The sequence below is a fragment of the Carettochelys insculpta genome, chromosome 2 (genome assembly GCF_033958435.1).
Source record: "Carettochelys insculpta isolate YL-2023 chromosome 2, ASM3395843v1, whole genome shotgun sequence".
Classification (NCBI taxonomy): domain Eukaryota; kingdom Metazoa; phylum Chordata; order Testudines; family Carettochelyidae; genus Carettochelys; species Carettochelys insculpta.
In genome coordinates this window covers 220,182,451-220,254,539 of record NC_134138.1, presented here as the reverse complement: position 1 = coordinate 220,254,539, position 72,089 = coordinate 220,182,451, and positions in this window count along the sequence as shown.

Below are 72,089 nucleotides of genomic sequence, written 5' to 3'. Positions count from 1 at the left end.
TTTCCCCCTCCCCGAGGCTCAGGGGTGCGGGGAGAAACTGGGCTGCTCCATCCCGGCTTCTTCCCTGAGGCTCGGGGAAGGAGGAGGGACAGCGCCAACCTGTCCCATATGTGGCCATGGGAGATATGGTCACCCAAATTAGGAGGGATTTACACCTTCAGAAACAGGTGTTGTTGCTCACTGTCAGATACAGGATGCTGTACTAGATGGGCCACTGGTTGGTTCAATATAGTAATTCTGAGGCTGAGGATCTGATACCTTCATGCTCTATGATACCTTTGCTTGTGCAGATTGGTCTGTTGGATTTTTTTTGCTGTCATTTTGCAAAATTTATGTCCAATTTACTGTACCCTATCATTGGTAAGTCTCCTTCAAAAGCAATGCTTTTCAGGTTGTTATCTCATTGAATATTCATGTTTTGAAATATTTTTCACCAAATATTTTAGCAATTGAATCTTTCCAATCCTAAACTCATTTTTTTATGATATTCTTCACCTATATGTTTAATCTCTCATGAAGCCATGAGGGGTGTGGTTATGTGTATTGTGTAGTTAGATTTGTTTTTTCCCCTTACTGGTACTTTCAGCTCTTCCCAATGTACTATAATGTGTAAATTCATTAACATGCTGTTTACCTTCCCACTCTTTTAAGTAATTATTGAAAATATTAAAGAAGAGCAGAATTAACACCCGTACTTGGGAAATCCCATTAGATACCTCTCCCTCAACTAAATACATTTTCCTTTACATTATCCTTTGTTTTCGATCTTTCATTCGGTTTTCAATCCACAGGACAATGTTGTTTCCTAAGCCTGTGAATTAACTGTTTAATTAAAGTTTCATGAGCCACAATTTCAGAAGTTTTAATGAATTCTGAATAAGCCTGCTGTGATCCATGTATCCCCTCAGGCTCTGATCCTATGAATACGCATGTACTTAAGTTGAAATGTCTGGGATGTCTCATGTGAGTAAAGTTAAGCACATGTACAAGTGTTTGCAGGATTTTTCAGACTAAATTTGTCTTTTTAAAAGAAAGAAATCAACTTAGTGTGGCCAAAGGCATTCTTCAGAAGCCAAACTGAATCATTGCTCATGGTTCCATTATGAGCTAAGGCTGCGTCTACATGTGCCCCTTTCTTTTGAAAGGGGCATGTTCATGAGCGGGTTCAAAAGATGCTAATGAGGCACTGCAATGAATACGCAGTGCCTCATTAGCATAATGGCGGCCACAGGGATTCAAAAGTGTGGCTTTTTGAATCGTGTGCTGCCCGTGAAGACGGGACCTTCTGAAAGGACCCCCCCAGTTTTCGAAAGCCCTTCTTCCTATCTGGTGTTAGGCAGAGGGGCTTTCGAAAAGTGGGGGGGGTCCTTTCAGAAGGTCCTGTCTGCACAGGCGGTGCACGATCCGAAAAGCCACACTTTCGAATCGCTGCGGCTGCCATTATGCTAATGAGGTGCTGCATATTCATTGCAGCACCACATTAGCATCTTTCAAACCCACTCATTAACATGTCCCTTTCGAAAGGAAGGGGCACGTGTAGACACAGGGTAAATGTTTAATCATTCCCCCTCCCTTTAATATGTGTCTTTATTGTATTTGGAGCAGGAGTTAGACTGACAGGATGATTAGTTGTTAGGATCACCCTTCCTTCCCTTCGAAAATCAGTACTAGGTTTGTTTTTCTCCAAAGTTCTGGTACCTTTCCAACTATCCATCATTTTTAAAACACCCACTCAATAGTAGGGTATATCTATTAGCGAATTCCCTTAATAACTTCAGATATATATGCCATCTGTACTAGCTGATTTGAATATCATCATTTTTCAAGAGACAAGGTAAGTGAGATATTATCTTTTATTAGATCTACGTCTGTTGGTGAAAGACGTAAGTTTTTGCATTTACATAGAGCTCTTCATCGGGGTAGGTGACCTTGATCTCTCTGAAGCAATGCCAGTGAATGAGTCGGCATGTTGCAATCAGTGTGTTGCAAGGACCCTGGGCTGGGATGCGTTGGAGTGGGTGGGCCTGTGTTTTCCCCTGTCCCCGCAAAACACCTGTGCTTGTTGGCTTTCAACCAGAGCTAGGAAACCCGACTGCTTGCTGGCTCACCATGAATAAGAGCCTGGGCATATTGACTGCTTGCTGGGCCTGAGCACTTGAACTGCTTGCTGACCCAGGCTGAACTAGAACTTGGGCTTATTGACTATTTGCTTGGCCTAAGCATTGGCCTGAGTGCCTGAAAAGTTAGCAATCCTGCCCTGAAGCAGGGCCTGGGGTGGAGTGCTTGTAGTGAGGCTGGTAGCTGCCCTCAGACATTGCACAGGACCAAGACTCTGACCTGTGATGCACTACACTAAATGTGCGAGGCTCCAACTTGAATCCACAGAAGACCACAGAGCTCAATTCTTAATTGGTGGAAGTCAAGTTAGCTTCATTCACCATTGTGGAGTTACACCACTTCAAACCAGCAGAGGGTCTGTTCAGTGAAATGCAGCACCAAGATTAAATCCGTGAAGGCACGTCTATACTTATGTGTGGGACGATGCTCTAGACATCAGTCTTCAGGGGCTTGATTTAACAGATCTAGTAGGGACACACTAAATTGAACATTTCAGGGCATCCCCATCTACCCCAGTTCTCCTTATAGTCTCAAGAGCTGCGTCTACACGTGCACGCTACTTCGAAGTAGCGGCACCAACTTCGAAATAGCGCCTGTCGCGTCTACACGCGTCGGGCGCTATTTCGAAGTTAACTTCGACATTAGGCGGCGAGACGTCGAAGTCGCTAACCTCACGAGGAGATAGGAATAGCGCCCTACTTCGACGTTCAACGTCGAAGTAGGGACCGTGTAGACGATCCGCATCCCGCAACGTCGAAATTGCTGGGTCCTCCATGGTGGCCATCAGCTGGGGGGTTGAGAGATGCTCTCTCTCCAGCCCCTGCGGGGCTCTATGGTCACCGTGGGCAGCAGCCCTTAGCCCAGGGCTTCTGGCTGCTTCTGCGGCAGCTGGGGATCCATGCTGCAGGCACAGGGTCTGCAACCAGTTGTCAGCTCTGTGTATCTTGTGTTGTTTAGTGCAACTGTGTCTGGGAGGGGCCCTTTAAGGGAGCGGCTTGCTGTTGAGTCCGCCCTGTGACCCTGTCTGCAGCTGTGCCTGGCATCCCTATTTCGATGTGTGCTACTTTGACGTGTAGACATTCCCTCGCTGCGCCTATTTCGATGTTGGGCTGAGCAACGTCGAAGTTGAACATCGACGTTGCTGGCCCTGGAGGACGTGTAGACGTTATTCATCGAAATAGACTATTTCGATGTTGGCTGCACGTGTAGACGTAGCCAAGGAGTAAGGGAAGTCGACAGGAACAGTTCTCCCAACAGCCTCCTGCTGTGGGGATGGTGCCAAAGTTTGAATCAAGGTCCAGCTATAAAATTAACATAACTCGAGCTGTGTCTCTTCATTTGAATTTATCCCCTAGTGTAGACTTGGCCTGACTGATGCTTACCTCACAAAGCTTTAAATAGTGGGTCCTATATAACGTAGCCTCCAATATCTGGGCAGAAAGGGTTGTATGACACTTGACTTTTCATTAGATGTCTTCTCTGGAGGGACACGAGATCACTCACATTATTTTAACATAATATTTTGTGTATGGATGATTTTTCTGTAGCTAAAATCTATTTCCCTTAAAAGAGAATATTAAAATATCCCTGATTGAATAGTACAACCATAAGATTTTAACAATATTTCTGCATTATGCCATATTTAGCACATTGGCATGTCTGTTATTTTATAAGTGATATAAATTGGGAGATATATGTTAAATCCTTTGTTTCAAATACATTTAGAATGAAACAGGCCATATTCAAAGTAGTTAAATTATCTGAATAGATTTTGGAAAGGAAAAGGAGTCTGTTCATTTTAATATACCTTCAGAAATATTTTACTTCTTGATGATGACAGCAGCTCTTACTGACAACTATTAATACATTATAAACACCCCATCAGAGTTATATAAAAACATGTCAGTTTTAAAGAGAACATCTTTGACAGCAAATTTTCTGATTGTGAAACAGCTGTGCCTCCAGTACAATGCATTAAGTAGTTTATTCCTTTTAGATAGTTAAATTGTGCATGAAATGTTGCTGGCGCAAGGGCTCCAAATCTGGCCTGATTAGCGAACATCTGTTACATTGGAAAAATTCATGTCTACCCTAATTAGCTGTCAGGCTGATGTACATCAGCCCTGATGGTGAGGGATTCTGTGCTGTTTAAGTCAAACAGGTTTCTCTCCTATCCCATCACCTGCCCTTTCAAATCTCTTCCTCTGGTGTGTTGCTGTAATTAGAGATTGTTGGAAATACAATAGAGCAGGTTATGGTCAGTTATAGTCCCATCTGTGCCATTTTTTTATTCCCACAAAACTTAGGTACTAACAGATAAAGTAGCTCAAGCAACAAACAGGCTAAGAGGTCTGTATATTTGCTAACCCTAATCCGTTCTCTTGCTCGAAAGAATTTTCATACTCCTAAAATCACCCTCTTGTGGCGATTGAAAGAAAATCTATAACTGCTTGATCATTTTGTCTTTTTGATTTAAGAAGGGTGTTTCTGAGTTGAGAACAAAACAGGATAATGTACTATAGAAATGCCATGGATCAGCATTCCCAGCTATAGACAATATTATTTCCAGCTTGAAAAACAATCTGAGGGCATCTTTAGGCATCCAGACATGAATTCCACTGTCTGCTCTCTGCCTGTAATATATTCTGTTTGGCGGTTTTTGTTTTGTTTTGCTTTTTTGGGTTTTTTTAAAGTTTCTCCGTTAGGGCTGGTCCACACTAAGCACTTACATTAGCGTGGCTGTGACTTGCAGGGATATGAAAAATCCACACTCCTGAGAGGAGCTGCTATGATGAGCTTGACCTCTGGTGTAGCCAGCACTAGGCTGAGAGAATTCTTTCATTGACCATACCTACTGCATCTTGGGGATGCTAGTTAACTAAAGCCAACAGAGAGCCCCTCATGTTACTAAGTAAATGTCTACACTTATGGGCTAGAGGAGTGAAGCTGCAGCATTTTTTAGAGTAGCCTAAACATATTTTACACCAGCCATTTAAAGCAGAAAACATCCTTTTTTTGCGCAAAAATCGTGAGAGCATCTATTCTTGCCAATTATCAGAGAGGTAGCTGTGTTAGTCTGTGTCTTCAAGAACAAGAAGAAGTCCCATGGCACCTTATAGACTAACATATTTTGGAGCATAAGCTTTTGTGGGCAAAGACCCTCTTTGCCTGTGCCCATGAAAGCTTATGCTCCGAAATATCTGTTAGTCTATAAGGTGCCACAGGACTTCTTCTTATTCTGGCCAATGACTTTTTGCAATGAAATGCAGAAGTTTCACCTCTAAAAGAAAACCACCTCCACAAGAGGCCTTGGATTAGCAGTTGTGGAGTTGTTCATTGAGCTGTTGCATCCCCACAGCATTGCTAGCTCTAATGTGATCGACACTCAAGTTTCATTTCCCCGCCCTTCCCCCAGCTGGCTTTCATTCTCCTTCACCATCCCTCACCGATCAGTTTGCAGAGATTTAAATCACCTGTTAACTCAAACTTGGTATTTCTGTTTGTGGATAGGAATCAGGTTAGGGGGAAAACTAAAGACCTACTTTTGAGTTGAGAATGCAGTGAAGACAGGCCCATAGTTGGAATTTCTTTCTATAAGTTTCTAACTTTTTGTATATTTTTTCTTAGTTATAATACATGGTTTTATTTAGTAAACACAGACTAGTCATGATTATTGTTAGTGCTAGAGTCAGTATTTACTAAAAATTGACTATGTTTTGGTATTTTCTATCTTAACTGTGTAGTAGAGGCACATCAGTTTAGAATCTGGCCCTATTTTGCAAAGGGTCAGTTAGTATTTTTGTTAAAAACCCTGTTTTTCAGGTGCTCATGACTCAAATGGACAAATTAGAACCAGGTTGAGAGGCTGATAGTTAACCGGTCACATTAGTCTCTGGCATAATTCTATTGAAGTTGATTGGACCAGAGAAGGGATAAATTTGGCTGGAGATAGGCGCATTGCTCCTGCTATCTCTTGTTAGGCCATGTTTACACTACCACTTATGTCACTATAACTTATATCATTCAGGAGTGTGAAGAAACCACTGACCTTAGCGACATGAGTTACACTGACCTAGTGCTGGTACGGTCCGCCTCTTCCGCTGACACAGCTAATGGCACTCCTCAGGGGTGGGTTATTTAAGAGCGCTCTCTTCTGTCAGCTTGGAGCAGCTACACTAGAAAGCTGTCAGCAGCTCCATCAGTACAGCTGTACCACTGTAAGGTCCGTAGTGTATTCATAGCCTTAGCGTTCTGTGAGTGGATCCATGGAACAACATGTTCTCTTGTCCCCTAAACCGGAACCATGCATATGCCAAGAAAGTTAAAAATAAATAAATAAATAAAATAGAGAGGTTAATGATCTGTGGTGGTTCTTCTCTCTTTCACGTGGTTTTGAAGCTGGGATGTATATCTTTGGTTTAATTGCAGTCATTAGTCCGGTGAGGACTACTGTCAAGGAATACCCTCAAAAACTATAAAGAGCACATAATTTAGAGTTAACTTGTGCCCTGCTCCATTTGTTGCCTACACAGGAGAACTGGTCACTGAATGTTTAGACTTGCATAGTTACCAGCAGGGATTGTCCCTCCAGAGAGAAAAAGCAGGTTTTTTGGCATCCAGAACCTGCAGCTCTCCTGAGAGCCACCAAAGCTTCTCAGTGCAGAGGCCTCCAACTAGATTTCAAAGTTAATTGGCACATGGAGCTGCCAAAGTTGTGCTCCCACATGAGTCCCTGATGACCCTCTTCCTCCATATCAGTTTCAGAGCTCCGAAGGAGAGAATGGGTAAAACCACACTGACTATGAGATTAAGAACTAGGAGTGGGAGGAGACAAAATGTTATGGGGAATGGCTGGCCCCTCTCCTTCCATCCCTTAAACTCAGCAGTTTGAGCATTGGCCTGCTAAACCAAGGATTGTGAGCTCAGTCCTGGAGTGGGCCATTTAAGGATCTGGGGCAAATAGGTTTTTAAAAAAAAAGAACTGCAAGGGATTGTAATAGGTCCTGCTGTGAGGGCAGGGGACTGGACTCAGCAAACTCTCAGGGTCCCTTCGAGCTCTGTGAGTCAGGTATATCCATGAGAAGTCCTGTTCACCTTATAGGCTAACAGATATTTTGGAGCATAAGCTTTCGTGGGCCAAGACCTGCTTTGTCAGATGCATGAGTCATCTGAGAAGCAGGTCTTTGCCCATGAAAGCTTATGCTCCAAAATATCTGTTAGTCTATAAGGTGCCACAGGACTTCTTGTTGTTTTCGAAGATACAGACTAACACGGCTACCTCTCTGATACAGGTATATCCATGTTATAGCTCCCTTAGTTTCTGTGACCGCTTGTGCAATTCCCATAGAACATTCGCAGGACTGTGGAGGGGACTTTGAAAAGTCAGGGAGAAGCGAAGTGTGCCGCAGAGTCATCAGACAAGCCCTTTTTCATGCCCACCTCACAGATCCGCTGTTTCTTTCCCCCCACTTCTCCTAAACAAGGAAGGATGCAGTTAGTCATTCTCTTGGAAAAACAGCTTTCATGTGTGAGCCGTAGCCAGTCTGCTTTAGACCTTGAAAGCCAGCTAGATATAGATATAAAACTGAAGCTTTCTCTCCTGGGGGTGTTGGTACTGAAGGGCTTGCAAGAAAATGGTGAGTTTTCCATCCAGGTGGCAGTGCCTCCCAAAGTAAGTATAAGTGGACAGTTTTCTGCCTAAGCACTGCATTACCTGTCCTTTGTCAATTTAAATATTGTTCTCATGTAGATGGCTGTGGTGATGTAGGTGAGCTTCAGGCTACTACTGAAAACCACTATTCTTGTGAAATGGAACCTGTAATGATGATAATGATATGAAGCCAAAAAAATACAACCAAGATGCTATTAGAGCTGGTTGAAAATACTGAATTTTTGAAATTTACTAATAAGCAGAAGATTATTTTTTATTTTATTTTTTTTCATAAAAAATGTCTTTTGTTTTTCAACCAGCCCTGGTTACTCTATATTTGGTAATTGTGCTTGGCTGATAACAGTGTTAACTTGTTATATAAAAACTGTAGCCCTAGCAAAGTGAAGTAGTTAAAAATGGCAGACTAATGGCCTGATCTACACTTAAAAATTAGGTTAACATAGGTAGATAAATGAGAGTGTAGAAAGTTCAGCTTTATCTCAGTGTAGACACAGCTAATCTGATGGGAAAAATGCTTTTGTTTACGTATGTACCATTGCGTAGAGAGGTGGTGTTTCTTCACTGACAGAAAAGCCCCTTTGCTCACCACAGGTTGTATCATACTGCAGGGCTACATTGTAGCAAGGCCACCTAGCTCTTTGCACGTAGCCTCTTTGTGTAGACATACCCCAGGAATACATGTGATTTGTACCCAATATTTTGTTCTGATGCGAATTGAAATCTACCATTTATCTGAAGGAGTGTCGCAAATGGATCAGTACAGTTATGGCGCAACAACACTCCTTATGGAATTGCTGCCTTTCTAGCTGAGGCTGTAGTTTGTGAAGAGGCCAGAGCATGTGATGCTGCTCTTCTCTTTTGCTCATGCCATCAAATACCATGACTGAAGCAGTCTTTGCTGGCTGAATAATGTTACATCTGCACAAGTTGCTTAGTGCTGGTGGAGATCATCTATCAAGAGATCTCTAGCAAGAGGCTGGTGCTGTTTAAGACTATCCATTTAATTGTACATAATCCACAGATTTACAGGATGAACCTCTCTAATCCAGGACACTCTCGTCCAGAAACATATGCAATCTGGTGTGACTTTAGTTAGCCAGATGACCATTTATCATGGGTGTGGCCAAGTTTCCCACAAGCTCATGAAGTTAGTTTCCAGTCACCAGTCCTGGCTTTCAGTGTTCTGTGCTGCTATTTAGCTGTAATTTACCCCAAATGTCTTCTTAGAGCCCAGTAAGCAGTGAAAGTGTTGACAATGTTGCTAGACAAGGGGTGTTCAACAGGTAGCTGATGGGCTAGAATCCAGCCCACGGAGCCTTTTTATATGGTGCCAGCTGCCATGACAGGACCAGCTTCTGCAGGGCTGGCTGACACAAAGAGCCCTGGCGGCTGGGGTGTGCAGAGCCCCAGTGGGGTCGCAGGGCTGGCAGCAGGGTGGTTTGGGGCTATGAGGAAGGTTAAGCCTGCAGGGTGGGCAGGGGACAGTTTGGGGCTGCAGGGAGTTTAAGGCTGGGGGAGAGTGGGTGGTTTGGGGTTGGGGGGAATTTAAGGCTGGGGGCAGAAAGAGGTTTGGGGCTGCAAGGGGTTTAAACCTGGGGATGGGGTGGGATGGGGCTATTTTGTGTTTGGACCCCCCGAACACATAAAAAATTGCCATGTGGCCTCTGATGTAAGAAGGTTGGACACCCCTATACTAGACAGCATTGACCTCCTGTGGTCTTGCAAATTTCTTTGGCACTAGTCAGGTCCCAGGGGTGCCAGATTTGAGAGGTTCAGCCTCATACTACTACCATTCAGTTTATACAGCATGTGAAAGATTCCATAAGTTGACTATTAATGTCTGCATTCTCTGCAGTTTTTATTATGTTTGGTGTAAACAAAGATCATGATTCTTGGAGCAGTCTGTGCTGGGCATCTGAAGCCATTAGAACTAACATTGCAGTTTATGAGCTCTATGATAATCGTTAACGTTTTCTTTTTTAAAAGTTTTAGGCATTTTGGCCCACATTTTAAAAGGTATTTGGTACTGCTGTAGTCAGCGTTGGAATGCCTAACAGATTTATAGCCTAAATGTTTGGTTTTTGTTTTTTTGTTTTTCCAAAGGGGATTCCTTCAGGGTCCTAAATGAGGGCGTTGTTGAGATGCTGAACACAAAAATTCCTAAATATCTTTAAATATAAGGGTCTTTAAAGTAAGCGAGTCTGTGTGTTATATATATATTTGAACACTGAAGCCAAAAATAGTTTATATGTGCCACTGCTTCCATGCATGAAAAAGTTTAAAAATAAAAAAATCAGACATTGTGGTCATATTTCCAACACATGACATTAGAAAAAGGTGGTACACCTCTCACTGATGTCAATGAAATGGCTTTACCAGTTTATTCTTCACTGCAGATCAGTGAGAAATAAATCATTAAGTATACACCATAAGTCAATTCTATCTCACAGCCTGACAAATTTATATCTACCCTAAACATGGGAACCATTACATGAGATATCAATTACTTCAAAAGCATCTTTCACACTTGCTGGCTTTGCATTGATATGGATGTGTGAAGGTATCCTACATTCCTAGTCAATGCCTGCGGGAATAACCTCAGTTATCTTTTGGATCCCTTCCTCAAAATTGTAAGTCAGGCCCCAGTCACAAACACTTCACCTCATCCAGCATAACATATTTTGAAATAAATCTGAAACATGATTTACACTGAAAAGTAAAATATCAGTATTTGAGTTTTATCGCCTTGGTTCCAGTTCGCTGAATATGAAGTTTTTAGAATGTCAAAAACAAGTAAAGAACATATTAGGGAGAAAAACAGGTTTGTCGGAAGAAAAGTTGAAAAAAAAATAAATGCAAGTTTAGTGTTGACATAATCCAGGTTAAATCTAAAAAAGAAAAATACTTACTTTTGTAAAATGAGAGGCTATTTTATCACTCAGAGAATGTCACATCAATTGTAAAGCCATCAGCCTCAAGGCTTGTTGGTGATTGCTTCATATTTACTGTTAGTCCAGCAATGGAGATGGTACTTTTACAGTCTTTGGACAGACTCGTGAGTGTGACATTTAAAGTGTTGATTTTTGCAGCACTTATGCTAATTGTTGTAATTTTCCTGATGAACCACCATTCTGGTTCCCTGATGCAGCCAAGATAGTTTTACATTTTCTATGCAGGCCTCTTTGCCATTTGGTCTGTGTAGTGTCAGCTTCGAGTGCTACTGAAAGCAGACAAAATTGCAAGCAAATTGCATCAGATTGCCAACATTGTGAAAAGGTAAATTGCTTGCAAATCTATTTAAACCACTGCCCTATTTTCATCAGCTTCAGTACTTGGTATTCATGATTGCTTAATTGGCGACCTTTCCTATTGTGTAGTGCTTTATGGTGTAATGGAAAGCGATCTTTACCAAACCAATTACCCTTTTTTTCTCAGCACTACATTATTGCTGTGATTGCAACTGCCAGTCCTTTGTAAATGAACTTTCTGATTTCAATGATGTTTTTAAAATGTAAGATAGAAAAAAGTGGCATTCATATTGTGCAATGTTCTATTTTGAAGCCTCTTTGTAGTCACCATTGTCTGGGAAAATGGACTGAAGGGTTACACAGTACCTACAAATATCCATGTAACTATTATTAATATTATTATAATGTCTACCTTTGTACAGCAGCTCAATTAGGAAAGGATAGGAGAAATATTTTGTCACCCTGTCAAGTGCACAGGAAATGCTTTTGATGCTTCTTTTTTGACACATACAGTATCGCCACTAATAATGTAAGATTCCTTTTTAAGGCATGGAAATGAATACACAAAATCTATTGAATCACTGTAAAATGTGAAATGTTTTATGCATTTGCAAAAATATACTTTTAAAGAGTCTGAGCATTCCAAGATATTTAGGCATGAAATATTTTAAAATGTTGTGGGTAGCATGAATGAAGTAATGTGAATGTTTCATTGGGTTAAAATAGGAATGCCAACTATTTCCCTTATAAATGTAGATACATTGAAAGAGAAACATAATTTTTGTATTCATATACTGCATTTTATAAGTGTAGTTTCAGCAATAATAATATTGGAATTGCTTTAAATAATGGCACTTATTTGTCTGTGAAAAAGAAACTTCTGTACAAATTACTGTCTCACATATCTTTGTAATGAATTATAAGAAATAGTACAGAACTCTAGAGAGTTTAGTTTGTGTATTTATTTATGTTATTTAGGAAATTATATCGTTACTCATAAGTGGCAGTGTAGAAAAAGCTCTACAAGTAATTTAGTCATTCCCTAATACTGGGACTGCAAGTGCAAATGGATGCCTCACTCTACCCCCTACAGTTAAGAATTATATTGTAACCAAGGAAAATTGAAAAGATTTCTTTTACTCTGTGTCCCCTCCTTTTTAATTAGTAGAAAGGGATCTTTGACCAGACTTTCTGATGATTTTAGTAGTTCTGATGCAATGTAGTGATTTATTTATATTGCTGCACAGCATTTCCTTTAAAATAATATATTTGTAAGGAAAGATATGTGCTTATTTAATGCTATTCTCATGAAGATGTTGGTCAAATAGATTGAGCTGAAATTAGGAAATTGGATTCGAACATCACAGTATTTAGAAATTGTCAAAGTACCCATTTCCACAATTTTAAAAATGGTAGAATTCACCAAACCTGCTTTTATTCACAGATTTTTCTTATCTGGAAATTAATAAAAGATCTTTTTAGACCTAGAATTGGTCTTAATCACATTTCTAGAGGATGAGCGTTCACATCACAAAACAATTCATTGTTATGACAGTGCCCACAATGTACTAGGCACTCTCCACACCCATGCAAAGAAGACTCAATTCCTGCTGCAAGGAACTTACAAAGCGAGAAGATAAGGTAAATGTGAGGAGTGGAGAAAATGAATAATATCAAAATATCTTGAGTTTGTAAAGCTCATTGATTGAGGAGAGGGATAGGGTGGTAACTGTATAAAATAATACAGAGTCTAGAATAAAACCCTGAGATTTATCTTGTAACTTAGAAATGGAAATCAACTGGCACCCTTGTTGCCATCGCTGCATAGGAATCAAGGATTAAATGGGCATGAAGAATGATCTACTCTTGTATTCCCAGAGATAATCCCTCCAGGTGATGGCTTATGTGATGCAGGTGTTGTAGTCTAGTCCTTTCACAGGTTATATTATTCAAAAAAATTAAAGAAAATGCAAAAAATCCATAATTAGATCTTTCCAAGATTAAGGGTTTGCATAGGGATGCTCAGGAAAGTCAACCTGCATTAATTTTTGAACAGCACTAGTTAAACTACACTATATCCTTCTTTATATATGCACTTATTGACGATGGTTACACTACAGCCCTCTGTCAACAGAAGTCGCTGTCAGGAGAGTCTGCCCCAAAAAACTTCCGTTGACAGAGTGTAGCCACATACAAAAGCCGATGGGGAGAGAACTCCACTCTGTCGACAGAGCAGCCGGATTGCCCGGCTGCTCTCTTGACAAAACAGGCACCCAGAAGCACAGCAGACAGGGCTGCTCATTGTTGTAAATTTCCTGTCTGTGGAAAGAAGCACCCCCACATTGGCCACACAGCTTTTTTGTTGACAAAATCTGTAGACAGCACTGTTATGCCTCATGGCTTTGAGGCAGAACACTGCGGGCAAAAGCGCTGTGTTTTGTTCAGATACTGTCAACAAAATGCACTTTGTGTGTGCACGCTTCACAAGTTTTGTTAACAAAACGGAGGTTTTCTGGCAAAATTTGCTGATGGAACTGGAACCAGTCAGAATTAGAGCTGCCTCAATTTGACTTATGAAATTGGAAGGTACTCAGATTAAATTTTCTGAGTGTCCCTACATCGACAAGCCCTAATTTACAAATTTAGAGCCTGCAATATTGCCAGTGAATGCATAGGGGAGAAACACAGTAGTAAAGCTTAATGGAACAGCATAGTATATATCTTCAGAAAGGCAGATATATATGTTTTCCTTTACAATTATTATTTCACACAGAGAAATATTCTTTGGCAGTGATGAGTTTATGTATGAAGACCTAACACCGTCCCAACCAATTTTAATGCATGCATTTTTAAAGGCTGTTGAAACATATAAGGAAGTAGAGAAATTTGGCAGCACAAATTCTGGATTTCGGTATATAAAGGAGTTCTGAATGGAACTTGCAGGCTGGTTCACAACAACTGGAATCTAACCTGCTGACGCATGGTAAATGAGCAAATTCACAGGGGAATTCAAGTTCATTATGGCAAAGTGAACCTCTGAAAAGTGCTTAAGATCCACTCCTGTTCCTAACTGTGTTTGTAAGTAAATAATGTTACAAAAGTATTCACCACTGCTATCCCCTGCATGTTCCCACAAGCATAGTGAATACTATGGGTGCTATATTGATATTAGGCAGGTACAGGAGCCTTACAGGTTATTCCATGCAGGCAGATGCTTCTGCAGAACTGCACTGACCAAGCCTAACATGCAAAATCAGGAATTTACTTATCAAAGGGAAAGGGGCATGTTATGAGGGTAATTGTTGTTTAAGGTCTGATAACCCATTCGTACTCAGACAAAACTTCTGTTGACCAAATAGAGTAAGGAGGGGGTGGGGCAGAATGTCCTTTGAGATTAGAGGATCATTGTCAGCATACATACGAGGGTGTGCTTGTGTGTGTAAAGATACATTTGTACAGGATCAGAGCACTGCTTCGTATGTAGTTTTAAGTTTGTGAAGTTCTTTGAGATCCATTGGAATGAAAAATGGCATGTCTGTGTAAAATGTTATTTGAACAGACATGCAATTCAAATAGCTGTATGTGTTCTCTTCTGAATGTTCTCAGTGTGACACAACAGCAAATTCTACCACAGAATTCCCACATGTTTCTTTAAATGAAAAGAGGGTGTTTCTCTGTGACAATATTTGGTTTTTTTCCCCTCACATTTATGCCCTAGACTAAATTATAGTATTTTGTTTGCAATTTTTTTGTCATATCATGTTAGGCTAATATACTACTAATACCAATTTAATACAGAAATGTTAGTTCTCCTACTCATCTGATGTTACAGTACCTTTTCACATTATCCTGCTATGACTTTTTCTTATGGTATCAATTTCTGACATATAATTACATTTCTACCTTATTTTCGGTCTGATAGGCACCACTGTTGTTTACCTTTCTGTGTTGAGACCCTACATAAACTTCATATTACAGCATTCACAATGCATATGGTAGAGCTATAAAGTTGATTTGTTTAGCAAATCACGGTGATGTATTTACAGGTAATTACAGATCCTTTTTCTACAAAGCTGGAGCAACAGTAACTTTAAAATGACCATTTTTTAGAACTGTAAAATTCTTTTCCTTACAAAATCCAAACTGCACTCCCATTAAGAATCTGCACCACAGGATAACTGGAGTGTCTTTAAGAATCACAAATAAAACAAGAATCAGATCTCTGCATCTGTAAAAAGAAATTGCTTTGTTTCTAATTCATTTTCCCTTCTGAGCCATGTTTCATTCTCCCATTCTAATAAATGTGAACGTCCTTCCATCATTTGAAATAGAGGAAGGGAAAAAGCAAAGACAGCAAAAACAAAGATCCCAATTCTGCAAGCTATTCTTTACGTTCTTTGACCCAGGGGAAGCCCTGTGGGCTGCAGTTGCTACAGCTGGATGGGGTGGATATGAAGGGAGAAAGTCTATTGTCCCCAAGCTAGACATCTACAATATTATGGAGGGTTGTGGGAGAAAACCAAGTAAAGCACATTATTCCTTGAAGGTTTTGTTTTCTTACCATATGATGTGACTTCAAGCAATGCCTCCTCAGGGTGCAGGCAAAATATTAACAAGCTTACTGTCTCAAAACAGTACATTGTGCACATGTCCAGATAATCTAGGGCTTATCTATGCAGAAATTATTCTGGAATAGCTCTTCTGATTCACTCATTGGAGTGCCTTATTTTGAATTAGATTAATTTATCTGGAGTAATTCAACTTTATTCTGGAATGAGAGCATGTACCGTGCAGTTCATCAGGTTTAGTTAAAGTGCTTTAAATTCATACCCTGCTTTATGCCAGATGCATTTCCAAATGCAGACAAGCTATTACCCCTCAGGATCCAGAGGAATGAATATTTTCCACTTTGATATGCCCAACTTTTCTCTAGAGCTGTACCTGTTTTTCAGTCCTAGGGTACCCATCATATTTCACCTATAATGCAATTCTAACTTGGGTTCAGAAACACAGACCAGTTCACACAGACTGTCACCTCTGAATGCATTATTTCATTTTCCATGAGCTATTAAGGGCACTTTAGTAATAGCTGAAGGGCTTGTCTGAGAAAGTGCTGTGCCATCTTCACAGTCCAGGGTGAAAGAAACACTGATGACAGACATATCATATCCTTTTAATTACAAATTTATGATGACAAGTATCAGAGGCACAGCCGTGTTAGTCTGTATCTGCAAAAACAATGAGAAGTCCTGTGGCACCTTATAAACTCACAAATATATTGGAACATAAGCTTTCATGGACAAAGACCCACTTAGAATCATAGAATCATAGGGCTGGAAGGGAACTCAGAAGGTCATCTAGTCCAGCCCCCTGCTTCAAGCAGGATCAACCGCAACTAAGTCATCCCAGCCAGGACCTTGTCAAGCCGGGACTTAAAAACCTCTAGGGATGGAGAATCCACCACCTGTCTAGGCAACACATTCCAGTGCTTCACCACCCACTTTTTGAAGTAGCATTCCTTATATCCAACCTACACCTCTCCCTCGTTAGCTTCAGACCATTGCTCCTTGTTCTGCTATCTGATGCCACTGGGAACAGTTTCTCACCATCCTCTTTAGAGTTGCCCTTCAGGAAGTTGAAGGCTGCTATTAAATCACCCCTCAGTCTTCTCTTCTGTAAACTAAACAAGCCCAAATCCCTCAGCCTATCCTCATAGGTCATGTGCTCCAGCCCCTTAATCATTTTTGTTGCCCCCGCTGAACCTGCTCCAGCACATCCACATCCTTTTTTATACTGGGGGCCCAAAACTGGACGCAATATTCCAGATGTCATCTCACCAGTGTCGAATAGAGGGGAACAACCACTTCTCTAGATGTGCATGAAATGCTTCTCTTAATGCTCCCCAAGATGCCATTAGCCTTCTTGGCTACATCAGATGCATACATACATACATCAGACGAAGTGGGTCTTTGCCCACGAAAACTTATGCTCCAATATAGCTGTTAGTCTATAAGGTGCCACAGGATTTCTCGTTAAATTTATGATGATAGTTTTTGGTTTATTCACTGTTCATGTCAAAGTGTGCAAGACGTCCTAAAGGATTAGAGGGAGTTGTCAGGGGAATAAGTGCAATGGGATTATGGTGTAATATGTGCTATACAGTACACAGACACAGACCCACTCACAGGAGAAGCTTCTCTGTCTTACTGATTCTCCCGTACGAGAGTTCCTTCTACAGGAATTTAATCTCATCATGCCTTTTCTAGGGACTGCTCCTTTAAATGTGGTAAAGATCTGCAATTGTAGCTGTAAAGTGGCCATTTTGGAACTAACTGCTACTCGTTGCAGCTCTTTGCCTTCTACTCTAAACTTTCTGTTACAGTTTCCCCCCATTTTCCTTTTACCACTGGTGTTCTTCACAGTTTCAAATACAAAATACTGAGATACTTCACATGTTTTTTTATTGTTACGTAGCTGGCTGGCAATTGCTTTTCTTCTTTAAAAATGTAACCATTGTTTGCCTTGATTTGTGTTAAACCTAACCTACTTCTGATCTCTTTATTTTCCTGATAGTTTCCTATTTTTCCTTTGTTGTGATTAAACATCATCAGAAATCTTTGTCTAAAAAAAAAATTGTCTTTGTCTTGGGCCACAGTGGAAGTGATGTCACAGACTTCATTAGTTGCAATACAACAGTGAACTATCCAAAGACAGGAACTGCTTCAGGTAGTTAACTCCTTGATGAAATCCTATGTTTTGCACTACGCAGGAGGTCAGACTAGATGGTTGTAATCTATTCTGGCTGTAAAATCTCTGAATCTCCCTGTGCATTAAATTTTAAGGCAGATGTATAACTTGTGACTTTATGTGGTTTGGCAGGTGAGCAGATTTACAATGCACATGTAAATCAAACCCCTTCTATCTATCCCTTCTTTTTCTTCAAGAGTCTAGTACATTTCCGCATGATTCATTAAAACAGTAGTAATAATGAATAATTACAGACTTGTAGCAATGAACACAAATTACTGAACTAGGTTTTTCTGGCTTCCCCAGTCTTTGCTTTTTTTGGTTGGTATGGTACAGTTTAGTGTCTCCCTTCTGTTTGTCTAATGTTATTTTCTTATAACCCGACTGCACCAACTCATGCAGATCTAGAGTCACCCTCTCAAAGGAAAAGTGTGATGCCAGCTCAGGGTACATCCACACTTACCAGAAGATTGACCTGGTCAGGGTCAATCTTCAGGGCTTGATTTCATGGGCCTAGTGGGGCTGTGTGAAATCAAACTATCAGGATTCAATAGTCAACCCCTTTACTTCTCATTATTATGAAGAGTAAGAGAGGTCGATAGGCGAGTTTCTTCCATCAACCTCCCTTAGTGAAGATGGCCAGATAAGTCAATCCAAGATGAGTTGATTCCAGCTGCTCTATTGCCGTAGGTGAAATTGTATGTTTCTAGCACTGACTTTCAGGTCTAGGGTAGACCTACCCTCAGTCAAAATTTGGTGCAGAAATTCATTCAACCCTTTAAATGCATAAATTGGATGTACTTTGGGAGGCTCCAAGTGTGGGTGGGTTGTTATGATGTATTTATCTATATTTGAATTGGACTGTATCACCCACTGTCCACTGGCTTTCCAGAATATTATTATTGATTTTATATTTACATTGCAGGAGCACTTACACTGTGGCCCCAGTGTACTGGGTATCCATTGTGCTATGCTCTTGAGTTAGGATCTAAGTATTCATGCTGACATATTTTCTTTGGGCAGCCCACAATGAGTGCCTTGGCAAATTAGATTTTATTTGGTGTTGCTCAGACTTCAAAGGAGTTAAATTCTCACAGCATGAACCCTTCTTATCGGATTTTTTTTTCCTGAAATTCATTAGGGATTCAATCTGTTTCCAACTTTACTCAGATATTGACATACCTTAATAAGTGTTTATCCATAACCACTTATACTTTCCCCTTACAGAAAGGAGTACCAAATGTGGCTTAGGAACTGAAGGAAATACAGTAACTGTATACAGAGTTCTGTAATCATTTCTGGTGAAAATGCACTTTTAAATTTCTTTGCATAGATGTATTATGGTTGTATAGATTTACTATATCTTGGTCTGCATATGCCCTACAGCCCTGGGGAAATGAAATTCATTGTCTCAATAAATTTATATTAATTCTAGATGAATCAGTTATGTAACACTTTATCTAAGCGTTTCTCAGAGGTCAATAGATTAAAGTATAAGGTCAATTTATTAGGATACTGTGATTTCCTTTGAACATTAGTGTCTCCTTATTACGTTACTAAAGGGAATTTTCACGTTACTTGAATATTAAAAAGCTACAACATAGGCCATATGTATTTTCTACTGATGTTTAATGGGAGTATTAATCCAGATCTCTGTAATGTAATTGGTTAGTCATCTGGGTAGCCAAAGTATGTAGCATGTTTCACTGTTAACTGGAAGACTGGTGAGCTGAGGCCTCTTTCAAGCTGCGCTAACTTTCTGGAAACACCCATCCCCCAAGTTACAAACATCCGACTTATGAACATCCACACATACAAACAAAAGCTCATGCTCAGCCTCAGGCAGGGATGTCCTTAAGATTTATGGGCCACTACAGAGTGCTATTGAACTGGTTCCCCTTTGCCCAAATGCAGCTCGGGGGTGGTGGGGAGAATTATGGTAGGGGTCTTTTGGTTTTTTTAAGGATGGGATTTTATAATCTTCAGCAATACACTCGTGCCATATTTTTTAAAGCATCTTTTAAATTAAGATCTTGTAGTCAAACACAATAAATTCAAAACAAAAAGCAGTCAAGTAGCACTTTAAAGACTAGCAAAATAGTTTATTAGGTGAGCTTTCGTGGGACAGACCCACTTCTTCAGACCAGTCTGGTCTGGCTATGGGCTGAAGAAGTGGGTCTGTCCCACGAAAGCTCACCTAATAAACTATTTTGCTAGTCTTCAAAGTGCTACTTGACTGCTTTTTGTTTTGATAGTGTATAGACTAGCACATCTTACTCTCTGTTACTATTCAACAATAAATTCAGAAACTGACATATACACTTGGGGTTGGCAAATGCCTGTTAAATGGTTTCATTACCGCATGAATGACTCTTTTACAGGTTCAATGTTCTGCTAATAGGTCTGGTAGGATTTTTCACTCTTAAGTTAACCAGACCCTTCTGTTGGAAGCAGAGCCACAGAAGAGAGAGAAGAGGGGGATGAACATTAAGACCCAATGGTGCCCTAAATTTTTGGATGACCTATGCAGCTGTGAGGGCTTCTTGTATTTGCTATGGGAGATGATGTGTGCCTCTGTCCATAGCCCTCCACTTTCATTCCTTCAAACATGCAGATCCCTGGAAACTGAAAGGGCCTGAACAGGAAAGGCAGACCCCATGGAAAATGGATAGATGATGCAGTAGATTGGTGCAGAGCTAGTCTACAGAAGCTAAGCCACTCCGCACTGGACAGGGAAAGATGGAAGCAAATAGTGAGAGAGGCATCGGACACTAACGGGCACTGAGCCCTCCGTTATTGATGATGATGCACTCTCCTGAAGAGGTACCTTTCTACATGGGTAGGAAGAGACCTGTGCATATATCCTTAGGAAATGACTGTTTCTTCCCTCACTCCTCAGTCACAGGCTAGCATTTCTAACCACTGGATTTTAATTCTCTAATTTTGAGGCAACTTTAGTGAACCTGTCTTTCCAAGGGCGGATGTTTGACACTTCAAGTCCTCTTGAAGACATCTCAGATTGGACATCTAAGCTGTGTCTACACGTGCAGGCTACTTCGAAGTAGCGGCACTAACTTCAAAATAGCGCCCATCGCGGCTACACGTGTCGGGCGCTATTTCGAAGTTAACTGCGATGTTAGGCAGCGAGACGTCGAAGTCGCGAACCTCATCAGGGGATCGTAATAGCGCCCTACTTCGACGTTCAACGTCGAAGTAGGGACCATGTAGACGATCCGCGTCCTGCAACGTCGAAATTGTGGGGTCCTCCATGGCAGCCATCAGCTGAGGGGTTGAGAGACGCTGTCTCTCCAGCCCGTGCGGGGCTCTATGGTCACCGTGTGCAGCAGCCCTTAGCCCAGGGCTTCTGGCTGCTGCTGCTGCAGCTGGGGATTCATGCTGCATGCACAGGGTCTGCAACTTGTTGTCGGCTCTGTGTATCTTGTGCTGTTTAGTGCAAGTGTATCTGGGAGGGGCCCTTTAAGGGAGCGGCTTGCTGTTGAGTCCGCCCTGTGACCCTGTCTGCAGCTGTGCCTGGCACCCTTATTTCGATGTGTGCTACTTTGGCGTGTAGACGTTCCCTTGCAACTCCTATTTCAATGTGGTGCCGCGCAACGTCGATGTTGAACATCGACGTTGCCAGCCCTGGAGGACGTGTAGACGTTATTCATCGAAATAGCCTATTTCGATGTGGCGACATCGAAATAGGCTACTTCGATGTAGGCTTCACGTGTAGACGTAGCCCTAGAGAGTGAGACACTATCTCAAATTGCTAGTCATATTTGAAAATCTTAGTGCAAACAATGTTTTGTTAGCTGAGTTACTTGGTAGGTGTTTGTTTAAAACAGCCCTGGACTTTATTGGATGTTTGAGTAGTTTTTGAAGGCACAGATGATCCATGATGTAGATTTTTAGGGTAAAGTTGCATATGCGTCATGATACATGTCTGTATAGCTGCTGAAAATTAAGTAAGTTTTTAAATAAAATTGGTTGAATCTGAAGTTTATCTTGGTTGAGAGTAGCAGTGATTTCTTCCCAGATATCTGTTGAGGCCAACCAAATGCTTAATAGCACAGGACTGCCAAATAACAAAGGAGATCCAAGGGTCTAGGAGAAGTGGGAGACTGGGATGCTAGAACAATTCCCTGAGTGGAAAGAGGCTTCTCTAAGGAAAGCAAGAGCAAGATCCATGCTACAGAAGATTATATTTTTCTAATTTCTTTGGAGTTGGGCTTGTTGTGCCAGATATCAGCAATAAGGGGAAAACAAAAAAAGATAAAATAAATCACCGCTGATTCTCAAAACCACAATAATTTATTCCCAGGTTACTTGAGGCCAAGCCACATACCTGAGTGCCATAAATAAATCATATTACATTTCTTATACTTTATGTCATATTTTGTACAGTGCAGATGCCAGGTTGTTATTGTGTCTATGTTTCTGTTCTGCCTTCCCACCCTTTCTGTGTCAATTTTTTTTGTCCGTGGCTCAAGCTAAGGGTATGTCTGTAGCTACTGGGAGGCTGGTATGCCTAGATCAATCTTCTGTGGATTTATTTTGCCACATATGTGAAGACGCGGCAAAATCAATCTCTCTGGGTTCGGCCGTTGACCCTGGTACTTCATGCTGACACCTAGAGTAAGGGACATTGAAGCAGGTCCAAAGAGGCCCAATCTACACCAGGGAAGAAAGTTGATCCTTATTGGTTGATTTTAGCTACGCAACTGGTGCGGTTAGAGTTGCGTATCTGTGATCAGCTTTGATCCCTAGTGTAAACCAGGCCTAAGTCCCAAAACATCAAATTCTGTTTCCACCAAAGCAAAGCTTTAAACTGAGGAATTAAACAGAACTTCCTACTTTTAAGTACTTCTACTGCAAGACATCAGCAGCCCTGTGTACTACTACTACTTATCCCTTGTACTCCAAGTGAAGCATAGGTCATTAGAAATCTCCTCCTCTTCACTCTGTCTCAGGATAAAACTTCAAGCTGACTCCAGGAGTACCCCAGTTGCTGTCCATCGATCTCAGTAGACCTTCTCCACGTTGTCTGAGGTCTTTCTCTTTTGAGTTTTCTTTCCAGGTCCCACGTGAGACCTTGACAGACTATGCTGGATGATGGTTTTCTGAGAGTGTGACCTAGCCATCCCCACTTTCTTCTCTTGATTTTGATGTCAATTGTTTTTTGTCCTGCTCTGTTCCAAAGCTTATCATTTGTGACAAAATCTTGCCATTTGATTTGAAGGGATGTACCTCAGTCATCTGTTTATGAATGTCTGTAGCTTGTGATTTGAAAACTTTTTAGTATGCCAGGTCTCACATCCATACAAGAGCACACTCTTCACATTTGTGTTGAAGATCCACTATTTCATCTATAGGAGGGGTAGACGTGTTAGTCTGGATCTGTAACAGCAACGAAGGGTCCTGTGGCACCTTATAGACTAACAGAAAAGTTTTGAGCATGAGCTTTCGTGAGCACAGACTCACTTCATCAGATGCTGGTCTTGGAAATCCAAAGAATATTTCATCTTTGTGGATATTATTTGTGAACTCCATATGGGATAATGAGTCTTGAATGCAGCTGTTGCTTTCCCTGTCCTGGCATTGATATCCTTATCTGTTCCTCCATCTATGCCCATAATATGACCCAAATGGGTGAACTGCTCCACATCTTCCAGGTCATGCCCACCCGGTGTGATGGTGGTGTTGTTGGATTGGTTGATCCTCATTGTCTTGGTCTTTCCCTTGTTAATGCTCAGTCCAGTCATTGGGGCAGTTTTGTCTAGTGCTATTATCTTTTCTTTAATGCTTTCATGCTGGTGTGAAAGGAGGGTGACATCATCAGCAAAATCAATGTCCTCTAGCTGTTTGAAAAGTGGTCACTGAATGCCATCCATTCTCCTGTTCATAATCCAGTCCATTGTGATCAAGAACAGGAAAGGCGGCAATAGGCGCCCTTGTCCCCCTACTGAAAGTATCCTGAAGGATTCTGTCAAGACACCATCATGAACAACTTGGCATGTCAAGGGTTCATACATTGAATGAATCAAGTTAATAATTTGGGATTGGATGCCATTGTATTGCAGCAGTTTCCACAAGGTATCTCTATCAATGCAGAAAAGGCTTTTTCAAAGTTTTTGAAGGTTACGTATGGGGGAATTCCACTCAAGTGACTGTTCTGTGATCATTCTGAGAGTTGCTATTTGGACAGTACAAGACCTTTTGCTTTGGAAGCTGGCTTGTTCTTCCCTGAGCTGTCTATCAATCTCTGTCTTCATTATCTCCAAGAGAATCCTATGGGACACTTTTCCTGGAATAGACAGTAATGTGATGCCCTCCAGTTTCTGCATTCTTTCAGGTTGCCTTTCTCTGGAAGCTTGATAAGGTAGCCATGTTTCTAGCCTTGTGGAATGTCTTCAGTGTCCCAAATTTTCCCAAGTACATTATATATCATGTTGGCTGATGTCTCTCAACCAGCCTTGATTGCTTCTGCGAGGCTGTTGTCTGGACCTGGTGCTTTTCTGATTTCATCTTTTGTAGTTCTGCTGCTGTTAATTTAGAGGCATTTTTGCAGGTGGTAACTCAGGAGATTGCATGAGGGCAGGGTGGTTCAGTAGCTCTATAAAGTGTTCCTTCCATCAGCCCTGTGCGCACAGGCAAAAAAGGAGTATCTTTCAATCAAACTAGTTTTCCTTGATTGAAAGATTGAAAGCCCCTCCTTAACACTCTAGGACTATAACGATACCAGTGCAAACAATTTTAAAAGTGTCAAACTCTGTCTACATGGTTGTGAATGGGGTACGGTCAACCAAGTTCACTTAACTTGATACAAAAACACATATTTTTTAGCTAATGAAAATCAAGACGAAAGCTTTCCTCATGAAAGCTGTGTCCAAGCTGTGCATGATATGTCAGGCATGCAAGCTCTTTATCAGTTGTGTGACATGATAGTCTGCATCCGTACAGGGTGCAAATGTTTACAGGTCCTGGTCTGTCATCCAGTGTATGGAGCACTTGTGTCAGTAGGAAAAGTTTTATGATAGGCTATCACTCTGATAGCAACTTTACCATAAGGATTTTCCAGAGTATAAATCCCCAGTATAAAGTCTGAGTGTAAATGATCAGGTTTAGTCCTGAATGAGCAACCAGAAGGCCCACAGGCATAGCAATGACCATGCCCGTAGATCCTATTAGAGGGAGGGCCACTTGGCATGTCCCTCAAGAGACAAATGGGCCTCAAATTCTGACATTTTTCTATCATTTCCATTATTATACACCTTGCCATTATAATACAGACAACAAAAGAAGCTACATATACCTGCAAAAAATTGATTTAAATCCTTGTTTCACATCAGGCCTTCACCAATTTTTTAGTCACATCTGAGATTTCATCTGCATGACTACAGAATGGAGTAAAGTCTGTGATTAGTGAGTCTATGAAACAGTTCACAGTCTTTGCAGAGTTTAGAGGTTTAGAAAGTCATAATTAATTCTGCTACTGTAAAGTGATTTAGCTTGGTCTGAGGGTGTTTAACCTTTAAACTGGATGTTTTATATGTGCATAGGAGATTTTTGTATTCCTGTTTATTCTTGTATCTTCATATACGATAACCATATGAAGCTCACTGTAAGCTACCTCATTGTCCAGTTTTAGATTCACCTTTAAAGGCTTTTTTGTAATAATAAACTTTTAATTCTAGATGCTTAATAACCTTTATATCTAATCTGGCTAACGCCTCATGTTCAGATTCATAACAATAAACCAGTTATTAGAGGAATTTAATAATGGTAACATATAAGCAGACAAAATTTCAAAACTTTGAAATAAAGTTTATAAATAACACCCCCAAACTGCTAATATATAATATTGCTTGTGAAGTATATGCAATTAAAATTTTGTATAACCAATAGCCTTTAGCAAATTAATTGATTGTGTTACTGTGTTTTAAAAGAACCCTTTCATAAAAACAAAAGAAAGATTGGAACGTGGTACAGATAAGAGATGGCAAAAGCAACAGAATGGAGCAGCAGTTAAGAATTTAAAACCGATAACATAATTTCTCATAGAAAAGATACCACACCCATTAGATGGTGACCATACTGACGATGACACTTCCAGGTCTGGTGATGAAAGCTTTCTACTCACAAATGACATTACAATGCCACTGCCTCAAAATGGGGAGCTCATTAATTAAGACACAGAAATGGCCTACAGTAGCAATAGGTACAGAATCTACACTTGATTTACACACTGTGCAGGCAGAAAATGAGGACTTTGGAGGTGCTGTGCAGAAAGCACTCATGACTAGCACAGGACAGAATGGAACAACAGTGGTATGAGAAGCTGGTATTGGACTTCTTGGCACAGAAACTGATAACTGGAATAAATTCTCTGAGTGAATATTGAGTGTCATTCTTTTCCTTTCTGAATGGGGATTGGCTTTGTTTGGTTCCAGGCAACATACCAGTGACCCTATAAATAGAAACTTTATTGGTATACTTGAGCTTGTTAACAAATATGACCCACTTTGATTAGGCCATGTTAAGCATGTTTGTGAATCTCAAGAGAATGGAAAATGCATATAAATCCATTATATGTCTACCAGAATACAAAGCAAGTTTATTGAGCTGTGTGGGACATATGTACAAATAGCAATTCTTGAAAAGAGACAAGATGCGAAGTATTTTTCAATTATTATTGGTGCATCCTCAGACTGTTCTCATAAAGAGTAGATGACATGGTTGTTCGAGATGTTAAAACTGCAGGAGGTTCAAATGTTTCAGTTGCAGAACAATTTATTTTGTGAGATAATTTTATGAAAAAAACTAGAAAAGAAATCACAGCTCACGTACTAGAAATCCTAAGCCCCACTGTAACACAGTTTCAGATCTGATTCTGTGATAGGCTGTGCACTTGCAGCTTCAACTGAAAGCAGAGGGAGTAGGGGGCACTCTGCTACGCAGAGTGCCCACAGTGCCTAGGAAGATTAAGGCCTTCATATCTTGTCAGTTGATCAAAGAGGAGGAAGACTAGAAAAGTTATGTCATATGTTCCCTATCTATTTTATTTCCTGTTGCCACTGGGCCTTGATTTGGTCATTTAAGTGAGCGGAGTAGCACCCACTGAGGGAATTAAGTAATGGTTCTTTATTAAAGGATTTTATGTAGCCCAATCTTAGTAGAGTCAGTTCTTTCCAACCCCCAGTCTGATTCTTCAAGGAGGGATTCAGCAAATATTTGACAAGTAACCTTCTTTTGGTGGCCTCTTGTTAGCATACTGAGAACTGGAAATTTTTGAGACCTTTAATGTGGAAGAGCCATATCCAAAAAGTCAGTACAGAAGCAATCCCCAGTTACAAGATAAATGGTAGTGTGGAAACAAGTCAGCTTAGCCAACAACCGCCTGAGCGTCACAGTCAGTGTCTTTTCTGTAATTATTGCATTTAATACATCTAGTTACTTGCACAAAGGAGCTTCCGGATACAGCAATTTCCACTGAGGGCTGTTTAGGAATGTACAGGCCCATCATTTAGCTCTGATATTGTTGGGTTGTCAGAATTGATCATAGCTCTTGACGGAACACCTCTAGCTTTTTTATGGAGTGTTTCAGAGTGACATTTCACATTGTTTAAGTAGGAGTGATCTGTTAGTTTATATTTTATCTAAAACTGCAGTGCAGATGACCTCCCTCAGGGCCTAAATACATGAATCCTATACTTATGTTATAATTAATAGTAGAACTGGGAGAGAAATTCATAGCAAGGGGCCGAAGAGCTGGGCTGAGCAACTTGTCAAAAAGAAGGAAATTCCACTACAGATTAGCTTATTTTTAAGCATGTCAAGCTCTACATACAAACATGATCTATTGCTTCCTTGTAATGTCTGTTTAGGCCCAGATGCTCCAGGCAGTGTCAGGGAGTGCTGTAAATTTTGTCTGAGTCAGGGCAATTCTGATTGATCTCTGAGTGTAAAATCGATAAGAAGACTCTGTCATTTTCTTAAAGGATGAGCTAGAAAAGGAAAATAAATTAAGACTCTACTGAATGTCTATCTCCAGTGCTCATTAATTCAGTGTGGTCTGTACTTTGTTAATGTTATGTCCACAGCTTTAATCTTCCAGGTGCTCTTCCTGCAGATACTCGACAGCAGCCCTTTATTATGTTATGTATATTTCATCCACACGTGGTGGAAATAAAATGTCTGCCCTCTTCTTTCCCTGAGCTCCTGATTAATCCATTTTATTATTTTTCAGAAATACATCACTTGGGTGCTGATTAACTTAGAAATGGAAAGCCATTGTCTTTCTTGCATGTCCTTCATCAGAACTAACACACCAGCAACTCATTTGTCTTGAGTTGTTACTGCAAATAACGAGTATCAAGCATTTCCCCTTATGTAATGTACTTTGGGAAGATTAATTTACTTCTGCTTTTCTTCTCCGATGCTTTTTTTGTCTACTAAGACTATTTTGATGTTTTAACTATTTTTTTTAAAAAGCTGATTGTATAATTCTTCGTTTCAGTAATTCCTCTGTTACTTTTCAGGTATTTTTATGGCATCCTCCTGAGTTATGGAACTATCACTGCTATGGAAGTTATCAGTTGTCATAAAGCAAAGAAATTCAGCGCTTCTGTAAGTTTTACTCTTCATCCCCTTTCATAGGTTTTACTCCTCATTCTAGGGGAAATTTTCCCCCTCATGGGATGTAGCGATAATTATAATTGTCAGCTGAATTTAAATAAAAATGCAAAGATTATGGGCTCACCTCTGCAGACTTCTCATATTGGAATAGTCCCATTACAGTCAATGGACTATGGGCATCTGCAAGCACTGCTCAGAGGAGTAAATGGTACATGATTCTCTTTAAAGCTAAGGGGCACTTTTTGGCTATCTCAACATATGATCCCAATGAAGTTGTTTTCTACTAAACATCAACATCAGTTCATTTTATACATCTGAATCTGCATCAGAGTATTAACATTCGAACCCAAATGACCCTTCTGCCTCTGTCTGTTCTAATGTGGAGGCTCTTAATAATTAAATGCATCATATATTTTAGAAATATGCAGTGCATTGTTGTTGTTTTTTTGTTTTGTTTTGTTACTGTTCACAAACAAAATATGCTACTTGCCTACAACTTCATTATGTGCCTCTAGGGTGTGTGGATTGGAGAAGCAGACAGAGATGGTTCAAAAAGAGGACCTTTTGGCTTCAACAAGCATTTGATTCATATTCATGAAGTATCTTATTCCCTTCCCTTAACAAAGCACAACACATGCCAATTAATTAATTTTCATGGAGAGGTCATTGGTGGGACTAGATCTTGGCCTGTCTATTTCCCAGTTGAGCCGGATTTTACTGAGCTAAATGAGCAGATTTGCAAATTTCCTCCAGCAGAGTCTTTAACACTTCATCTACAAATTGTCTGTCATAGCTTTCTATTTATTTCCTTAATTTAAATCTTTGACAGAAACTCAGAAAAGGAGAAACCCTTACACACTGCAGCAAAATATCTCTAAGACTAAATATAAGGCCAAATTCTATTCTGTTTCCTTTACCCATATTTATCTCTGAAAAGTGATTAAAGTAAGACTGGCTGTGAATTTAAATGATTAACTGGTATTCTTGGCTGTTTTTTAAAGTTTTCTTTCGCTTCCAGCTTCTTCCGTACTCTATGTGTTGGGCATGGTTTTATAGATGGTAGACCTCCGAAAAGGGAAGAGGTTTGGCAAAACCCCAGCATTCGTACCACAAGACTGCATTTCATTATTTTCTGCAATCTGAAGATTAGTTAAAGTCTCTCCATTGCATAAGTGTTTCTCATACAATTTGCACTAGACTGTGCTGCTTTGATGTTCAAGGTAGAGTAGAAAAAGCAAGGAGGTGGCTCCTTGAGTCTCATCTGAGTGCAGATTGGTCACAGTCATCTCCCTGCACCCTACGGAATTCATAGACTGCCTGAAGTACCAATGCTGCCATGGGCATCCCTGAAGTGACAAGGAAAAGGTGGAGTTATGGCAAATATAGCTCAGTGGGATAAGGGAGGGATGCTTACTCATCCTTTTCCGTCTTTCAGGTTATCCATTGACATAATGTGACTTTTTCAATGAAAAAAATCATAAATGGGAAGATTATAGTGGTGAACCGAACACTCAGTGTAGTCCCAGTATGGAGCTGTCTCTTGGTTAATGAAAACCGATTTGACTGTTGTCTGAACAACAAATATAGAAACCTTTCTAGCCATCAGTTATTTATGAAGGCAATAAGCATTTATGATTGGGAGGCATTTTGTCAGGTTTGGGCTGCCCAACTCACGTCAATAGATCAGCCAAACTTGGGAGTGGTGTTGGAATGTTAGCATCAAAATAGAATTGCATCCAGCATATGGCATTATGTAAGTATGCTTTTCAAGAAGATTGTAAATGTGAGTGTAATATAGCAATAAGTTCATGAATTGTATCACAGCAGACACTTTTATACTGTCCTTGAAAAATGCACCTATATTTGAACTGCTGGAATGTATTTTAATAGTTCTATATTATAGAAATGCACATGGTGAAGATATGATACCGTGCGAGGAATACACAGAGCAAGTGACAGTATATATAATGCATTCTGTGATACACTTTTACCAGGCCCCTCTGTCTGTGGTTTACAGCAAAACATCATCCAGGTAAGTATCTGTATGCATACTTAAAAAATTAAAATATCTGCACTGTTATAAGGATAAGCATTTCCAACTTTAAGATTAGCAAATGGAGTGCAAGAACTTCTGGGATGTTATCATTTTTAAAATGTGCCTTCGGATGATTTTAGGATTACAGTAAAACCTCAGAATTAGGAATACCTCATTTTTCAAAACTCTGAAATGTTCATAACTCTGAACATAATGTTATAGTTGTTCTTCAAGAGTTTATAAATGAGCATTGACCTAATACAGCTTTGAAACGTTACTACAGGTTGAACCTCTGTAATCCAGAACTCTCTCAACTGACAAACTCCATAATCCAGCATGATTTTATTTAGCCAGATGACCACTTATCATGGGTGTGGCCAAGTTTCCCATAGTCCCTTAAAGCTTGTTTACAGTCACCTGTCTTGGCTCTCAGTGTTCTATGCTGTTGTTTAGCTGTAATTTAACCCTAAATGTCTTCTAAGAGCCCAGTAAGAGTGAATGTGTTGGTACTGTGCTAGAAAATATTGCCCTCCTGTCGTCCGGCAAATTCTCTTGTCTGGCTCTGGCCAGGTCCCAAGGGTGTCAGATGAAAGAGGTTCAACCAGTATTTTTAAAACACTTTATGGGCTTGTCTGTGTTAGCCCCCTCCTTCAAAGGGAGCATGTAAACAAGCCCACTTGGTGAATAGCAATGAGGTGCTGCACTGCATATGCAGCACCTCATTAGCCAAATTCTCTCCACTCATACTTTGAAGTTGCTAACTCTGAAGTGCCAGCAAACAGTCTAGCCACAGGTACTTCGAAGTATCAGTGCTACTTCGAAATTCCCTTGTTCCCAAAACATAAAGTACTACTGTCAGACCTCATTTTCTTTCATAAGAGATGTGAAACAATACTACGCTGAGGACCAAATCCAGTTTGCTTTGGTCATTTGAAAATTTCCACTGACTTCAACAGATGCCCTGACAATTGCCTGGTTCTTCTTCAATGGGATTGCTTTTATAAGCAAGATGAGTTTGACCCAAACAGTTAGTCCTGCATTTATTACCCATGCCAGTAGACACAGTGAGGTGAATAGGACTACAGCTCTGAATGGGGGCTGGTTCTGGAGATTTTAGCAGACTGGATTTCCCCAGGTAATGATAAAGTGTGACTTCAAAAATTTTTAAACAGAATATAATCATTAATTTTTTTTAAATCTATATATAGAATTTTTAACAGTGAAGATAACTTTCTCACAAAACAATGAAGACAGTATATTAGATAAGATATGGTTTACAAGTTACAAAATTGTACAGATCCAGCTCCCCACTTCCTTCACAGGTGGACTAACTAATAAACTAATACAGCAGGGCACAGACTATCCAGTAAGTTCTTGGATTGTATTGGAGACAAATTTTTATTCCAACAGGTTGAAAAAACTACCGCGGGCAAGCTGTTTTAGATTCGATTTTAACAAATAGGGAGGAATTGGTAGAGAGCTTGAAAGTGGAAGGCAGCTTGGGTGAAAGTGATCACAGAATCATAGAGTTCACAATCCTAAGGAAGGGTAGAACAGAAAACAGCAAAATAGAGATAATGGATTTCAGGAGGGCAGATTTTGGTAACCTCAGAGAGCTGGTAGGTAAGGACCCATGGGAAGCAAAGCTGAGGGGAAAAACAGCTGAGAGTTGGCAGTTTTTCAAAGGGACATTATTAAAGGCCCAAAAGCAAGCTATCCCACTGTGTAGGAAAGATAGAAAATATGGAAAAAGACCGCCTTGGCTTAACCAAGAGATCTTGCACAATCTCAAAATAAAAAAGGAATTGTATAGAAAATGGAAACAAGGAAAAATGACAAAGGATGAATATAGGCAAACAACACAAGAATGCAGGAGAAAGATTAGAAAGGCTAAGGCACAAAATGAGCTCAAACTAGCCACAGGCATAAAGGGAAACAAGAAGGCTTTTTATAAATATATTAGAAACAAGAGGAAGACCAGGGACAGGGCAGGGCCATTGCTCGGTGAGGAGGGAGAAATAGTAACAGGGAACTTGTAAATGGCAGAGATGCTCAATGACTTCTTTGTTTCGGTCTTCACTGAGAAGTCTGCTGAAAAAATGCCCAACATAGTGAACTCTAGTGGGAAAGGGGTAGGGTTAGAAGTTGAAATAAAGAAAGAACAAGTTAAAAATCACTTAGGAAAATCAGATGTTGGCAAGCCACCAGGGCCTGATGAAATGCACCCTAGAATACTCAAGGAGCGGATAGAGGAGGTATCTGAGCCATTAGCTATCATCTTTGGAAAATCATGGGAGACAGGAGAGATTCCAGAAGACTGGAAAAGGGCAAATATAGTGCCCATCTATAAAAAGGGGAATAAGAATAACCCAGGAAACTACAGGCCAGTCAGCTTAACTTCAGTGCCAGGAAAGATAATGGAGCAGGTAATTAAAGAAATCATCTGCAAGCACTTGGAAGGTGGTAAGGTAATAGGAAACAGCCAGCATGGGTTTGTAAAGAATAAATCTTGTCAAACTAATCTGATAGCTTTCCTTGACAGGATAACGAGCCTTGTGCATAGGGAGAAGCGGTAGATGTGGTCTACTTAGACTTTAGTAAAGCATTTGATACGTTCTCTCATGATATTCTTATAAAAAAACTAGGCAAATACAATTTCGATGAGGCTACGATAAGGTGGGTGCAGAACTGGTTAGCTAACCGTACCCAGAGAGTAGTTCTTAATGGTTGTCAATCCTGCTGGAAAAGTATAAGTGGGGTTCCGCAGGGGTCTGTGTTAGGACCGGTTCTGTTCAATGTCTTCATCAATGATTTAGATATTGGCATAGAAAGTACGCTTATTAAGTTTGCAGATGATACCGAGTTGGGAGGGGTTGCGATTACTTTGGAGGATAGGGTCATAATTCAAAATGATCTGGATAAATTGGAGAAACTGTCTGAGGTAAACAGGATGAAGTTTAATAAGGACAAATGCAAAGTGCTCCACTTGGGAAGGAACAATCAGTTTCACACATACAGAATGGGGAGAGAGTGTCTAGGAATGACTACAGCAGAAAGGGATCTAGGGATTATAGTGGACCACAAGCTAAATATGAGTCAACAGTGTGACGCTGTTGCAAAAAAAGCAAACATGATTCTGGGATGCATTAACAGGTGTGTTGTGAACAAGACACGAGAAGTCATTCTCCCGCTCTACTCTGCGCTGTTTAGGCCTCAGCTGGAGTATTGTGTCCAGTTCTGGGCACCGCAGTTCAAGAAAGACATGGAGAAACTAGAGAGGGTCCAGAAAAGAGCGACAAGAATGATTAAAGGTCTAGCAAATGTGACCTATGAAAAAAGGTTGAAAGAATTGGGCTTGTTTAGTTTGGAAAAGAGAAGATTGAGGGGAGACATGGTAGCGGTTTTTGGGTATCTAAAAGGGAGTCATAAGGAGGAAGGAGAAAACTTGTTCTTCTTGGCCTCTGAGGATAGAACAAGAGGCAACGGGCTTAAACTGCAGCAAGGGAGGTTTAGGTTGGACATTAGGAAAAAGTTCCTAACTGTCAGGGCAGTCAAACAGTGGAATAAATTGCCAAGGGAGGTTGTGGAATCTCCATCGCTGGAGATATTTAGGAACAGGTTAGATAGATGTCTATCAGGGATGGTTTAGATAGTTCTTGGTCCTGCCATTGGGGCAGGGGGCTGGACTCGATGGCCTCTCGAGGTCCCTTCCAGTCCTAGTGTTCTATGATTCTATGACTCCCTGGTATTTCAGTGGAGATAGTTTAAAATAGATGAGTCCATACAACATTGAATTGAACTAGAAAAATGATAATCATTTACAGATATTGTGTTTGAGGAGAATTGCTCATATATGAAGTAAATATAATGTCTAAAAATATTGGTGTTTATTCAAGGTATTTAAAATGTGTAAACCTTGTTGTGGGGAGTGCTGAGCAAAATAGGTCAGCGTCCGATCTGTTACAGGAAGTCAATGGAATCACTCTAGTCTCTGAAATCAGAAAGCAGCCTATTAACTTTAGTGTGCTGTGTTGTTTGTATGGAACTAAATAATAATTCCTAACAGTTAAGTGACTGATTACTATAAGTCTGGGAGTTATAAATTTTGGGAGATGGAGAATCCTGGAGGAAGAGCGACTGGAATGCTGGTCGCAGGAGGTGAAAAGTTTGAAAGAATGGGTAGCCACTTGATTTAGTACTGCAGAACTGGGCTCATGATGACAAAATGAAGATAAAAGCCAGGGAGGGAATGGGAAAATTAGTAACTTTTATGATTAAATAAATTAATCTTGAACAGTGATTAATAAGAGTAATAAGAATCCAATAAGTTTGGAATATAGATATGTGGGATTTATGTATGGGAATTTATATAAAAGAAGCTTCATGCTTCCTGGTAGTGTTAATCCCCTCTGTTACAGATTTAGACCCTTTAAAATGTCTTTATCTCATTTTATATTTTTGTTACTAAAATCTAAGAATTTATTTTCAATACAGCAAAATATAGCTATGCATGTCCCAGGAATACTAGAGGAAGTGGTTTGCCAATACACCCCCACACACCAACATTTCACAACACTCAGTATGTACATTTAAAGGTTCAAAATGTTTTTCGTGAGCCAAGTTTTATGACTCTTTTGCAAAAATTTGTGATTCAAAGAATATTAATTAGGAATGTGAATGTCTTCATTTTTATATAGGGCATGATCCTGTTGAAGTGAACAGCTAAATTCCCATTAATCTCAGTTACAGCTCAGTTAGTCCAAGAACATAAGAACTTCTTCTTTATGGTTATACTTATTGAAAAATATATAAATGATATCAGAACATGATTTATAATATGCATGTGGTGTGTGTCTTCCATACCAAGGAATGTCAATTAATTTTACAATAATGTTGAGTACCCTTCACTAAGCTATAGTCTTCCTTCCCAGAGCCTTGAACTCAATTGGCAGTTCATTAGGCACCCTTCAGAGATGTTCTTTTGATATAACATAGTTAAAAATGAATTGTAGCCAGGCTTTATAATACAGGTGTTGAACATTCACTCATTCATTCACAGGCACTTTTCCATCTCTTCAGGGAACTACCAACATTCTGAAGCAACGACTGTTGCTTCCAACAATTTTGCTTTCAGTCTCAAATAAAAAGGACAGTTGTCATTAATGAAAGACAAAAGTTGATAAAATGATCTCCTTGGTAAGACACCTTGGTTAAAACTACTTGCTGTTTGCAAATGGGAAAGAAACTTCTGACATTAGTTTCTCTAACTGCTTAATGCTACTTATTTTCAGTTCCCTTTCCTGCATTATCAGTTGTCATCATAATGCTGGGTTCTAATGTGATTTCATGATTTTAAGGAAAATGACCAATTCAGGCATAAGGAGCTGGTGACAGAGAAGCTTTTAGCTGGCAGACGCAGGTCTACACAGCCTTTTTAAGGCTGGCAGCAGCCTCTGGCTACGTCTACACGTGCAGCCAACATCGAAATAGCTTATTTCGATGAATAACGTCTACACGTCCTCCAGGGCCAGCAACGTCGATGTTCAACTTCGACGTTGCTCAGCCCAACATCGAAATAGGCGCAGCGAGGGAACGTCTACACGTCAAAGTAGCACACATCGAAATAGGGATGCCAGGCACAGCTGCAGACAGGGTCACAGGGCGGACTCAACAGCCAGCCGCTCCCTTAAAGGGCCGCTCCCAGACACAGTTGCACTAAACAACACAAGATCCACAGAGCTGACAACTGGTTGCAGACCCTGTGCCTGCAGCATAAATCCCCAGCTGCCGCAGAAGCAGCCAGAAGCCCTGGGCTAAGGGCTGCTGCCCACGGTGACCATAGAGCCCCGCAGGGGCTGGAGAGAGAGCATCTCTCAACCCCCCAGCTGATGGCCGCCATGGAGGACCCGGCAATTTCGACGTTGCGGGACGCGGATCGTCTACACGGTCCCTACTTCGACGTTGAACGTCGAAGTAGGGCGCTATTCCTATCTCCTCATGAGGTTAGCGACTTCGACGTCTTGCTGCCTAACGTCGAAGTTAACTTCGAAATAGCGCCTGACGCGTGTAGACGCGACGGGCGCTATTTCGAAGTTGGTGCCGCTACTTCGAAGTAGCGTGCACGTGTAGACGCAGCTTCTGTGGGCAGGGAGATCTCAGATGGCTATGTTAATTATACTAATTTGCCCTGGGATTATGCTAATGAGCAGCCATTTGCAATTGAGACACTTCTCATTAACATGAAGCTGCCTGGAGAACAGGTCAGTGCAGACCTAGCCTTACTGGATGGCACTGTATGAATAATTATAGCCACGAGCTCAAGTGAATTACTTTTCTGATACAGGCACATCCACTCTTCACTTCAGTAGCTAGTAAAATAACTCACAGTAGCTGTGTCTACACGTGCACGCTACTTCGAAGTAGCGGCACTAACTTCGAAATAGCGCCCGTCGCGGCTACACGCGTCGGGCGCTCTTTCGAAGTTAACTTCGACGTTAGGTGGCGAGACGTCGAAGTCGCTAACCTCATGAGGGGATCGGAATAGCACCCTACTTCGACGTTCAACGTCGAAGTAGGGCCCGTGTAGACGATCCGCGTCCCGCAACATCGAAATAGCGGGGTCCGCCATGGCGGCCATCAGCTGAGGGGTTGAGAGACGCTCTCTCTCCAGCCCCTGCGGTGCTCTATGGTCACCGTGGGCAGCAGCCCTTAGCCCAGGGCTTCTGGCTGCTGCTGCGGCAGCTGGGGATCCATGCTGCAGGCACAGGGTCTGCAACCAGTTGTCGGCTCTGTGTATCTTGTGTTGTTTAGTGCAACTGTGTCTGGGAAGGGCCCTTTAAGGGAGCGGCTTGCTGTTGAGTCCGCCCTGTGACCCTGTCTGCAGCTGTGCCTGGCATCCTTATTTCGATGTGTGCTACTTTGGCGTTTAGACGTACCCTTGCAGTGCCTATTTCGATGTGGTGCCGCACAACGTCGAAGTTGAACATCGACGTTGCCAGCCCTGGAGGACGTGTAGACGTTATTAATCGAAATAGCCTATTTCGATGTTGCTTCATCGAAATAAGCTATTTCGATGTTGGCTTCACGTGTAGACGTAGCCAGTGAGAGGAGAAACCAAAGTAATCTCTGATTACATGTGTATGGTACATCCTCACTTTCCATTATATGGCTTATTCTTGGAGAGAGATGGAAAACCACAGAAATTCACTCAAGGATTTTCCCTCTTCCATGGTCCACAGGACATGAGTGGGAGTTGCTCCTTCACAGGGAAACTGAATGGATCACTGCAGGCTAGAGCGATTAACTGGCTCTTTACTGCCAGCCACTGGTCCTGGGATGTCTCTGTAAATAGGTTCTGTGTTGTGGATGGGGACAATGAGTGAATTCCTTCTCACAGAACCTGCATTAACTGAGCATCTAAAGTTATGTAGGTCTTTTAATACACCATCAGTGACAGGGTCTGTGCCTTCCACCCAGCAATAGTCTTCCTTCCTATAGGTAGAACAAATTTCTCTGAGATCATGGGAAAGGGCTAGTAAAACTCTTTGATTCTTGTGGCTTTTTTTACCCGCACTGCCTATACCGGTGAAGAAGGTGACTTTGCTACAGCAAGGAAATAAAGGACACTCATTTTGCTCATTTCATTTTATAAAAAGGCAGAAGTAAGCACCCATCTAAGGGCTCTCCTCTGTAGCTGCACAATAAAATTTATATATAACTTAAATAGTATATATAAAACACACACACACCACATACGTAGGTGGCTTCAGAACTCTGACTCTCTTCTCCCTTAGTATACAGTAAACCCCAAAAATGTGCGACTTTGAGTTGCACTTAACTTGCATTAACACAAGCTAAGTGCAACTTGAAGCCACTCTGCGGCAGTCTGCTGAGCCTGGCTTCCCCGGAGCAGGGGGCAGGGAAGCCAGGAGGAAAGACATCTGCACCATTGCAGCTTCTCCCCGGCTTCCGCCAGCTAGGAGAAGCCGTACAAATGCAGCTGTCTGTCCAGTGCAGCTTCTCCCAGGTGAGGGAAGCCAGGCGGACAGACAGCCGTGCCACTGCTGCTTCTCTCTGGCTTCCCCCAGCTGGGGAAAGCTGGGGAGAAGCTGCACATAGCTCCCAAAGTAGTGGGAGCCAGGAAACTGACTAGCAATGTGTTGAGCAGTTCCTTGGCTCCCACCATTGGAGTGGAGCAAGGAGCCAGGCTGCCGCCTGGTTCTTGGCTCACTGCCTCACTGTGGGAGTCAAGAAACTGACAAGCACTGGTCTCCCCTCCACTCACTGGATCTAGGAAACTGACCAGCCCTGGTGCCCTCATCAGTTTCCTGCCTACCCCGAGTTGCGTGGGAAATTTGACTTACGTGGGGGTTATGAGAGCACAACCCCACATAAGTTGGGGGTCTACTTTATAAAGAACAAAGATATATCGCTCAATTGAGTAGTACCTAGTCACAAATAGACAAATCAGTTGTTTTGATTACATCCTTCCACAGCCATTCCATCTTTTATCACACAATAGTCAAGCTTTTCCACCTCACGTTGAAGGTGTTACATAGTATTGCCTTGCTTATGTACCTGCCCTTCTTGCCTCTTGTAATTCTGTCACTTACTTTGCATATTACTTTGCATATCCTAATCCCCTCTCCTTCTCCTTCCTGTATCTCTGTCTCCCACCTTTTACTTTGTGCTTCTTATCATGTCTCAGAATAATATTGTCCTTATGTGGGGGTTACTAATTCCTAGTTCTTGTGTCCATTCTTCCACATAAGGAGTCCCCCTTTCCTCTTTTCCTCATCCCTTTTCCCTGTCACAAATAAGCAATGTTTAATTTGTAATGAAAGAGGTGCTGGAGCTCAAGCAATTAGTTGAGGGCTCAAGCAGTTGTTATTTTATGTCCATAACTGGTGCAGCAAGCTCAGAGGTGCTGAGCTATGAATTGCCAAGCTTAGAGATACCAGGACTCAGCACTGGCAAGCTCTGACACAAATTAAGCATTGCTAGCAAACCCTAGCTGGTCCATCTCCTGACCATCTGTCCTATGTTTTGTCTTGTCTTGTTTAGACTGTAAGCACTGCTGGGGAATGAACATGTCTTACCTTGTAAAGCACTTTGTAAATGCATAGCATTTTATAAATATTTGCTAGCAACAGATTTTCATGGCCTCCCAGAATTCTTTTTATTTCTCTTCTGTGGAACTGAGCCACCATTTCAGTTTCCAAAAACACAGTTTGGTGCTGGTGCTCAGTAACATGAGTAATCAGCATCCTGTGGTTACCCAATTTGCTGTTGAATTCCCTCCCACATCCTTTTAACTGGATCAATAGGGGTTTCCCATCTCTCTGACACAAACCTGCCCACAGTTTCACAAAGAGTAATGTAAAACCTTGATCTCCTTTGAATAGAATCTTTTAATCAGGTCAAGATATGTTGTGCTTTTCAAGTGTTGCTGAAAAATATCATTTCATCTTCATCTTTCATTGTCTCAGCTATTGCATTATAGATTCCTGTGGTGTTGAGGATAATGGTGGCACTGGGTTCCACCCACTACTTTTTGTTCAGAAAGCTTCTTGTTATTATAGGAAACCCATATCCCCCCACCTCCATTAGTGGACCTTGACAGACTTTATCATCAAGAAATAACAAGAGCTCTTGTTTATTCTGCACAACAGCAAGGAAGTTGGGTGTAAAAGAGGAAGTCACAGTTTTGGGAGACAGCAGTTCAGGGTTTTAATTCCAGCTTTGACAGATTCTTGTATGACCGTAGAGAAGTCACTAACGCTCTCTCTCAGTTTCCATAGCAGCAATATGGAGACAATAATATGCGCGTTCCTACCTTATAGCTATGTGGTAAGGATTAATTAGTTACTCTTTAAGGAGTTCTTGGAAGAAGCAAAATACCGTATAAATCCTCATTTTAACAAAGCATAGCAAGTGCATGACAGTCATTTTTCCAAGTGATTTTGCTCATTGTTAGGAACCTTTTTATGTCTGTCTTCAATTTGGACTTAAAATCGTTAGGTGTGCTCAATAGAAACAGGAACACAAACTATTTTGATGGGATTTTGTCCATAAACTTTTCATTGCTTTTTCTCATAAATCTGACATTCATTTTGCCATGGAAGAGTCTGATTTTTCTTTCACTTGCTCCAATGTAAATTAGAAGTAATTATGCAGAGGTAAATGATGAAGAATTGGTGTGAGAGGAGAATATTGCCAGAAGAGTGGGATAGTTGAATGAAGCATCATACATCCAGCTAACATCTATTAATGTATGGTACTGGCAGTAGGATTCCTACTGCACATAGCTTTTCAGTCACAAAATCAAGACCTACTAAATATTTTGTTGTTTTGTTATTTCTGCCAGCATGATCAAGTCTTCTGGTGCATTTTGTGGTATAATTCATATTATGTTCTTGTTGCCTGTTCTCCTAAACCTATAAGCCCCTGAACTGCGTAATAACTTTTGGAAAGGGGAGCACATTAGTACTAACCAAAATTCTGTGAGGGCTCTGAGTTAGGCAGATGATCATATGACAGGGTTATGCAAGGAAAAGTTGCAGGCACTAACATCCAGGAAAATCCCACAGATCTCCAGCCAAGCTCATGTACAAACCGTGGTCCCTCTGCTGTACTCTGATCTCCCCACTTGCCAGCATGGTAGAAATGGGCCAGTCACCATGCCCATAGCTTCACCGAGCATGTTAGTGCTGTAGTATTATTCTTCCATAGGTGTCACTTTATACTCAATGCAGGTTGCCATGCATTGATGGGGCTGTTCCTCAGCTCCTCCTCCTCGGCTGATCATTCCCCCTGTTTCTGTGTAGCTTTGAGATCAAGAGGATGGTGGCTCCATGGAGGCAAGGAAATATAACATAACAATACCACCCTGCTTTGTGCAGCCACTTGGCAGCCGTTTCATGTAGTTTTTGCTTTCCTCGACATCAGGCAGCTGCCATGACCATATGGGCCCTAGGCAGTAATATTGCTGAAGCTTTCTTTGAAATGTTCACTTTTTTTCAAAGTAATATTTAGAAATGGGCTCTGTATGAATGCCTCAAATACTCTGCTTTATACCATTTTGTGTGCCTAGGTATTGGGTGCCTCATTCTGACCTTGGCAACGCTTAAGAAAATTCTGACTAACTCCACAAAGCCAGTGGAATGACACCAACAGAATGTTTTTTGAGACAACGCTCAGATCCTCTTTAACCATCAGATTCTCTTTTACCATCTATTGCAGTTGTTATTTCTGAGAATAACAACCTAGTCTTGGTCATTCAGTCTCACCTGACACTACAGTATTCTCACAAGCAGCACATTTAGCATTTCACAGTATAGCTGTATCTACTGTGTTACTGCCCATCAATCTACAGGGAAAACACCTGACTCTCACATATGGGCTTCTGAACATCTTGTGACTTGCATGTGTCAGAAGGTGCCAATACAGTTCAAACCTTTTCTAGCAATTTTCCAGTCTGGTTTGATCAATTAGTCACCTGTTCAGTTAATTAAATACATTTTCAACACTTGTAGCAACCATGGGGGCCTGTTCTCTCTTTATTCTAGCTGCAGAGCTCTTAAGCTGTGTGCAACCAGGTCATACTGTACCCCTGGTAACTCAGAGTTGGATTTAAAAAAATCCTCCACATTGTCTGAGTATTATATTTGACATTTGAATCTGAAGAATGCTAATACCCATAGTTAGGTTTAATATTTCCAAATGTCACCCCTTTTGGCTCCATGCACGTTATTGATTGTGCTAATGTCTTAATTAAAATAGTGTAACTCTAATAATGAACTTATTTTTAGACTGCCTCTGTGTGCAGCACATTGTATCAAAGGACAGGCAATTCAGAAAGCAGTTAGTCTGTGGATCAACAGTGACACTGAGCACTTGTGCAGTAGCTGGGGTCAGTCAGTACATTTCTTTCACACTGGCGCTAGTCAATCACTTTTGTTTTCCAGATTAATTATGTGGCCTTTCATTAAAAAAGAGGCACTCTGGTTTCATGCCATTTCCATTTCAGTTGTGGAAATAGACTTGCCTGTATGAATTTTACATCAGATTTGGGGAGGAGGGGTTGCAGGGCAGGGGGAGGTTTTAAAGCTGTGCACAGGGTTGGATTTTTTTTTAGTCCATGTTTTCTGTAAAGTTGCATAACGTAAACTTATGTTCTAAAGGTGAAGACTGAGCATTTGAAACCATACTACTCTCATTGTCTCCTTTCTTTTCATGTTCTATAGTTCTCTGTAAAAGCTGAAGCGGTGACTTTATTCAACACCTGCATCTTTAACATGCAGTGCAGTATAATTACCTTTCTTGAATATTCTATAGAATTGTCAAATAGTAATTTTCTTTCCAAAGACAAGCTTTTGAATAATGCAGTTTACATACAGAGCTTAACATGGCTTATGTTGAAAATCTAATTATAAGTCTCCAAAATGTGCTCAATGTGTGCTGTTTTATAATTCAGTTTACCTAAAATTGCTACAACAGAGCACATTTAGCATTAATTAATTAATATTCAATTAATACACACTATGTTAGATGTTATTTTTCGTGTTAGGTAATAATTTAATGTTATAGCTATTAATGCTATAATTAATGCAGTATTTTTATTTCCTTACTACATTTGTCTTAATTTTAAAAGCCTGTCTATGAAGCAGATCTAGTTGAGAAGATGGGGTTATTTGTGGAAGTGGTTTTGGTATTCTGATATTTCATATCTTCATTCGCTAAAAAATATTATATTGAAAAAAGGGATATTTCAATTTCTTAGAGGACATAGGAAAAGCACTCAAGCAAATTTGTTAAGGAGACATTCTCTTTCTGGCATTATATACTGGATGCTTAATGCTACTGTTGATTGATTGGATCAGATTGTAGATAATGGGCCACAAAGTCTTACAGCAAATCACGCCTTAAATTGTCTTACATACTATCATTTTAGACTGATTTTGCAACCTTTGCAATACAAACAGGGAAGACAACTGTTTCAAGCAGCTGAACTTCAATGTTCTATTCGAATGGTGATGTTAAAATGGAAGAATTAACATATCATTATATTCTTACTAGTACAAGCTATAAATTAATGTTATGAAATGTTATGAACATACCGATAAAAGTACCTCTTACGAAAAGTAAAGAGTATCTTTATAATCTTCCAATTGTCACTCTGGGAATTCTTCTGTTACTACACATTAGTCTCAGAGTGTGTAGAGTAGGCATTTTACTTCTCAAGCACCGTTCAGGATTTCAGTTCTTGTTGCCAGTTTTGGTCCAAGGTTTCTGTAAATCTTTTGTGTCCTTTTCTGAACATGTTCTAGCCTAAAAAAAAAAATACAGCTATTCAGCCTGTAGCTTAGGGTGAACTCTTCCTAAGCTGTTCCTTCCAAATATGTCACTCTTATGTTATATATGCAAATTGAAAATGTATTTTTTGTAAAGAACTATTCCACACCTTAATCTACATTTCAGTCAAATGACTATATGGCTGCCTTGTTTATAATTGTGTTTCATTTGTGTAGGAAACCCATGGTTATACGTAAAAGCACTTGATTTATGTGTTCCAGTCCAATTTTGATCCCACTGTTCTCCAAAATCTTAAATGTGTCAATGATATCACCAAGTCTTATGAATTTTGTGTATTTCTACCTTCATATTGTATCCAGCTTAGCTCTTCAACGTCTCTTTCAGGCTGAAAAAATGCCCCTGTATACAGAAGTAAAACATAAATAAAATATTTCACTTCACTCCATTAAATGATTTAGAAACACTGTTCACAATTATGTTGTGCCAATGTACTTGTTATGATGATTCCTTAAACAGATTTCTTTAAAGCTACCTGTTTTGATGTATCTAGGAAAAATAAGCATACAGGATGGTAGTCAAAAATAAATCTGCACTTGTCTTTTCAGAAGAATTTTTTTTTTCAAAATCCAGGACGAAAGAGAATAGTGACTTCGTGTTTTCTGTAGCAACTGCTGTAATTTTTATCCGGTTTACCTCATATGATCTTTAATGGATTAAAAAGTATGAACAAGTTTTCTCCATTACAAAATTCTCATTTAATCCTTATCCACACTTAGTTTATCAAATTAAATCAGACAAGATTGATGCAGAGGCTTTTTAAGCTGGACGTCATGTGTAAAATCGGTGGACAACAGATTTTAAAGGGTGCCCACCATGACTTGTCACATCATCTTTCCTTAGCTTCAGCTGCCCTTGCATAGTCCTATGCAGGGTCAGGAATCTTCTTGGTGTTACACTATGGACTGCTGCAGAGAAACAGAGCTTCTACACAATCTCCAGCAGAGTTACTTATTACACCCTCAGCCCCCTTCACCTGCCCCAGCCATTCAAAATAACATCACACCATAAAATATTCATGAACAGCCCAATGCTCCAGCCAGGGGCTCGCTTCTGCAGGTGGCTGTTACATCAGTAATTGCCCAACACTTCCCTCTGCAGCGTAAAATTGTTTTCATTATGTGTCATGCACACAGAGCCAAGCAAATCCCTCTTGAGTGGTTTCCCAAGGGCTAGAGGGAGGTAGTACTTAACCAGGCGCTTTTGGTTTAGATTAAAAAAGGAAGACACAGCAGCCAGTGGAAGCTCATCATTAACTCTACTCCTAACGGCAACAAAAAGCAGAAGCTCATGCAAAACTCTTATAAAGATTATCCTAAATGTCTCAGTTACTAGGAAGAGCTTTAGTGGCTTTAGCAGTTCTTATGATACTTAAAGCTGCTTCAGCCACAGAAGAGAATAACTTTCCACCTGACTGAAGTTCCCATGGTTTGCGGTGCAAGGCGATAAGCAGGTTTCAGCAATAAACTCCTGCATTGTGAGACAATAATGCACAGTCAGGTCCCCCCATTTTGATTCAAGGGTGTCTTTTTCTTTCCCCCCTGTGGTGGACTAATCACAGCTCCACTTTGTTTAATTGCAGCAAAGAGAGAAATGTGTTTAAGAAGTCATTCTGGCCCTCTTTAAATGAATGCTCAAGTTCTTCAAAGACAACAAACAGGATGCATAATAAATAAGATTTAATTTTCAGATCAACTTAGGGAGAGTTAAAGATTTTATTGACTGATGAAGGAGAGATGCTTCTGAAAGAAACTAGGAGCTGGGAGAAGCAGGGAGGGGGAGAAGGAAGCAACAAGTGGGATTAAAGTCTTGGGTTTTATGCAGCACAAGCTGTTTTTGCATGGTGGGAGGATCAGTACAGGAATAAAATCTTTCCAGAATTAGTGGTTGGTAGCCTGCTGAGCACTTTGCTTCTGATAAAAACACTTGTAAAACTATGTCAAGTCCTTGATAATTGACACAGATTCACCTACCATAGTTTTCACTCTAAGACCTAGAAAACCTTGGGTGCAATGTATTGTAAATTATGGCTCAAGGGTCATGAACTCTAGGGTGGAGGGGAGGGGAGGGTGGAAAAGCATTTATCAATCAAAAGCTTTCTTTCTGAGTTTGACAAAACTAAGCTACAGACCAAGTGATTCTGCGTGGGGTAGGGTGGGGGGATTTTATTCATTAATTTTAAAGCCATAGATCTCTTTTTTAAGACTTGTCGTAAACCTTCTCCTTACAGGCAAACGTATTTTACATTGCAAGAATTCCATGTTTGTCAACAAATTCTGTAGTCACCTCCTTCTGCAAACGTATATGATTTTTTGATGTGGTCCTGGCAACACAGTTTTTTTAATTTGTGTCAAATTAATGATCACAGACTATTTAATAGAAAACACAAAGAAGAGATGCTTCTCTCTGCTTAATTCATAAAGGCTAAATCATTTTGCTTTCACCATTTTGGGCTGAAGTCACCCTAGCTGATTTTGAATGCTGTCAGAAGAGACACATGTATGCATTTTCTTAACACTTTATGGCTTAACTTTTATAGACATGGTTTGATATGCCCTTTCATTACTAATATGCACTACTGCCAATTACTGCGAGCTGCGAGGTCTTGTAATTTTGTATAGGAGCTCAGTATGCATAAAATAACCTTCAGGAGCATCTGCTATGGGCTTTTCCCCGGTGTTAGACTGAACATGTGAGGTTATCTGGAATACTGAAAAGCTATACTCAGAAAGAATTTTTTTAATATAATGAATGATGGAGTTCCTTTTGCTTCTGGTAACTATAGGCTCTTTCTGAATACAGCAAATGACTGTTTCAAAATGAAAACCACTATGCGTCTGAATGTAGTATTATGCCTAGTTGCTTTTTTGAGTGAAAGGCGGCTTTAAAAAGTTAGGTATATCATTGCCAAAAAGAGCTAAATAGTATTGTCAGCATTTTGAGAAGGAATAGGTCCTTTTTTCCCTGAAACTCCATTCTGGACAGCTGTTAGTGACTTACCAAACTTTTCATATGGATATGTATGTTAATGACAAGCAATGAACTGGAGATGAAGAGCCCCAAACACAGACCGATCTCTTCAGTGCACATCAAAAGCCTTTACAAAAGGAGCAGTAAAAGAGGCAGCGATGGTGGAGCCTTCACTTTTGTACACTGAATTAGTTCTGCAAGCAATGAAACTGATCTTTTCTCCTTGCCAGAAAAGTCTGGTGATTTTTGTGAGTGCTCATTAGCACAAGAGGCATTTGTGAAGATAATTGACTGACGCTGATACTGCTGGCTGTCACAACAGTGCCAGCAGTGTATGTGCATTTTAATAGTTGTATTTTTTTCTTTCTTAGATGTAATGGTTTCTAAAAGATACTAACATTCTTAAGTCTGCAGTCCCATCTAATGCAGACAGTTTAAAGAACCTTTACTTAGTGACTATGTCAGGCTATCTTCCCATCACTCCCTCTGCCTCTCTACTTACAGTATATATGTGTGAATGTTTATCTAAGGGGTGATAGGTAGATAGACTAGAGAGGAAGAGATTATGCAAATATAGACAGACAACAGTCAAATAGTCTTGTGTCAGATAAATATTTAAACCTCTGTGTATAGGGAAGTGTTACCACAACAAAAAGGGCAGCAGAACAAAACAAAACAACAAAAAAGCAATAAGCAGAAAAGCAATCCATCCAATTTAGACTTCCACTTTTATTAGTCAGCAGTAAAGGATGACCTAGAACAAAGGATTTGTTTGTTTCCATCTAAAATCTAAAGGAAATTGTGTGCTCAAAAGCTATCTGTGTATCAGATGGAGACTGGAAAACCTAAGTTTCACAATTTTTCAACGAGATTCAGACAGTCTTTTCTGCAGAGGGACACCAGCAAACATATATGATTTGTGACTGTTCAGTGGGTGTCATATTGTATATGGCTAAATTCTCTTCTTGGTTGCAACAGTACAGCTTCCTTGTATTCTATGAATTTACAACAATGTAAAGCATAACTGAATTTGGCCTGTAACATGTGTGTGTATGTAAGAGAATAAAGTACACCCAGCAGCACATGGCAAGATGTATATTGTGTTCTCTGTGACGATATAATGTTACAGATAAGTAGAGCTGGTTGAGAATTTTTTAAAATATTTATCAACACCAAATTATCTACAGAAAAAGATCAGGTTTGACAACTCTCCCAGTTTGAAAGACATGTTGAAAGAAGGTTCAAAAGTGTCAAAACATCCTGTTTGAAGCAAAATGTATCATTTTTCAACTGGAAAAGCTTTTTCCAAAATTTTAGTGAAAGGTAGAAATCAAAGTGAAACATTTAGAAATGATCACAATAAAACATTTTGAGTGGCCAGGTCTGAAATTTTTAGGATTACCAGTTGGTGACAGTTTTTGAGATTTTGACTTTTCATCCCCATTTGTGATAAGAAATATTTTCAAAGTTTTTGAAGTTTCTTGTGGGGACAGAAACATTTTCCTACTTGTCTGCCTATATTTGAATTCTTCAGAAAAGTAATATCCTTTCCTGTCCTTTGTAATAACTTTCTGTTTAGTTTGATCTTTTCTCTTTTCATTCTTCATCTAGCATAAAAATCCTCAGTATTTTGAGTTATAGTTCTTGATGGCCAAACAAACTGAAATTCTTTTTAAAAAGTTAAAGTTTGGAGCACAGTGTTGGTTCCTGAAATAGATGATACACAATATTATCATTTTATCAAGTAACATGATGGTGCAAAAAGCGCTATTATTTATTAAGCTCTGTCCAGTTCCTGACTCAGTGTGTTTGTATAATAATATATAGAGAGGAAACGTATGGCATGGACACAAGCTATATTGACATGTTTTGGGGAATACTGCTGTACCAACATCAAAGCCCTTAAGCTGGGTCTACACCACAGAGTTCTGTCGACATACGAGGCCTTCTGTCAACAAAACTAGGGAGCGTCCACACTACAAATGCATTCTGTCAAGAATCTGTCGACAGAATGCAGCAGTTTTCCCGATAGAGGTCTGTCTTGACAATATGAGGCATAGTGCCTCTGTCAACAGATTCTGTCAACAACAAAATTGTGTAGACACTCGGGGGTTAGAGGGGGTGCTCTGTCGACAGAGAGGGCTTGTGGTTCACCGGGCTGCCCTGTTTGCAGAGCTTCCAGTTGGCTGTTCTGTCAACAGAGGGCTGGGCAGTCTGGCTGCTCTCTGTGGACAGGGCGCTTTGAGAGGAGGAGCCTGTATTAGGTGTGGACGTGTTCTGTAGACAGAGGTTCTGCTGGGAAATATCTGTCAACAGTGACTTCTGTAGTGTAGACACAGCTTTAGGGAGGGATACAGATTTCCTAGTCAAGACCCAGTACAGCTTATATGTCACTTTGTAGCATTGTATATTCCATTATGTAGTGTAGTTACAGAATTTTTAAGAGATTGTTTTGTAAAAATTGAGAGTATTTAATGCATTTATTTCTCTGTAAAGCCAGATGCCATAGTTAATGGCTACGGTTACACTACAGTGACCTGTCAACAGAAGTCACTGTCAGAAGAGATTTCCCAACAAACCCGCTGTCAACAGATTGCAGCCACACACAAAAGCCAATCAGAAGAGCGCTCCGCTCTATCGACTGAGCAGCGGGACTGCCCCATTGCTCTCTTGACAAAACAGGCACCTGGAAGCAGAGCAGACAGCACTGCCCATTGTTCTGGATATCCTGTCTGTTAAGAGAAGCCCGCCCCCCCTCAAAAAAAAAAAGCATCCAAATAGCTTTTTTGTAGACAGACTCTGTCTACAGCAGGGTTATGCCTCATGTCTGAGAGACAGAACGCTGCTGGCGAAAGTGCTGAGTTTTGTCAACAAACTGTTGACAAAATGCATTTTGTGTGTGGATATTCCACCAGTTTTGTCAACAAAACTTGGGTTTTGTCAGCAAAGTTCACTAATGTAACCATAACCACTGTGATTCCAACTGTGCAGGGCTCAGAGGAAGGGGAAAATTAAAATTATTGCATTTTAAACCTTCTATAAATGATTTAAAATGTCACAGTTCTAAAGTCTGTTATTGTCTCTCCAATCCTTCAGGACTAGTCGCAAGTACAGTATGTTTCAGGGAAAACAGAGACCTTCCTATTTCAATTGTTTTTAATGCTTCACTTTCCGGTTCTCCAAAGTCTTGAGCTAGACTTCAAATCTATCAGAAGTTCAGGACTGGTGACTGTTTTGACTTGGGATTGAGACCGGTATCATTTTGCTAAGCAAAGGTCACAGTGGAGGTGAAGGAAAGAAACAGGTGGCTTTTTTATAAATGGCCATTGGTTGAAGGTGTTCTGAAATTTGGGATGTAAGAATAAGTTCCAGGAAAAATAGAGGAATGGGCAAAATACAGATGAAACCCTCAAAGATCCATAAGAAATACAATTTATCTCACAAGTATTACCATCCCATATATTGTATGGCTTATGTATAATTTTTCATGTGTTTAAATATGAGTCTATAGCTATATGAATATATAGAATTTTAAAACTATTTGAAAAAGAAAGTTCTGTTGCAGAAAAATATTGTAAATAGTATATGTATATATGCATGTATGCACCTGTGCAAAGCTGAGCATATAGATATACGTTCACACAGTATGTATTCTGTACACTCACAGGGAATGAAAAGATAGAATAAACAATTTTTTTTCACCCGTTAAGGATGATAGTGTAAGTCATGAGTAGCTGTATCAAGAATTATTTATGCATTGTTAGCCCTTGTGAATGGAAAATGACTTGGCTATTTCACCCCCTGCTATGTTGTGTCCTTTATTGATAGTACATTTAGCTCTCTTTGTATATCACAGAGCCACGCTTCGGGGGAGGCGTTACAGAGGTGGGCATTGCTCTGAAGATGGTTCACTGTGTTCTCTTGTCTTGCTGCTGTTGTTGAAAACAGAGTCATTTACCAATAGCAATACCAATATCTAACCCAATAGCTATTGGGTCAGTGATTTCTGAAAACCAGCAATCTGGTCTTGCACTCTCTGTGTTGGTACATACAAATCACAAATGAAATAATAGACACACCAATATGAAAAGCAATTCCTCAGGAATTTAGATTTAAATGCAATTATTTGACCATTAGGTGTATTTTCCTCCACACTGTGTGGATATTAAAATGCCACCCATATGTGCTTAATTGCCTGAAATCCCCTATCACTTTATTACCAAACAACAACACAGAAACCTTATTTCAGTTCAGATTTCCTCTGTAAGGCACAAAATGTGACATGTTGACATGTCTTGCGCTGAAACATAGTTCTGCCAAATTATTGTATTTGAGGAAATCTTACTTTCAAAATACCAACCAGCTTAGTCTGAGAAACATAGAGCGTGGAAGAGTGGCAATGGGCTAAGTAATTTATTACTCAGTCTTCCCAGTAACTGGAAGGCAACTCTCTTGTTCAAGATATACCCAAAATTTTGCTGGGACTTGTCAGCTTGGAAAAGAGATGACTAAGGGGATGTGATAGAGGCCTACAAAATCATGACAGGTATGGAGAAAGTGAATAAGAAAATGTTATTTAGGCCTTCACATGAAGAACTAGGAGTCCCCAAATGAAACTAGTAGGCAGCAGGTTTAAAACAAGCAAAAGGAAGATCTTTCTTACACAATGCTCAGTCAGCTGTGGAACTCATTGATGAGAAGTTGTAAACACCAAAATGATAACAGGGATTACAAAACTAACTTGGAAAGTTCACAGAGTATAGGTCCATCAATGGCTATTAGCTAGAATGGGCTGGATTGAACCCCCTGCTCCAAATATCCCTAAACTCGGTTTGCCAGAAGTTGGGCATAGGTGACAGGGAATGGATCAGTTGATCATTGCCTGTTATGTTCATTAGACAGGATCCAGGACTAGGTAGACCTTTGGTCTAACCCAGTATGACCATTTTTGTATTTGTAAGAAATAATATAATATACAGAATATAATTTTCTCCACTGAGAACTGTAACTTGTGCTTTTCGTTTGGTTTTAGTTTTCAGTGACACTTAGTACTAGTGCAAATGAAATTGGCTTCCTAGCGAGTGCAGCTTCTGAAGTATGAAAGCGATACACACCATATTACTGACTAATACAAACAAGTCCCCTTGCCCGCTGTGGCACAAAGGGACCACATTCTGTGGACAAGTTAATTTATTATATGTCCAGCAGATACTTTTCATCCCCATCCCTCCCACACTAAAGCTTGCACGCTCAAGCACACCCATGGCTCATAGTGGAAACTACTCATTTATTTACAATTCATCCATGATTATTTTTAGCAAAATGATTTTTATGATGGACTTTTTAGTGCATTTTCCAGATGGCCCAGTTCCGTGGCTTGCCACATGCTGAATTGCCGTGTAGACAAGTCCTCAGCCAGACATCCGTTCCACTCTGCTCACACGTTTGGGGTTACCTTTGCAACTATGAAGCTGGAAACTTAATTAAAAATGATTTTACCACAGAACTGTGCTTCAGATCCTGCAGTTAAAGAATTTCAGAATACTCAGGTCCTTGGACATCTGTCTATCTATCTATCTAGCTATAGAGAGGGAGAGAGAGAGATATCCTAAAGCATTAGCTTGCCCACTGGCGATGGCATACCTTATGGATCCATCCTACTCACCACTTTCTCTTTGGCTACCATGCTCTGTGACACTTAGAGGCTAGAAACAACATGGTGATACCTGGAGGCAAGAGAACTTTTAAAAAGTTATTGTATTGCCCCCATTGTGTGAAAATTATACCGATAATCTCCTTAGATCTATTTATTTGTGCTGTGCTCCTGTTTTATACAATTGTGATCAATGTTATATATAAAGTATTCTGTGTACATTGTCCTATCAAAATTGGTGATTTGTGGGTTGGGTGCAGAAATGGGAAGCTTAATATTTTAGTAACAGGCCTGCTGACAATGAGGGGTAAGGGGACAATTGCCACCAGGCCCAGGGCTCCAGGGTGCTGCCACTGTTACTGTGGCTGGAGCCCCAGGCACCTTAAACTGCAACTGTACTGGCTCTGTGGTGCAGTTGTGTGGTGCAGAGGGATGGGTGGTCCTGCTTGTTCCATTCAAGGCCCTGCCCCATCTGGAAGCATGGAGCTGTCTCACCCCTCCCCCCCGCCCACAACACACCTTGCTCAGGCACCTGTGGAGGCTGTTGGCTGCTCTGTTTAACACTGACATATAACCCCATAACTTCATTGAATATTTCTGAAATAAAGTCAATAACCTTGCTTTAAGGATGTGCTGTGTGATTGCTTCATAGAAGTAAAAGGCTGAGGGCCATATACTATTTTCATTCTACAACCAGAATTGTCTTTGATTATATAATTACTTTCCAGAAGGCATCCAACATACAGAGAGTCAGAAATGGAAGGGCCACCTGGACCAGTTTGTGAAAAGATGGTGAAATAACACTCAACTTTCTAAATATAAATTACTATCTTGTCCTTAGGAAGGTATAGTCCTTGCAAAGTGATTTGAGGAGAGCAACATCTTTCCCTTCTTTCTGCTATTTTTCAGATGATCTCAAGGTGCCACCCCAAAATAACTGAGGTACAATCACTTACACATCAGCGAGCCAGATCTTGGCCCAAGCCTGCCTCTTTCCCTTCACTCAGCCTACAGCCACACTAAAGCAATCAACATGCTCAGGTTTGATCTTCTGGGTTTTGTTTTGTGCATGCATGGAGCAATGCTTTTCTGGGTCAAAGCTGACCCCAGAACTCCTCTGCAAGAGGTGAGGAGTAAGGAAGATTGATGGGAGAAACACTCCTGTTGACCTTCCTCCATGTACACAGACACTGAAGTCGACCGCTGATAAGTCGATTTTAGCTACACAATTGGCATAGCTAAAATTGCATATTGACATTCAACTTTTATGTCTAGTGTAGGCATAACCTCAGCCTCTTCCAGCAACATTGCCCATTAAGGTCCAGAGGGCCAGGCTGGATCTCTGCAACAGCTTTTGTGGCTGCTTTCTATTGTATTGACTATTAGGAGGCTGATTCTGGAGCTAAAGTCCTGAAAGCTGCCAATCAGGCAGAACACTATCAGTGTTACTGGTGCAATTTTGATTTTGATTGGCGTTATGCCTAGAGATTTCATCAAATGACCTAATCTTTAATTAATGATTGACTCAGAGTCTCCTGGAATTAAAGATTAAGGTGGGCGGGATGGCAACACTATGCACAGTGCCTTAGCCAACTGGAATTGCTGGGAGCATGATGGTCAGGAGCAAAATGATACTCAGGCTTGAATTTCACCAGGATGCTGGAGATAATATCGAATGCGTCATTTGCCAAGCTTTCCTTGGAGGTCCCTTGTCTAAACGCTGACTTGGAGTAACTCCTCTTAATGTGTGAGACTCGAAGAGATCTGATGGTACAGTCAGAAATGTTAGAACTGAGAGACTATTTCATGAACAATGTGGATGCTCTGCTTACAGCTCAATGTTGGGGTTATTTTTTTGTCCAGTGAGTCAATAATTTACGACTGGGTCTCCCTAATGTGTGCTAGATTTTATTGTTTCCAGTAGATCTCGCTATGTACACAAGATTTTTCTTGGTGCCTTTAATGAACATCTGTTTTTCCTTTCATCTTTTATTTTACAAATGTCTTTTACTTGTATTTGCTTTATTCTGTGCTGAGTTGTAAGACAACGATATAATATGCTGCTGCAGTTTCTGGAATTCTTCTGAAGCACAGTATGACCATAAAGGTGCTGAGCAGTCCTCAGTTCCTATTAACTGCAGGACTGAATCCTTTGCTTATGGAAGAATTTCTCTTGATTCTACATTAGCTAATTTTGAATGGAGAATATGCACCACATTATGCTCAGAATAAAGCTAATGCTACATATCACCTGATAAAAGTAGCATGTGAAAAGTGACCTCAGTCAGGAGACAGGATTCTCATTGACAGTCAGGAGAAGTCACTGGGAGTTCCACATGTGGATCTAGGGCTTTCTATGCCTATGTATTTAGGGTAGAGATGATTTTCTTTTTAAGTAACCACATAACACTCTGCTGCTTATCAACACATCCATGTGTTTTCTTGGAGCTGGGTCTTTCATCCCCAACAACTAGTGGTTAGCAGTGTGCTCTAGGCAATATTTTGTGTGAATTTAGTGCCTGTGAAAGATGCCAGACTGACAGCCATAGGGACTGAAGTCCTCTCTTTATCCACAGAGGCATTTCTGCTGTTTGGTTTTGAGCAAGCATTATTTGCAGACATTTAACTTCAATGAAATCAGTAGCCATGCATGGAAGCTAATGTTGTGGGGAAACAATGTGCTAGATTCTGCACTGTTTGCTTCTGTTTAAAAAGTGCGACTTCATTAAATTAAATTTATTTTATAACAATCAAATGATTTAGGTAATAAAGGGGGCAAAGAAAGAAAAATGTAGAATTTTAATAGCTATAACCTATAAGCAGTGCTTTATCTTGCTGCTCCTGTTGTAAGGACCAGTAATTGCAGCAGTCTAGACACAGGAACAGATGCAAAGTAGAGCTTTATTATATCAGACATTTGTCCTACTACCATACAGTCTAATTGCCCAGAAAATGCACTTCTACATGAATTATTTCTAATTTGATTTGAACTAGACCAACTGTTGTATTTTACAGAACTTTATCAAGTGGTAGAATACAGCACTAAATTTAAAAATGGTTTCTGTAATAAATCTTTTTTTTTTTGGCAGAGGGGAACAAAATCAATGATGTTCAGAATTATATACAGTTTTCCAACAAATAAAATATTTACTTGGCACCCTAATTAAATTGTCGTTATTCCCATCACTTCAGCATGGCTACAAAAGGAAAAGCAAGCTGAAGATTCTTTCATGATTTTTTTCTATTAATGGTGCATGAAACTCTTTTAAAGTGAAACTTGAAATTATAAAATTATGTTAGCCAGAGAGACAATGGGGTTTAAATTGTTTTTTGAAACTGTCCTTCACTAATGTCAGAAAAGCTATCTCTCACAACTGATTTAGATGTATGTATTTGTACAATATTAGTACATGATCCTAAATGTGTTAATTGAAGTATGACACTCACTTTATGAATTTCATCTCTGGAAGCGGTTGTGTACCATCAATATACTAGAAGTGGAAAATCAATATGAAGCAAGTTTAACTCCTTGAAAGCCAGTTCTGAATTAACAGCAAGAACAACAACAAAAATCTGTCAAAAAGATGTGATTTTTGTGTGCGTTTAAGTGTATGCCAGTGTTTTTATTAGTAAGTTTGTCCAGTGATCTTTGTTATATCTTAAGAAATGGTTTAATAAAGGCCTGGAGCATATCAAAATCCTTGAGAGGATTTAACATAAAACTATAATAGTAACTAGTTTTCCCTCCCTCCCTCCTAAAAACAGAGCATACTACTGAAATTATTTAAATTGACTGAGCCTTTTAAGCAAGTAAACACATTTTAACTAGTTTTTTTTCCCAATCCTTCCATTCATGCCTACTATAGAAATTAGCCTTCACTCTTCCTTCACTTACACATGGATACACACACTTGCATGGACACAAGAAAAATTTCTTTTCTCCTGTCAGCATTCCTAACCAACAATAGTTAGATTAGTGGAAATGAGGGCCTCCGCAGAGAAAGGACATTCAGCCACAGAAGGCTCCCTGCAGGAACAGCTGGTAGGGGTTAATGGCTGCTGAACCTCACAGCCAGGGCCTATTCTCTATTGTGTGTTCAACTCCTGGGAAGGAGGGAGACTTGTGACAGCTTCTGGGGTGCAGAGGATCAGAGGTAGAGCAGTTAGGTCAGGGAGGTAGTGTTCAGGGGAAAGGCTAGCCTAGGATCGCAATCAAAATGAACTCTGAACAGAAATGGCAGAGGCCCGAATCTGTAAAAATTGTACACAAATTGCCACTGGGAAACCATAAAGGATTATTTAGTAACGTGGCTTATAACCTTTTAATTCAGATTGCAGTTGTTAAAAGAACAGTCGGACACAGAAGTTGAATGAATTATTCATACCCGAAAGTGGATGAAATCCAAGCCAAAGCTACACATGTACAGCTAATGTATGTTATTGACGGTTGTACGCTAATCCCAGCAAGTTCAGCTCTCTGTATTATAGTGCGAATGCTGTGGATACTGTACCAAACACACCAGTCAGGAAGCATGAGTGATCATTTAATAAACAGCATGCTTAAATTTAAATAGAGAGTTATTAATAAGTATATGTTTCCAAAAAAGTAGGTGTGTTTGCCACACCATCTGCATCAAATAGAAGGAGCCTTCCTTAAGGGAGTGACAGGTGATGTAGCAATATATCAGATCCCTTTCAGAACAAAGGGGTTCCTTCCTATCTCATTTTCTAAATACCCCTTCTCCCTCCTTTTCTCCCTCCCTCTCTCTCTATCTCACTTACATACACACACACACAGAGTGCAAAGTTAGAGATGTTCTTATGGGGGTGCATAGATCACTTAGATCAATGAGCTAACGGTTCTGTACTCACATAGTGATACTCACATCTAATACCATCACCCTTGCTAGGATTCTACCATCACATTGGTTTGGCAGGAGACTGTGGTTTTAGAGGGTTCTCTGTCAAAGGAACATGCGTTCCATAGACTGTCCATCTCTAGGACTTTTTTAAAATGCCAGAAAACTTCCCTTTTCAAAGAGGTTTTAAAAAGTTGTTATTGGTTTATTTTATTCTGATACTTGTCAGCTTTCCTCTGTAAACCTCCCCCATTGTCCACCCTCCCATAGATTAAGCCCTCTATTTTTTCCCCTTTTTTTTTTTAAATTTGCGGATAACTTTAGCACATCTGATGTTATTACAATATTAAAAATTGTTGCACATTTCACACCTTGAATTTGTAACCTAATCGGAGAAAAGTCCATTCATAATGAATGCAACCATTCTGTTCTTAATTCCCTTGTGCCTAGCTATTATAGCATGTGCATTTACTTACAACCACTCAGTGCTGGGGGACCTCAGCTCAGTCAAATCCGGACAATCTAGCCTAAGTTACATGGTTCGGCTATAATTAAAATGTCTTGGTTTTGTTTGTTTAATCTCAAACTTTAAAGCTGCTTGAGTTGCTTGCCATATGTTCCTATTCTGTGTACGTTGTTAGCTTAAGAAGAAAAAGAGACAGAAAAATGTTCTGTTGAGATTTTCCTGTGCCGCAGAAGCATGTGAGATATTGTCCGTGTGAGCTCCTAGTGAGTCCTTTGGAAGCAATACAGTTGCCATGCACTCATTAAAGTTCTTGTACTCAGGTTGTAATGGCTCAATGAAAATGTATGAGGCAATGCCTGAGGTGTTTTAAGAATACTTAAGAGGTACTGGAGTCTAACAAACAGAGGTACTGAAGTGCACGTGCCTGTATCTTAACATGATGTTGAAGCCCCACAGGATAAGTAAAGGTTCAAAACTAAAACTGTTCCAGCAACATCATATCCATGGATTGATATAATTGCCCAATATACCATCAGCAATAGGTAGTCTATTATTGTATTCTAAGTCCATGCCAAATTGCCATTGATATAAATGGGAACAGGATCTGACCCTTATTAGGCAGTCATAGGTTTCTCTACAAACATTGCAAATCTGAATACAGAAGGGCCTTATGAAAATTGTAGGAGTTATGCTGTACTTTACATGACTCAAATGATTTATCAAATTAATTAGTCCTCACAAAACCCATGTGAGACAGGTGGGTGGATCATCATGGACTATCCTCATTTTAGTGGTGGGGCAGCTGGGATGGAATGCTTAGATGACTTGTCCAAACCCACGGCAACTGGCACTAGATTCCCTATAGCCGGCTCTCAATATTGCACCTAACCTTGTGGATGCTTCTGTAGGTAAAGTTACTTGCTTGCTTTCAGATACCACAAATACACATTAGGGATCTCATATGTCACTGTACGGATTGGAGGCTTTGAGCCCACAAATACTTATGTTGTGAGTAAAGATACCTACCTGTTGTTGGGATCCAGTTCTAAAGCCTATATTTAAAATTACAGAGCATATATATTTTTAAGCCACAGAATGTTGTTCTGCAAATGTTGTGTGTGTATTTGGAGGGAAAAGATCAATCTGGCTTGACATGTGCATACTCTCTAATGCCTGAATAGTTTGAGAAAGATGGGAGTGGGCTGTATGGACAGAGGGGAACAAAAAGTACACCTGTAATGAAACTTAGTTTCAGCTCGGAACAAATGTTTATAGTTGAGCTCTTATAAATGTCTGAAAATAAGGCTGACTCAGCCTGACTGCAGCATGGAATAGCAGAGTTAGCGGATGCCACTGTAATAAGATGCATTCATATTTCTTGTTTCTGTTAATGAAAGAGCAGGTGCAAATAGGGGAGTTTGTTGACCTCTTTCCGCCACTGCTCTTATTAGCAGCCTAAAGATACAAAGGAATATGGAATTAAGAACTCAGGAAAAATTATTGCAATGACAGACTCCTACATTATGGGTTTGTTACATTTAATAAATCTCCCTGATCTCCCTGGTGTGCGGCAATTGATTCCAATAGTTTGTTGTCACATTTTTTAAATATAGGTAATTCGGGTTTATGAAACAAATTTCACAGAAGATGCTGTTACCAAATCACAGTGCTGTTTTTAAAGCTGCTAGCTCAAACATTATGTGTGATATGGTGTATGGATATGCTAGTGAAAGGGTTAAGCTTTTCTGACTTTCAGATACAATGAAATTATGACAGGAAGAAAATTGTGCCATTTTAGCATGAAAATGCTTGTACAAATACTGTCGTTCCTTCCTTCTTACTTTCTTTATAATGCCTCAACGATAGCTAAGATGACAGACATTTGACAGGTATCTGTAAGCATACAACCCAGGCAGCTCATTAAAGTTTTTCTTTCTATGCATCAGCTTTCACAAAGGCAAAAACCCATTAGCATTGACTATTTTGCAGATTAGAAGAATTAAGGGCTTCAAACGTTGGCTTATACCAAGCAATGTCATTTGTGAAGTGATGTTTGCTTTATTATTTCCCTTTCTCTCCCTCTGAAACCAGACTGACATGACTTTAGCTCAACGTAGGGCGTAATGTGCAACCAAAGGACTGGCTCACCGATGAAAAGAAACACATTCCCTTTTATACATGACTGGAATGGCAAAAAGGGGAGACTTTACATGTACTATTTAGGCTCATTAGAGTACTGATTATGATAGTTCTCCGGTGTAATCTTTAATCGACTTTGACACTAGATTTGCCCCGTTACAAATCCTGTCATGCAAATTAAGTCATTTGTGTTGTTTGATATGGAAAGATCTGCTATGAAATGAAAGATTAGTTCACAGATGAGGCACCAGAGACTGATGCCCTTGTGCACCATGCAACTGATTACAAGGATGAGAGCATCCATTTTTACACTGCTGTTAACATTTAGGAAAGAAGATTAAATTAATGTGGCTTATTTTTTTGCTTCCTCCTTCTTTCAGTTATTTGAAATCAGATTTCAAAATACTGATATTTAAGATATATAAAATAAATTGAATGCAAGATCAAAATTTCAGGGATTAAATTGTGGCTTTCATTGGTGGCAATGTGTGGAGTGATATTTTTTAATACCCTTGAATGAGATACATGGAGGGTAAGGGTTTATTGGGAAGCAGAGGGCTGAGATTTTGGCATAATGTACAAAACAAGACAAGACAGCCATGAAAAAATATGACTATACATTTTCATACTCTAAAAATTACAACCTTGTTGACATATTATGAAAATTTATATTCTGCTTTTTTATATGTTACTATTAATATTTTTGATTAGTTGTATTGCATTCATAATGGATTGAAAAACCCTGCTTTACCAAAAATATCATTTTTAAAAGACATTTTTATGGAGAAAAACAAATGTTTAATTTAAATTATACAACTTTTTAAATTAAGTGAATATTAATGACAGATGGCTTGAAGCTGAATTTACTGGACAGCTTAAGGCCTCTATAACACAACTAACACTGTTTGGTGCTATTCAACCAAGACACCTGAGCTGACTGAAGTAGGCCACACTTTTTGGATACAGTTAAAAAAAATCAGACGTTTAATGTTAATTCATACTAGACAGTTACATTCTGTGTTCAAGCAGCCTTCAGGATTTGGATACCCAGTTCCCTTTTATTTTAATGGCAGGTAGGCATCCACATCCCTAAGGCGACGTTCAAAATTTCAGCTGTAAGAATTAAGTAGGTGCTTCTGAAAGGTTCCAAACTATTGAAATCAGAGAGAGTTGCAGGTGGCTCCTACAGAACTTCACAAGATCTTTTAAAAACAACCAACAAAACTGAATCACAGCATGCACTATTTTCCTGCTGTGGTACATGTGCATGATGACGAAATGTTTGGTGTGGCATTTGGACTTACAAGGCTTGCAATATGAGATGAGCATACAAACAAAAAAAGTGTGTAATTGATACCATGTTCAGAAGAGGAATTCAAATGGTGCCAATACACACCATTACATATTAGATTTTTTTTGCCACATTGTTTTAAAATGTTGGCCATAAAGAGGGCTCTTTTATTCAATTAGTTTCTGGCTCTCCCCTTATTATTCTCTCCTCCTCTCATTATAACCCTTAGCTTTCATCTTGGTTCTTTTCACAAAATATTTGTTTTAAAACAAACCCTAAAAACAACTTGAGATAAAATGTCTGTTGTGATACAGTATCTGATGGTGTGATTCTTGGAACATTACATATTGGTCATTGTATTTCAGGCATAGCGTAAGTACTTTTTGTGATGTGGGAGTTACAGAAGATATCTTTGGCGGAATCATAATATAATACTATAGCAATTTAAGTCTCCTTTAAATGATCATAACACAAGCTAGAGTGGCCTCTGGAAGATTTTGCCAATGCATCTGGGTTTTTGAATATTTTAGTGGGAATGTTTGGCTTTTAAGAGGAACATATCTCAGTTTTGATTAACTTTGATCCTTATTTTCGATGACATTTCCTCATGGAAGCAAGGGAGTTAGGTATTTATGCATCATTGAAGAGCGCTGCAAAGAATGAAACAAACACAGATTTTATTCAGGGCCCCGGGAGAAAACTTGCATAATACATATTAACCCAAGAGTTTACAAGGTATTACAAATTTCCTACAATTGATTAAATTAGTATGTAATTTGAACATCTCCCCAATAACATTTGTAAAATGAAATTCTCAAAAGCAGTTGAAGACATATTTCTTCTGAATATGTCAAATAATATTCAGTAACAATGTGCTACGACATGAAAAGCTAACTAACATATGCAACAATAATAAATTGTAAAGGCAATGAATATTTAATAGATCTTTTTTCATATCTTAACATTAGGGAATGACCTAAAAATCCATACCATTTTGTTAGTCCTGATTCCTGGCCTCTCTCTGGCATACTTTTATTAGTTATTAGTGTAACTTAGAAATGCAAACATATTTGTGGATAATATTGTTAATGTTTGAAAAATGATTTAATATATTTCTGTCTTTACTGTACTATGACTGGTTAGTACAAGATAAGTAGTAATATGCTTTCTTAAAGGCTGCTCATGCAAATGTTCACATTGTTAGAGTTGCACTTGCAGTTCAAAGATGTTTTTGTTAGGTTTATAGAACACAATGTAAAAATTGATATTGTAGTAGCTCACTTCCTATTTTATTCCTGTTTTGTAATGTGTCATCTACTATTACCCAGCATTCATCAAGACAAATAAAGGACACAAACGTCCTCTTTTTTTTCTGGGCTTATAGTGTGTATCACTCTGCTTGAGGCAGCCTGCATTACAGTAATGGAGTCCATAAAACATAATAAGAAAAGGTGTACTTTAATTAGCCAAGTCATGCTATGAATAAACTGTAATATAAATCACTTATATTTATTTGCATGTGTGAGTTATATATATATATTAACCATTTATATTAATTTTATTGAAGTGTCTCAAGGTGTCTTTTTAATGAATCTGGAGCTCTGCTTCCTTGATGAAAATCATGGGGTTTTACACTACCATGCTCAGCGGAAGGATTGTGGGCAGCGCATTGGCCACATTGCCAAATGGACAGGAACAAACTAGCTCTCCAGGTTCCTTTTAAACCTTAAGGTAGGAGTCAGAGCAAATGAATTAGCCTGGTAAAACTCTGGAAGAGTTCTCTAAGAAAAATTCCAGAAGCTCCATTACTTGAGACATTAATATTAGCTAGGTTAAAGCACTGGGAAATATACTGTAGGGTGAGGGTATAGATTAGATGGGGGTGCACAAAGTTGGGGGCAGGATCGACTAAATTTTTTAAGAGAAGCACAGCAGACTGGCTGCTGAATCTCAGGCTCATCCATCTCTTTAAAAATGTTGAAATATGTGACTGTTTTAATATACATGTATTCACATTTATATACGGATTAATAATGTTTTTACATTCTACATATTATTTGCTTACACTTGCTGAAAGGGTTTTTTTTCATATGAACATAAATGAAATTTTTGGATTACATTAGACAGGTTCGGGGGACTCTGCTAAATTCATGAACAAAAAGTGGTACCTGACATAAAAAGTTTGCTTAACCTTGGATTAGATGATTTAATAGGTGTTTTCCGCTTGTAACTTGTATAATGGAACCTTAGGGAATGCGGACCTGTCTTCCAAAATATTTAGTGCCTTAAAATGCTTATAGACACTTAACGGGCTTTTCAGAAGTGCTGAAATAGATTAGGTATCTAACTCCCACTGACTTCAAATTTGAGCCTAAGGTTATGTCTACACTACAGCATAAAGTTGATTTTAAGGCAGTTAATTTGATTTTACAATATAACTGTCTTCACTGTGAATACCATTAGATAGATTTAATCGGGCGCTAAGGTTGACATTCTTCTATAGGTTATAAAACGGAAGCTACAAGTATTTGGACATATTTGCAGGATGAATGACGAACGAAAAATCAAGACTCTCATATTCGGCATAATGGACAGTTTGAATAGGAGAGGCAGACCCCACACAGAATGGAAGGATGATATAGTAGACTGGTGCGGAGCTAGTCTACAGAAACTAAACCACTCCACACTGGACAGGGAAAGATGGAAGGAAATAGTGAGAGAGGCATCAGACACCAATGGGCACTGAGCCCACGGTTATTGATGATGATGATGATGATGATGATGATCTCATGCAGCTTAAAGCCAAGTTCAAATTTAAAAGGTTGAATTGATGCTAGTGTGCCAACCATGTTTCTTTAAATTAGTTTTATTGGCCTCCAAAAGTTTCCCACAATGCTCAGAACATGTACATTCTGACAGCTTTCACCTCCCCTGCTCTCCAGGTCTGCAGGAAGTAGGAAACAGGAAGCCTGGCAATTTGAATTCATTTCTTTATGATCAGCATGGTGATTGCATCTAGCCATGAAAGAGAGCTCCAGCATGATGCCATCAGGAGAGCCAGGATCTTATTTCAGCTGGTGGGCTAGCCCCACCCCACCAACCACATGGTAGTTGGGCTGTGGGGACCAGCCAGCAGCACATCAAATAGCAGCAAGTCCTGCCGTGCATGGAGAGAAGGCTTCCTCCCTGCACTGGGTTTATCAGGAGAGGCTGAGAAACTTCTTTTCTGCACTTCACATTTATATGGGGCAACCTCCCCTTCCCCACACAGGTGCCATGCAACTGGCAGGCTAGCCCCCGCCCTACCACACCACTGTGCAGTGCGGACCATGCTTCCAGACAGCAGTATGTCCTGGCCTGCTGGGGTGAAGGTTTCCACTCTTCATATTTTCTGGGGGCTCACCAAGCACCTGGGGACTGGCTCCCCTGGCAGCAAATATCTGGGGGGGGGAGGCTGGCTGGCCCCTGAAAGGTAATACATGCTGGGGGGATGGCTCCTCACTACAGGAAATATTTTCAGTGACTGTCTGGCCCCTACGAGGCAACGCTCATCGGGGGATGGCTCCCGATGGTGCCCCCTGTGGCACCTATTTTATGGGCTGCCCCACACACACCTAAAAAATCCACTTACTGCACCAGTCAACCAGAATCTCAGTTGACCCTGGCCAGCTGAGTTTTGCTGGGGGTTTGGCCCACAGCAACACCCATTTTCAGGGATGTCTCCCCACCCTCCGCCACCTCACCCAGCCTAGGCACATAACTGATAGAAGAATGTCAACAGGTTACAGGGGATCTGGCCCCACAGAGGGAAGCATGAATTTTCTAGGCTGGCCCCCCTCATCTAAGAAACCCACTGATGGAACCATGTCAACAGGTCAACAGGTGAAGGAAAAAATGATTTTTTGTTTTGTTTTGTTTTGTTTTTTATTTACAGGGTATCCATGGTATTGACATGGCCTGTTCCGCTCACACCTGAGGACCTCACAGGCTTCATCGACTCTATCCCTAGAATGCACTTTAAAATAAAGCAGTACAATTCTCCTCGTTTCACTGAAGAGCTAAATCACAGAGAGACCAAGTTCCTTGCCCAAAGTCACTCAGGGGCTGTGTCTACACTACCTCCTTCCTTCGAAGGAAGGATGGTAATTAGGGTGTTGGGAGTTTACTAATGAAGTGCTGCTGTGCATAGGCAGCACTTCATTTAGCAAATTCCGCCCCCCCCATGGCAACTTCAAAGTGTTGAACTTCAAACTACCGACACGTGTCTATCCGCAGCTCACCTGCCAGTACTTCGAAGTGCCGCGGCAACATCGAAGTCCCTTTACTCCTCAAAATTTTCGAAGTACTGGCGGGTGTGCCGCAGCTAGATGTGTGTCGGTAGTTCAAAGTTTAAAACTTTGAAGTTGCCATGGGGGGAGGGATTTGCTTAGTGAAGTGCTGCCTGTGCACGGCAGCACTTCATTAGTAAACTCCCAACACCCTAATTACCATCTTTCCTTTGGAGGAAGGAGGTAGTGTTGACAAGCCCAGGAAGTTTGTAAGATAGGTGGGATCCCAGGCTGCTGCCTTAACTACCAAGCTGGTGTATATCAAATTCTTAGTGTAACTGAGTCTAAAATACCAATGATTGTGATTGATTTTCTATGAGCATAATTTTCACTGTGAAAGTAGATGGTTAAAGACTAGCCTAGACTCCTGCTCCCAGCAAGTGCTAATCACCCTGAGTGAATGCAAGTAGTGCTGCTCTTGCATTCCCCTCATCACCCCTCCTCTGATCAGGCTACCTGGGGAGGACAGCTCTACCCTCCTGTTCTCTGAAACGGGTGACTGATTAGGCAGCTCACTGAATGCACTCATCACCAGGATGTGTTGTCCATGGCCTCTGTTCTATGAATTCTAAGACCAGAAAGAATGCTTAGCTCACCTTGTCCGACCTCCCGTATATCACAGGCCATAGAACTTTCACCTGGCGTTAAGCCCAACAACTTGTGTTTGACTAAAGCACATTTTCCAAAAGGGCATCCAGTCCTGATGTCAGGATTTTGTTGCCTTTTTTCTAATTTGAATTTGTCTTGACTTTAGCTTCTTGCCATGGCCTTTTCTGTTAAGTTAAAGGGCCTTTGAGTACCTGGTATTTTCATTGTAAGGTTTGTTTGGGTATTTTTTTCCCAGACCTCCAATTATTTTTATTGATCTTCTCTGCACCATCTTCACTTGGTCAGAATCCTTTAAAAAGGATATTGGCCAGCACTGCCCAATTTGAAGTGTACACTGGACACTTCCAGAGCTTGTGATCATTTTCTGGGGTCACAGCCTCTTTCAGTACACCGGACACTTTGACCCAGGTTTATATCAATGAAAACTGTCGTAGCACCTAAATTGAATATAGCCTCATGTCTTAAAATGTTCTTTTGGATACTACTTGAGGGAGAAAGGAGAGAACAATATTATGTTTGTCTAAAAACTTGAGTTTCTTTTTTTCTCCCTTAAATAGGAGGGATGTAGGGTAGGGCAAAAGGCAAGGAGAGTTCCTCTTGTTAGACCTTTCAGATTTTAGCCTGATTCTGGACTGATCAATACTAATCAATTCTAAGAACATTGAATTTCAGAATTTCTTACAAACATTAATTAAGCCATAACACACCTGTGAGGTAGAGTAAGTATAATGTTAATTTAAGAGCAGATAAATTAACGTAGCTGGGATCAGGGGTCTGACCTCTTACCCATTGAATTAATGGGCATTTAGATATTGACTTTAAAGGGATCCGAATTACCTGAATGACTTTCCCAAGGTCATGCAATAAATTAGTGAGCAGAGAGAAAAAAAATCATATATAATACATATGCCTCAGCTACAACCCCAAGCCCCAAATGCATTTGATTTTGGAATAAGAAAATTGTGAAAGCCAGTCTTGTCTGTGATCAGTGTATATTATAGTTTAAAGGGCATCCAAGTTTTACTTGAACTTTCACAAAGCAGTGTTCCACACTAACTAGTAGAAGGTCTCAGCTTAAAATAAAACACTGAAACATTAGATGGCCAAATAGAAAGTATTTTCAAACAACGCATTGTTTTCTGCTAAGGATTATAATAATTGCACACTATCAAGGTGGAAGGGTGAAACTGAATTGAAAATGACTGTGTCAGTGAATAAAATGCATTAGGATATGTTCAGGTATGGAAATGCCTGTGTAATTCCCTTTATGGTAGTTTCAGACATACAATACAGCAAAATGAACTTCTTACTATTATATCTATCTACAGTAAAACTGGGTTATCTGGAATTTTGATAACTGGCAATCTCAGTTAACCAGCACCAAAACACCAAGTAACATGGTTGAATGCACACAGAAAATTTTGTACACAAATGGAAAAAATGAAATGTAGGTGAAAGAGTTACTTCCTGGCAGAAAAGCAAATAGCAGAATAGATAAAAACTGACAGAGTATGAACACAGTGTCGTACAATTCAATGCACATGCAAAAGAATCAAGGGGCCAATTCTCATTCACTCATAGGTGACCTTACACTAGTTTGGTAGTATAAAGGCGGCTTAAATTGCCCATACATGTAATCTGAGGCCACTTAAAGGCTGTCTAACATTGCAACGGTGTAGTAAAGAGGCATTCTAATACAAGCTCTCAAATTACAATGAGGATTGGTTGAGGAGGAGAGTTTGGATCCCGTTCCAAAACAGACTTTAGGCTAGGATGAAAGATTTAGGTTTGAGACTGAGCAAAGTACATGCTGAGTCTGGCAAAACAGGTCCAAAAGCTCTCATGGACTTATGAGATTTCAGACAATAATATAATAAATGAAACTGCAGAGTCAGGGCCAGATCCAGTTATCTGAACACTCCATAAGCTAAAGATTCCTACCTCTTTTTGGTCAGAGAGAAGGGCTGTCGACAAGGGGTGTTTGGTCAACAGAACCCTGTCTACACAGCTTCTTCTGTGGTGACAGAAGCCTCTGCCAGGACAGTGATCATGTGAGAGTATGCAAATGAGGTGCACAATTTGTAAATTAGCATCTCATCTGCATTTTGGGTGCCCTCATTTGCATGACCCTGCCAGCAGCAGCACACTGTGTAAATGTGGTTTGAGAGTTTCCTGGTACACATGTGTAAACACACAGCAAAACACACAAGTAAAGATACACCAAAAACCTAAATTTCTACACACTTTAAATGCCCCCAACCTGGATGGCTGTGTTCTGTAAAGAGTCAGATATTCAGGCATTATACAACATTTTATTTTAATTGTACAATAGACAAGTAAATTCCCAGTAAAGGCGTCTTACTTTTTCTTCTTTATTTGGATATTTTTTTGTGTAGAATATCTTAAATATTTCACTGGGTCTTCCTGGAGGGAACCCACTTTTGTGTAACCTTTCTATCATGTCTCTGAAGGCACACAGTAGGCAATAGCCTGTCGGAAAATTCCCTGGCATAGAACTGGCGTAAATAGTGTAACCAGCTCCTATAAAAATTACCCTCTTTCCAAAATGGTTTGTAGGAGACAGTAAGGAATGTGTTGGGCAGGTTAGAGGGAGCATTCATAGGGACCTTAGCCAGCTGGTATAAGCTACAGCAAACTCTAGTTTACTTTCACTTATGTCAGTAGGGTGCAGCTTACATAAATAAATCAAGAGAAATCAGAAAGCTGGAGCTTGCTCCCAGACACCCCCACATTTGTGTATTGGTCGTTATTGTATGCATACTAGATTGCGCAGAAAGAAATATGGGTCATTATTTTCATATCACCTAATTTCTGAGATGTCAATCTGTTTTGTAGCTTTCTTGCTGCGTAAATCAGGAATCTTACAGCTGCCGATTCTGTGGTCAAATAATGCATCTGAGTCTCATTTACTCACATTAGACAACTGGCCAAAATGTTTTTTTTTTGAATAATGTACACATTGTACCCCTTTGAGAGAACCTAAGATTTTTGATTTTATGTATATTCTGAAATATTACTTGTGTGAAAGGGCTAAGATATATATGCATGTGTGTATATGTTTATATATAATAGAAAGAAGATTAATTTTTGGATTTTGTGTGTGAAAGAGAGGATTGATTCAGGTTTGGACAGAGAATCATTTTTGAGAAATTTCCTCTTTGCCCTAAGTATGGTGCATAAAGAATTGCAGCTAAATCTCCAAGGAAACCATTGCTATTTGTGACTCTGTTTAGTAGCAGAAAACTAATTTTTACCTGCTTTACCAAGACTGACAAGTCATGACAGCTCCCAGAAGAAGTCTGCAAATCAATTATTAATCAAGCCTTGCAGTATTTTTAGTTATCTTTTCTCATGTATTTATATCAAATTACTGAGCTGCTCTGTAGCATTGAGGTGGAGAAGACAACTATTATCTAAAAAAAAAGGCCAAAAATAAATTTAATTGCAAAACAATAAAAAGTGTTGAAAAAATAAAGTCTCAGAAACAGGATTTTACTAGTAGTCATAAGAATATAAATTGTTTCATCTACATATGTATGTATATATCTACTACATATGTGAAAGAGTTTGTGTCTCTGTGTGTGTATCCCTCCACCTGTAAATCCATTTGTTCAAGAATTCCTCTTACACAGTAAGAACTAGGACCACCAAATTTGTTATGCAGTGTCCTCTTATCATAACTTAAAACAAGGGCAGGGGCTGGTTGTGGCAGGGCAGTGGGTTGTGTGTGGAATGTGACTGTTTCTCATCACATGCAAAGAGAGTGGTCTGGTAGCAGGGACAGTTATACTCCAGAATGACCATAGGGGGGCTGCAAGCAAGTGCACCCTTAAAAGCCTTCGAGAGCCACAGATCAGCAGGCATCTGGGTAGCACATGCCCTGCTGCCCTTGGCCAGCCCCAGAGAGGAGCCACTGGCCAACCCCACCCTCTTCCCCCTCAACCTCTGTCCTGATTCCCGCACCCACCCCTGAGTCTCCTACCTCCTGCCCTGACTCCAGCACACACACACCCTGGTAGCTCCCTGCCTTTAAGGATCCAAGGAACATCGAGTAAATCTAGTGTGTGTGTGTGTGTGTGTGTAGTTACATATGTATGTAAATACATAAAACTGTAAGTTGAATTGCATCCAGAGTCTATTAAATTGTCACTGTCAGGCAGAATACTATCCCCTGTGCCAACCTTAAGTAAATGACACTCTCCACCCATTCTTTAACGAGATAATAAAAAGAGCTCAAATAATAAAGAATCTTTAATGAAGCCTTGCAGTGGGCCAATACTGGTCTGGATGACTCAGAGCAGATTCTACTAACTTGTTCTTCTCTCTTCTGCTTCACTCTTCCACCTTGAAAGCAATGAAGTGAAAGAAACAAAATCCATTAAGTGGGACTTTAAAGACAGGACATATCATCCTTTGCACACATGGAGTGTGATTGTGGGATAGGGTTGAGAAAGATAGGAGAGAAGGGAGCAGTGATGGACTTAGGAAGCAAGGCCCTATAGGGTAAGGTATATCAAGCAAACTGTGGAACCAGATCTGGGCAGGGTTGGGTGGTACAGCAGAAGAATTGCTTCTTGTGTCTTGCTTATGACACTTTCTGTCAATACATCCCAGAATGATGTTTGCCTCATTTGCAACAGTGTCATAATGTTGACCAGGCCCATATGCAGGAATTTCTGGGAGGGGTCCTTTTTTGTAAATATGGACCACCCCTCTACAGAGGGACCTGCCCTTCTCCCTGCACCCTTGGCTCTCCAGATGGTCCTTCCCCCGATCCCCTCCATGCACCCCCTATTAGCCCCCCCACCTTAACCCCTGAACAAACCCACTTGAAAACTCACACTCAGCTGAAACACCCCCTCCCCCGCTCAGCCCAAGGACCTTCGCATTCAACCATCTCTCAGACTGAACCCCCCTGCAAGGCCCCAACATCTCCCCTCCCCACCCAACTCCCCAGCCTGAATACAGTCCTCCCCACACATGGGCCTGTTGACTTATATTTAGTTTGTGGTCCACTATGACCCGTAAATCTCTTTCTGCAGTACTGAAGTACCATTTTGTATGTGTGCAACTAACTGTTCCTTCCTAAGTGGAGTACTTTGCCTTTGTTCTTATTGAAGTTCATTCTGTTTACCTCAGACCATTTCTCCAGTTTATTCAGATCATTTTGCATTGGAATCTTACCCTCCAAAGCACTCCTCCCAGCTTGCTATCATCCACAGGTTTTGTAAGCGTAATATACGGTTGATATATCCTACCTTAGACTCCTTACATAAGACTGGACTTTGACCAAATAACATAATTCTCCATGAAAAAAGTGTCTTGAAATCACAAAATAGCCTACAGCTCTGGTCACTTCTTTGAAGAAAAACTGCCTCAGCCACAATCATCACAAATAAGCATTCCTTTCCTTCAGCAGATTTTCCTTTGATTCCATTACTGACCCCTCTTTGTTTTACATAATGGGAGAATACTAAAATTAAACTACCTAAAGTCTTGCCCAATTGAGCAGCAAATATAACATTTTCGCTGTTAAAGTGTGGAAGTCTGAACCATGCTTTTAAGCTTGGTCAGATGTTGGCAATTATATTCCATAAATTACTTTCAAAATGTAATAATGATCATTAAAGCTTCACGTTTATTTAGCTAATTTGATTCACATATCTTTATCAATGATATATTAATTTATATAATGAGCTTAAACTTATTCATTTTTAAATTTATCCAAAAGGCTTCATAATTTAAATAGATCTCAATATATTTGTGAACTTTTAAACATAGCAAGCCTGAGATGCATGCCCAGCTGTGTAAATAAGGAGTAGCTCTGCTGAAGTTAGTCGAGTTGTACGGATGCAACAGTAATAATTGAGAGCAGAATAAGACCCACTTAATGAAGTTTTAAATATTTTAGGTTTCCAACAGTGTTTC